The 69,609-nt window shown below is 49.0% G+C and overlaps 3 protein-coding genes across 9 annotated transcripts in view; all 3 read left to right on the top strand.

The window, feature by feature from the left end:
• Positions 1 to 4,302, top strand: part of Paqr5 (progestin and adipoQ receptor family member 5) — a 73,935-nt gene extending 69,633 nt beyond the window's left edge. For 3 of the 5 annotated variants that reach the window (XM_074062031.1, XM_074062034.1, XM_074062035.1), the window contains one exon: positions 1 to 4,302. This exon is cut by the window's left edge and continues 285 nt beyond it. In XM_074062031.1, coding sequence (XP_073918132.1) covers positions 1 to 178 — 178 coding nt within the window. In that variant the 3' untranslated portion in view covers positions 179 to 4,302. The other 2 variants (XM_074062033.1, XM_074062036.1) reach the window with 1 other exon arrangement.
• Positions 4,303 to 8,224: 3,922 nt separating this feature from the next.
• On the top strand, positions 8,225 to 34,773 carry Kif23 (kinesin family member 23). 3 transcript variants are annotated; one of them, XM_074062046.1, is made up of 23 exons: positions 8,225 to 8,381; positions 10,009 to 10,078; positions 11,041 to 11,169; positions 16,389 to 16,494; positions 16,818 to 16,954; positions 17,279 to 17,388; positions 17,791 to 17,961; positions 20,646 to 20,758; positions 20,902 to 21,023; positions 23,027 to 23,129; positions 24,041 to 24,120; positions 24,207 to 24,326; positions 24,458 to 24,584; positions 24,838 to 24,996; positions 25,747 to 25,904; positions 27,136 to 27,309; positions 27,520 to 27,699; positions 28,087 to 28,398; positions 31,498 to 31,728; positions 32,745 to 32,827; positions 32,957 to 33,038; positions 33,604 to 33,674; positions 34,187 to 34,773. In XM_074062046.1, the coding sequence occupies exons 1-23, from the start codon at positions 8,371 to 8,373 to the stop codon at positions 34,200 to 34,202; spliced, it is 2,865 nt and encodes a 954-aa protein (XP_073918147.1). In that variant the 5' UTR covers positions 8,225 to 8,370; the 3' UTR covers positions 34,203 to 34,773. The 3 variants fall into 3 exon arrangements, with proteins under 3 accessions (XP_073918147.1, XP_020037776.2, XP_073918145.1); XM_020182187.2 differs by lacking the exon at positions 31,498 to 31,728 and having other exon boundaries at positions 8,244 to 8,381; XM_074062044.1 differs by lacking the exon at positions 28,087 to 28,398 and having other exon boundaries at positions 8,244 to 8,381.
• Positions 34,774 to 38,952: 4,179 nt separating this feature from the next.
• Positions 38,953 to 40,348, top strand: Rplp1 (ribosomal protein lateral stalk subunit P1). Its single transcript, XM_020182179.2, has 3 exons — positions 38,953 to 39,149; positions 39,445 to 39,519; positions 40,113 to 40,348. The coding sequence occupies exons 1-3, from the start codon at positions 39,078 to 39,080 to the stop codon at positions 40,308 to 40,310; spliced, it is 345 nt and encodes a 114-aa protein (XP_020037768.1). The 5' UTR covers positions 38,953 to 39,077; the 3' UTR covers positions 40,311 to 40,348.
• The last annotated feature ends 29,261 nt before the right edge of the window (positions 40,349 to 69,609 follow it).

Genomic DNA, 69,609 nt, shown 5'->3' on the forward strand with positions numbered 1-69,609 from the left:
TGACACCCCAGCCACCACAAGCCAATGGCTGAAAGAACTCATCGTGACTGGTGTCTTGGTATTTTTGAACGGGTTCATGTCAAAAAGGTATATAACTTCGGAGATTTCTCTAATGTGCACTGATTCTGTGTGTGTGATTTTAAAAGGGGAAATGTGGTCTCAAGCAAGCCCTGGATGAGGCAAAAAAGTATTGACATTTCATTGCATTTTCAATTTATTTAAAATGGGGTTTTCAATTCTCTAAAAAGTTGGGTCAAGCATACCACCCTTCTGGTTTTTGTATTACTCTTTAAAAGTGCAACTACAGCCTAGTGCTGGTGACTGACGCCTGTAATCCTGGCTACTTGGGAGGCTGAGATCGGGAGGATCAAGGTTAGAGGTCAACCCAGGCACATAGTTCATGAGACCCCCCCCATCTCCAAAATAACCAGAGCAAGATGGACTGGAGGCATGGCTCAAGTGGTAGAGCACCTGCTTAGCAAGTGCAAGGGCCTGAGTTCAAACTCCAGCACCACAAAGGAGGAGGAGGAGGAGGAGAAGGGATGAGCAGAGATTCCTCCAAGAGCCCACAGAGGCTTATCTACCACTTTGGGAGAATGAGCAGGGAGAGTCAGTAGGAGGACCTGAGAACCTAGAAGTTGGGTCTGTTGGAGCCCTGGGGACTGGGAAGCCATTTCAGAATGAGGGGACCCCCCACACACCTAGGGGACAGGAATGAACACAAGGCCAGTCCTCCTTCCACCTGCATTCTGCCCTCAGAGTGCAAGTTTCCACGTCATTATGGAGCCTGAGCGTGTAGGATATTGTTTTTTGTAAATGTATAGCCTATGGCTGGGTGCCATATGTTCGGTTATGCTCTGTCCTCTTGTTGCCAATTTGAGCTGCACAGGTGAAATGTATTAAACCGTGGAGAGGGATGAGTTTATTTCAGTCCCTTGTGCTCATCTGTCACTGCTTAAACCACTGGAAAGGCCATATTTTTAGATCCTGTACACTCCATACTGCATCAGTGTTTCAGATATGCTGCTGAATTTAGTATTCATGTGCAGAAGATGTGGAAGACTTCACCACTGGGGCCGTCATCGGTCATCGTTTGGTGTGGTGGCATATGAGCACCAGTAATCCCAGCTACCCACCCAGGAGGTAGAGATAGGAGGATCCAGGGTCAAGGCCAGCCTGGGTAAAAGTTATCTAAACCTTCTATCAAAAACAAAAACAAGCAGGTGCCATTGGCTCACACCTGTAATCCTAGCTACTCAGGAGGCAGAGATCAGGAGGATCTTGGTTCAAAGTCAACTTGGGCAAATAGTTCTTGAGAACCTATCCTGAAAAAACCCATCACAAAAAAAAGGACTGGTGGAATGGCTGAGGGTGCAAGTCCTGCATTCAAACCCCAGTACTGGAAGAAAAAAGACAAGGAAAGGGAATCAGAAACACCAGATTCCCGGAGTGAGCCTGGGCACCCGCTCTGTGAGGTTAGATGCAGGCTTTGTTGAGCGGATCTGCACTGGAGCAAGTTCCCCAGATGACTCCAACACGGGGGGACCTGAAGAACGTCGGTCACATGCTCGCTACCAAGGCCCTGCCCCGTCCAATTTGTTCCGGTCGATTAGAGCTTTGGCAGCTCACCAGCTCAGGGCCTGCCCCATTTTCTTTCCAGGCTTCTACTCTGAATAGTACTAGGAAAGTCATCAGAATAAAAATGGAGTCTCACGCGTCAAACCCTGACACATAACTAAATAAAAGAAAGGTGAGAGGCTTGATGTATGCTGATTTAAAAGATTTTAAAAAACAAAAGCAAAAATAACCTATCATGGAGCCAGGTGTGGTGATGCACGCTTGTAATCCCAGTACTTGGGAGGCAGAGGCAAGAGGATACCTAGTTCAAGGCCAGCCTGGGCTACATAAGGAGACCTGTCTCAAAAACTAAACAAACAAAACCAAGAACTACTGGAAACACCAAAAACGGTCACCAAAGACCCTGCCAGAAGCACAACCTTGTCCAAAGATCACTGCAGCCTCACACAGTACTTCTGTGAGGATGGCTGACCACATGGCCTGTCCAGTCTCGACTGACACCTGGTAATCCATGCTTGTAGCCGAAGATGGTTGTTTCAAATATGGCTTACACAATCCTCCTCATTTAGCCTTTACAAATGTCCCCTTCCTCAACCTCCTTACGGGAACGAGGATCCCTTCGCACGCCAGTTCCCGAAAGCACTCGTGGTCTCTGGAGAACCTCTGTTATTTGGCTTGTGGTACTGAGCACCGAGCACTTTCTCATTTGTTTCATTATTAGTGCAAGTCCAGGATTTTATGGCGTTTGCAGGGAGTACAGGCATGCTGATGCAAAACCGTTTTTCACAGAGGCCAATCAACCCCTGATCTGCATGTGGCAGTGACTTAGGGGGCCCACCCTTGTCACGGTGCTGTCAGGTGCACCCCATGTCTTACAAGACTGCCTCTGATAACGGGCCCAGCCCTGAAATGCCCGGTGCACAGCTCGTCTTCCAACCCTCCAAGGACAAGTAGCCGTTTATATGTTGGAAGAGAGAGGTCAAGAAATATGATTTCATTACTTTTATCCCATCTGTTTTCTTCCTCAGAGGGAAGGGAGACTGATAAAATTATATGGGCTGCGTGACAAAGTTTGTTCCTTGCCAACAGTCTGATGGTGTTGATAGAATCCCACATCGGCAGAGTCTGTGGGTCCCCATTTCATCCTACTGAAGCTCATTTGTGATACCAGGGATTGAACTCAGAGTGTTGAACTTGCTAGGCAAGCACTCTTGATCTTTGCCCCCCAGCCCTTTTATTTTGATTTTGAGATAGAGTCTCACCGACTTTGCCTGGACTGGCTTTGAACCCTGATCCTTCTGTCTCCCAAAGAGCTGGGATTACAGGCATGCACAACCATGTCCACCTCTTGAAGCATGAGAAAAGTGTATAAAGTTTAAATACCTTTTTCTAGTAATGCCAAAGGCAAAGTGTTTTTAAAATCTATCTATACATCATAAAATAGTGTTTTCTTTTTAATCAGAAGATATAGGCTTTAAGAAGATTAAGTGATCAGTATGAAAGACTTTTAGATTATTTAATCTTCGTTTATGCTGCTTTCTCATCATGCTTAATGATGAAAAGGAAATGTTAAGTCAACAGAATAAGATCAAGTGCTCGATGAGAATGTTTTTATAAATTTGGTGAATTTCAGTCCCGTTGTACACTTTCGGACAGTGTTATCTAGTAAGATTTTATAACGGTTTTGCCATTTTTGAAGCTACATAGTGTAAAATGAGAATTAATTGTCGTTATTAAGTTACAGACATTTGATGCCTCTCGGGGTATAGTTTTACTCAAGCCATCCCAGGAAGCCAAAAATGTTGGCAGGGGTCTTGGAAGATCTCACTGGAAAGATGTCGTTTAATGTAGCGATTCTTAGTCCTTAGAAAATGTCTCAGCCGGGCACCCGTGGCTCACGCCTGTCATCCTAGCTACTCAGGAGGCAGAGATCGGGAGGATCAGGGTTTGAATCCAGCCCAGGAAAATAGTTCGAGAGACCCTATCTCGAAAAAAACCCATCACACAAAAAAAGGGCTGGTGGAGTGGCTCAAGTTGTAGGCCCTGAGTTCAAAGCCCCGGTACTGCAAAACACAGAAAAAAGTCTTGATACCTTATGAAATCCCATTGGTAGCAATTGCTCTACAAGCACTGTGGAGGACCATACTCTGATGGGATCCACCCCTCCCCCTGCCTGGCCCCCAAAACACTCTCCAGACCTGTGGGACACTGCGGTGTGATGGCCGCCTTTACCTCCCTCCACTCGCTGTAGGGCTTCATTCCCACCACTCAGGTTTTACAGAAACTGTCCACTTATTTAACTTTAATTTTTAAAAGAATGGGTTTGAGCACTGGAAGCTTGGCTCAAGTAGTAGAGCACTTGCCTAGAAGGCTTGAGGCCCTGAGTTCAAACCCCAGTACCTACAGCCAATATCTTTTTAAAAAACTGAGTTTATGATTGTTCATGGAACCCCGCTCACCCGAGAGGCTCTGAGGAAAGGTAGGGCGGAATTCAGTGGTCCTGTCACACCAGGGAGCCGCTGCTGTGAATCCTTATGAGAGACACCTGTTGTCACCATGTAATGACATAGTGTCACCCGTCAACCGAACATAGTCCCTGGTTTCCTAGTCAACAAACAGTCCTTCGGCAAACAGCCACTTGCACCCTGGACGTGTTCCTCCAGTGTCCTCAATGCCTGGCTTTCTTGAACTGTGTGAGAGGCAAAATAAAAAGTATTTATTTATCATAGGGGTGTCGTGCTGCTCACTTGGTGGGGCTGGGTTTCACCTGCTGTGCTGCACACACGTTCATCCATTGTGAGAAATAAGGTTCCTATCCACGTGTACACAGGAGAGTCGTCCCACGAATAGAACAGTGCTGTGTGTGAGGGTGGATACACTCCAAGAACTGAGGACATGGAAATGAACCAAACCTGCCATGTCTATCCTGGTGGCACAGCACTCTGGCTAAGCAGGCAGACAAGGTGCATAAATTCAGAAAATGGTGGGTGCCCTGAAGGAAATGAGCCCAAGAAAGGGTCAGGAAAGGCCTCCGAGGTGAGATGGATGGCCACTCTGATAAGCTAACATCTGAGGATAGGCTGGAGGGCCAGAAGGAGCCAGGCTGGCGAGGTGTAGGAGGAAGGTATTTCAGGTGATGGGGACAGTAAGTAACAAGGCCCTGAGGCAGCAGGTGCTTGTTCCCCAGGCCAGATAGAAACCAGGCCACTCCTTTCTAAGCGTTTAACTCTGGAAGACATCTGCACGACTGGCTTTTGAACAATTCTGAAGTTTTCCTCCTGAAAGGTTGCTGCAGGGCTTCGGTACTTGCCTAGAATGCTTCAACCTAGTGATAAACGGGTTTGGCGGAGGACATTGATCACTCCATCTTCCTCTTGACAAATACATTAGGACAGCCAGGCGCCGGTGGTTCACACCTGTAATCCTAGCTTCTCAGGAGGCAGAGATCAGGAGGATTATGGTTTGAAGCCAGTCTGGGCAAATACTTCCAGAGACCCTATCTCAAAAAAACTCAACACAAAAACAAGGCTGGTGGAGTGGCTCAAGTGGTACAGAGCCTGCCTAGCAAGTGTGAGCCCCTGAGTTCAAGCCCTAGTATTGCCAAAACAAAAAAGCATTAGGGTGGGACAATAGTCACATGCTTGTCACCTTCAGGAAACTGAAGCAGGAGGATCATGAGTTCGAGTCAGCCTGCGTTATTTAGCGAGACTGTCTCAAAAGGCCAAGGGCTGTGGATGTAGCTCAGGGGTAGAGCACTTTCCCAGCATGCACGAGGCTCTGGGTTTGATCCTTAACACTGCCTCACCCCCCAAAAAAGTTTAAGATGCACTGATATAGTTTAAACTGCAACCCCCCCCCTTTTTTTTTTTTGCAGTACTGGGAGTTAAATCAGAACCTCACACCTGCTAAGCAAGCACCATTACAAAAAAAAAAAAAAAGAAAGAAAAACCACAACAATTTCAGACTTATAAACCTATTGCAAGAATTTCCAGCTGCTTTTCCACCTTCTGCCTTTTGATAGTTATAACTCCTTTTCCAAAGGTGAGGAACCTGCTCCCAGCAGCTAACATAAATTTACTTATTTGGGCAGTTCTAGAAAGTGCAGAATGTTATTCCAGAATTACCCATTTCTGTGGGAAAAAAAGGCCTGCTAATTAGAATTCAGTGTTTCACTTCTTTCTCGTCTTGAGCCTGAGGGCATATAGTCTATACAGTCTAAATAACGGAGTGGTTATTTTCCCCTTTCTATGAAATCCCTGAGTTTTACAGTCCCCGAGCTGGGTTTTATTAGTGTGTTTCTTGGGTGTGTAAGATGTGCACATGCAGCTCTTCATTCTACAGCAGCCCGGAGAGCGGTTCTGTAGCCTGGAATCTCTGAGGCCATGTTTCCTAGGTTACGGAGCAAACAGCGGGCCAGGGAGGGCCCAGGTGTGTTGAGTGAGTCCCCGCTCCTGGGACAGGCCTGTCACCATTTTATTACCTCCCCTGAAGCACTCGGGCTCCAGCACTGGATCACCGTGGGTGTTAAATTTCCATCAGTTAATGAATGGAATACATCAAGCATTCATATGATGGAATACTACTCAGAAATGAAAAAGGAGCAAATTACGGGGGCATGTAACACAGGACGAATCTCAAAAGCCCCATGCTGGGAAATGCCAGCATAGGGAAGGAGTCAGAAAGGTGGTTGCCAAGGGCTGGGAGTAGGGCAAGGTGATTAAGGACATAGTAGCAGCACAAGGAGAATTTTTTGGTGTGATAGAAACAGACATTTGTGATGGTGGTCACTGGATGGCGTATGTGGTCAGTCCATAGAACAATACAACTGAGGGGTGAATTCTGCTGCATATAAATTACGTCTGAAACACCTGACTTTCAAAGAAGCCCTCAGTTCCACTCCCTTCTCTTCCCCCCCCCCCCCAGGGTCTGGATCTCTCACCCTCGTGCAAATCTTTAACTGGCTATGGGAGAGCTTAGCAATGTTGGAATAAGTGATGTGATTTTTAAGAATTATAAGGTGAAGAACTTTAATGTGGATAGGAGCGAGGGAGGAAGAGCCGGCCTGAAGAAGCTGCAGCCTGTGCATGGGGAGTGGGTGCTCCCTGGGGAGAAGGGGGCATTCTTCATTGAGGGGAGGGGATCCCCTGAGCCCTGCAAACATCAGTGCCAGGCCTGCACCGCTGGGCACTGGGCATGGGACAATGTCATCTAGTGAGGCTGTGGGGAGGAGCAAGATCAACGGGGCTCTCACGGTGGGATGGGAAAAGCAGGTGCGGGGAGGGGTGTGGGCAGAGGGGCCGTGCCCACAGCAGGGTGGCTGAGAAATGAAGAGGCAGTGTCAGGAAAGGAGGGAGGAGAGTGTGATGCCAGTGTGTTCAGGACACTGACGTCCCATGAGGCTGGGGTCCGGGCACAGGGAGTAGGAATGGGCGGGGTGTTAAGAAAGGAGGAGCCTCAGGGCCCTGTTGAAGGTGTCACACAGGGGGAGCAACATGACCCCGTGTGTGGCTTAGAGGTGACTGGGCTGCAGGATAGAAACTCTGTTGGGGGGTGGTGACAGCAACCCTGTCGTCCAGCAGTTCTGCCTGCACGCTCACTGGCATTGCATAAGAAGGATGTATTCCGAGTTTACCCAACGTAGCTGTTTATCCACTGTGGCCTACTATCCAACAGTACGGGCCCTGGATATGAAATTATGACTTATCAGTGCTGCCAGTGCTGCCGCTGCTGCAGGAAGTTGGGAGGAGGCTCGACAGTTCCAGGAGAGCACAGGAGAAGATGCATTATCTGATAGCCATCAGCCTGGGGGCAAAGGTTGAGGCCAGATCGAATCAGTCCTTGTAGGACAAGAGAAGGTCCTGGGCGTTGCCCAAGGGCAATGCACAAATTCTGTTACTCTGTCCATGCCCTGGATTAAGCACAATCAAGAATTTGAGGGCTGGGGGTGTGCTTCAGTGCACGAGGCCCTGGGTTCGATCCCCGGCACCACAAAAAGAAAAATAATTCGATAAAATAATGTACGCACGGGGAAGAACTGGAGGAGGGGAAGCCTAGGGAAGGCGACAGCCAAAATGAGGTGGTGGCCATGGCAGCCAGAAAGACAGCCTGACATTGCAAGAGTACAGAGCAAGAACAGAACCATCGTGGAGCAAAGCAACACTGCTTCACCGAGCCTCTTTTTTTTTTTTTGCGGCACTTTGGTTTGAACTCATGGCCTCCACCTTGAGCCACTCCGCCAGCCCCTTTCTTTGTGATGGTTTTTTTCCAGATAGGATCTCGAGAACTATTTGCCTAGGGCTGGCTTCGAACCGCGATCTTCCTGATCTCTGCCTCCTGAATAGCTAGGATTACAGGTGCGGAACCGGCGCACCGGCTTCCGCCGACTTCTCGCGGTGTCCAGAGACCTCAGTTTCCCCGTCCGAAAACGGAAGGCCGTGCATTCCGCGCGTGAGGTCTTTATGCAGCCCAGACACCAGTGGCGTCTCGCGCTTCCCGCGTCGTCGCCTGGGCGACGGGAGCCCCTTCCGGCGGAGCCGCCCTTCCTCCGAGGCCCCGCCCCTTCCTCCGAGGCCCCGCCCCTTCCCCGCAGGCGGGCGCTGATTGGTCCGTTTGAAATGCGCCGGGCGGGCGCTCACCTGGGCTCGCAGCGTCGCCGCCGGGCTTTCCGGAGCTCGGCGCCTCACCCGGAATCGCAGCCGCGCGGCGCGTTCGTCCGTCCGTCGGTCCCCGCCAGCCCTGCGGGTGGAACCCGGCGTCCCGCGCGCGCGTGAGGCCAGCACCGAGCTAGCTGCCATGAAGCCAGCGTGAGTACCGGGCCCGGGTGGACGGGCCTCCGGGGCCCGGAAAGGTCCTCCCGAAGTGGGGGGGGGGGGTCTCCCGCCGTCACCCCGGGTCGCCGCCCCGGGCGGGGTCGGGGTTCGGGTCCTGAGGAGGGGGGGTCCCCCAGTCCCGGGCCGTGGCTGGCGGGCTCGGCGGTGGCGCGGTTCCCGTCCTCCGCCCCACGCCCACGTTCCTCCCTCTGTCCCCTCCGCGGTCCCTCGGTGCCACCTGCGGGACCCAGCATCACTCGGTGCGGTTCGCGTCCCGCCCGGCCCAAGGTCAAGGCCAAGGTCAAGGCCAAGGTCAAGGTCAGGTCTTCATCCGGGGATGTGTTTAGGGAGACGCCACAGAAACGCACTTGTGAAGTGTTCAGCTGGCCAGGGGACAAAGAGTGATGGGATGGAAAGCTGGCGGTGGGCGTCAAAATGTCTTCACTGCCCCTACTTAAGGGACAGAAGTGTGGGGCCACGATTTGTGTGGGAATAAGGGATAATAATAGTCTTGAGCTTTCGGGACCAGTGTTGTCCTGGAAAGTGCGGTGTTTTCCCAGCACAGGTGGTCACGACTATAATCCCAGCCTCTTGGGAGGCTGAGATCTGGGGGATCGGTTCCAGGACACCCCCCCCCATCTCCAAAATAACCAGAGCAAAATGGACTAGAGGTGTGGATCGAGTGGTGGAGCATCTGTGTTGCAAGCAAAGCCCTGAGTTCAAACCCCAGTCTCACAAGAAGAAAAAAAAAGATAATGCACAGATGGAGGCGTGGCTCAAGGGTGAAGCCCTTGCTTCCCATAACTGAGGCCCTCCTTCAGTCCCTGGCACTGCTGATAGCTCAGGCCTATAAATCCTAGCTACTTGGGGGTCTGAGATAGGGAGGATCAAGGTTGGAGGACAGCTCAGGCAAATAGTTAATGAGACTCCCATCTCCAAAGTAACCAGAGCAAAATGGACTGGAGGTGTGGATCAAGTGGTAGAGCATCTGTTTTGCAAGCACAAAGCCTTGAGTTCAAACCCCAGTCGTTACCCATCCACAAAACAAGTACAGTAAATACATAAATAAATAATTCCTCCTACCCCCCAGTGGTGGGGATGGAGCCCAGGGCCTTTGCTGTTAGGCAGGTTCTCTCCAACTGAACATGCAGCCCCCAGGCGTGCACCCTGAGAGAACACATTGCTCCCTGTGCCTTTCCATCATTTATTGAGGTGGACTGCTTCATATTCTGCCTTGGTAATGACCGTTAATACCCAGTGCTTGTGCACATACATAAATGTCCTTAGGATAGTGAGGTCAGTTACTCCTATATATTTCCAACTTGGAGTGACTGTAAAATTGTTGCTCAAGAAAGTATTCAAACCCATTTAGAATATAGAACTAATTAAAAACTACTGGGTGCATTTGGTACCATAAATGTATTCTAAACCAGATTTGAGTGACTTTTGGATTTCAGATACTACATTGTCCTAATGCAGTTGACTTGTTCAGGTTATTTGGAGTGTAGTGGTTTGGAACTGCTAAGGAATTAGGTTATAAGCCCTGGGAAGGCTGTCTTCATATGAATTATGTGGTTTTGTGTGCTTGTGTTGAACTGAAATGCTTTTTATTTACGACCAGGAGAGCTAAGACACCCAGGAAACTTCTGGTGAAGAAAGGCTCCCAGACTAACCTTAAAGACCCAGTTGGGGTAAGGCCTGCCTGTGGGTTTGTGAGTGTGTTTTTCTTCAGTCATCTGTCTTCCATGTGTGCTTGGCTTCAAGGGGAGGAAGAAGAGCTGTGGAGGTGGTGTCAAGGGACATCGAGCCAGCTAAGTTGAGTTACTAAGTTGTAGAAAACCGGTTTTAGCTGTGAAATCTTGTCTCTAGAGGATCGTTTAGTCAAGTAAAATGAAGCTCTTGTTTGTTGACTGAAACCTCCTATAACTATTTGTTTGAAAGTTAGATAACCTGAAATCTTCAGCCATACTCCCTATGGGGAGACATGGTGCACAGATAAGCGACCTCTCCCACCTGCAAGTGTACTTGGTGACATGTTTCCTGAGGAGAGCCCCAACTCCAAGTTTCATAAAGACTTCTTCAGAATTGCAAGTTTGTCACTAATTTCAGAATAAGAGAGTGTTGGTTTGCTCTGGGGTATTTTACGTACCCCACCCATTCCTACCCATTGCTCCTGGAGTGAGTCTCTGGGTCTGAGTTGAGGTGCCAGGTGCTGTGCACACAGCTGGGTATTTTGTCCTCCAGCCCCTCTACCTTAATTTACTTCTATGTTAAGTGTTAGGTTAAGCCAGCAAAGTTTTAATTAGCATCCAATTCCAAAGAATTCTAACAGATTTTATTTACCATTTAGAGAGATTTCTTTATACGAGTCATGCAACTTTATTATTTGTGCATAATATCACAGTGAAGAGAAGCCTTCAGATTTGACATTGTGCACATTCACTTTGACTTTATGCTCGTTTCAAGTCTTTTCTCATATCTAGTATATCTGTTTGCAGTTGACAGCTTTGAGTAGTTAATTTTGCTGATCATAACTCTATATAGCTCTCTTAAACTGAAAGGCCAAAATGTCTGTTGAATGAATGAATGGGAAACTTAAACAAAACATGAGGCCAAAAGTCAGTCTTCTTTCAGTGCTTTTCTCTTTTCCCAGGTATACTGTAGAGTGCGCCCACTGAGCTTTTCCGATCAGGAGTGCTGCATAGAAGTGATCAATAATACCACCGTGCAGCTGCACACTCCTGAGGGTTACAGACTCAACAGAAGTGGAGACTACAAGGAGGTAATTCCTACTGGAAACAAGCTGGCTTTAACTGATTTGTTGTTTCCTGAATGGCTCTTCCGTTCTTGAATTTGGCACCGTCCATGCGCCACCCCACTTTTTGGAGAGACTATTTCACTATGACCAACATATCTGAGGTGTTCTGCGTTTGGTTTGCTGGACTTAGAGGACCACTTTCCGGATTTTTTTATACTAGAGTTTGTTTTTTAGAGTGTATGTTACCTATAGTTTCATATACAGTAACATGATTGTGCTAGTTGGTTTTACATACACAGTTTCACTTGTGGAGGTTTAAATGACATTTAATGATAGGTATGGTGTGTTTATGAAGTCTTTTTTGTTTTTTTGGGACCGGGTTTTGCTGGCTAAGAACTCACCATGTAGCCCAGGTTGGCCTTTAACTTGAAATCCCCTTGTCAGCCTCCCAGGTGCTGGGATTATAGACTTGCACCACTATGTCCAGAAGGTGTTTTTTTATACTTTGTAAAATATTGAGCAAACTGAAAAGTGATGTGCACATGTAGTCTCAGCACTTGGGAGGCCAAGGCAGGAAGATTGAGTTTGAGTCTAGCCTGGGCTATATATAGAAAGACCCTGTCCCAAAATGTACATGTGTGTATGTTTGTGTACCTGAGAGATTGAGAGAGAGAGAGAGAAAATTCAGTCCAGCAAATGTTCTGCTAATCTAATGGCTGGAGGGTTGAAGGAGGTTTTCTTTCAATAAGTAAGGCATTGCCTTTATGGACTTTGTATGTAAATTGATCAGGTGGTAGACAGAATTCAGGCGTGCTGGAGGGTGAGGCCTCCGTGCAGAAGAGGACTGATTGAAGGGAAAGGTCGGCTTCTTCACTTTGTAGCTGCCACTCCCTGTGCAGTGAACTTGTCCTTCAGAAGACTGCCTGTGACCTTTGCTGCTGAGCTTCTGAGCGCCTCTTTGTTGTTATTGTCCCTATGCAGGCCCCTTCCTGGAGCTGTTCTTGTCTCCCCTCTAGCTCTCCCTGTTTTCTCTCACTGGTCTGCTTTTGCTGACTCCTCCTTGTCCAACTGTTAGGGTACCAGGCTGCCATCTCCTGAGAGGACAAAGGACACTCGAGACAAGGGAAGTCACAAGGCGAGGTTTATTTCTAGCCAGCTAGGTCCGAGCATCCGCCTGACGCAGCAGGTTTCGACAAGGACCCTGAGAGAAAAGTTTAAGCAGGTCTTATACTCTTTAAAGCATCAATCATCATCACATAGGAATTCCTCATGCCCCCGGGGTCACATTTTCCTGATCTTGCCCACATCCTGGTGGTGGGGTAATATTATTTATTGGGAATGGGGAAACACCAGAGGCTTACTTATCAGGTTACAAGGAATGCGTTCTCCCATAAATTAGGGCGAGTAGTGGAATAGAAACCTAAGGTTTAGATAAGAACAGCAGGGGAGTCCTGCTTTGGAAAGTTTATTTACAAGTGGAGACAAAGAAAGGCAGGAATGGGTGCTTATCTCTACATGGTGCCTTTCATCTCAGTCCCGAACTTTTGCATGGCTCTAATGAGCAATTCCTCACAACTCTGTCCGAGGTTACAGCTTTTAATTGACAGTTTACCATGTTTTACAACCCTATTTCAAGGCTATCTTCCTCTTCACGAGGTTACCCAAGGGTCATGCCGGTTATAGCTGATTTCTAGGCTAGGTGGGCTGCAAGTTAAAGTACCCCAACACAATCTCTAAATGCTGAGTTGGGTTATGCCCAGGACTCTTTGTACTTTCCTACAACTTTAAAGGTCACTTATAGGGGAAAGCTCTGGAGTTTTTATCTCCTGCTGAAACCTTTTCTCTACCTCTAACCTTGACCATCCAGCCACTTTCTTGACACATCTTTGCTGGGAGTCATGTAGGCATTTTGTTTTACATGTCCAAAAGGGAGTTTTAATTTTTCCCTTCTAAATAATTTCTTCTTATCTTTCCAAGTGGTGATACCATCACTGTCCAGTTGCTCAGGCCAGAAACCCGGAGTGTACTTTCCACCACCCTGTGCTCATATCCAGGTTATTCGTAGATGCTATCAGGTCTACTCCAAAGTGTATCTTGAAGCTATCCTTTCATCTCCATTGCTGTTGCCACTGGCATATTCTGAGACCAGGGCTTCTCAAGCTAGCTGTCGTGAGGGATGCACAGCAACAGACACCTGAGTGCGCCTTGTGCTAGATGGAACTAACTGTGGAGTTAGATGACAGACTGTTTTAAATCTGCTCAGTGAGATGAGCACATTGATCATAGGCTAGGATATTAGCAAAAGTTGTAAACGCTAGGTTGACTGGTGACAAGCAGCTGTCGGGCAGGCATTGGTGTGCCGACTGTGCCTTGTGTAGAGGGACAAGACTGCTGCGGCCATCTGGACCGTTTGCTTCTCCCCAGAATCATCACTGCTCATTTCCACAGAGCTGCCAGAATGATCTCAAAAAGTATGAATGAGATCTTATCTTTTCCTTGAAGTCTTCAAATGGGCAAAATCCTGCTCAACCTGCCTCCTGCTTATCTCTCCACCCTCATCTTTTAGTACTCATCCCATCTTTGGAGATCCTTGGATAAGCCAGAATCCTGCCTGACAGCACTGGCTTAGCCTGGACTTCTCTTTCCCTTGGATCTCAACATGGATGGTTCTTGATCCTTGGGTTGCAGCCTCTTCAGGGTGCCCAGTGTCCCCCATCAGAAACAGTACTACCTTCTCCTCTCCTGTTCTACATTGGTGTGCCTCCTTTGTAGTGCTTACGTCATCTGTCTGTTTACAGTCCGGTGTTGCTTGAAGATGAGGCTATATTGCCAGACACAGGTGGCTCACATCTGTAATCCTAGCTACTTGGGAGATTTGTGTTTCAAAGCCATCTGGGCAAATTTTTTGAAAGACCTTATCTCAAAAATGCCTAACACAAAAAATGGTTAGTGGAGTTGCCTAGCAAGTGTGAGGCCCTGAGTTCAAACCTCAATACTGCCCTCCCAAAAACAAATAAAGATGAGGATCCATCATGAGAAATGCATCATCGGGCAATTTTGTCATTGTGTGAACATCATAGATGGCCTGCTGTATGCCTGGGCATATAATAGCAACCCCTCCTTTGACGGGGGGAGTTGTTCTTGAGTGGGAGCCATCCATCTTTGGCACTGTCCCAAGTGCATCCTTTCCATTGCAAGAGTCTTTGTTCTGGTTGTGAATTAGATTGAAAACTTACACAAAGGTAAGAGTTAGCGTACCTGAGGGAGGTGTGTGGACTTTGACAAGTTATGCAATCTGATTCCTTAACTACAAAATGAGCATTCAGTCTTCCATGTCTGCACTCCCACATCCATTCAACTGGCCGTGGTTTGGCAGAATGCAGAAAAAAGATTGCATCTGTACTGAACAGGGACAGACTTTTTTCTTGTCACTGCTCCCTGAATGATGCAGCACAACTGTTGGCCTAGTGTTTACTTGTATTAGGTGTGTTAGTAACCTGGAGAGGACTTAGAGTAGATGGAGGAGGTGTGGGGCCGTGTGCAGATGTGTGCCATTTTATAGAAGGGACTTCTATCCTTGGGGGATCTGGACCCAACCTCAGATACAGAGGGACAGCTGTACTGACATCCAAGGTCATGAGAATGACATGATTCACTACTTAGGCAGTGCCAGCCTTTATTGTTGTTATGATATGTTCGTGTACTAATCTGTCCTGTCTCTTTTTGGTGAACAAAACTCATTTTTTAATTGCAAAGGGTTATGCTATTGATATTAAAATTACTTCAAATACCTTAGTATTGAAATTCAGGAAGCGTGCAGAAGCAATTGCAATGTCTACAAACCAAAAAGCTAGAACATAGAAATAATGTTCAGCCCCAGACAATTGGGGCTGATGTCAGCCCCAGACAATTAAGACGTTGTAATTTACATTAAAAATACATGTGCTTCATCCTGGCACCTGTAGTCCTAGCTACGCAGGATGCAGAGATCAGGAGGGTCACAGTTCGAAGCCAACCAGGCAAATAGTTTGAGAGACCCTATCTCAAGAATACTCAACAGAAAAAAGTGCTGGTGGAGTTGCTTAAGGTATAGCCCCTGAGTTCAACCCCCTCCACACACCAAAAAAAAATTAGGTGCTTTAATTAAACATTCTAGGAAGGAGTTTGGTAACAGTTTTGGTAATGTGATTCTACTTTACAATAATCATTTCTTGAAAAAATTTGGAAACTGAAGTATTCTTGCTTGCTCTTTTTTTTGGTGGTACTGGGATTTGAACTTGACGCCTTGTATTTCTTAGGCAGGTGTCCTACCATTTAAGCCACATCCCCAGCCCTTATTCTTGTTTTCTTAAAGGTCACAATTTATTTAAAGTTTATTTTATATAAGAACTCAAAAGATAGGATTGTATTTACAGTTCATTTTTGGTTTTAAAGTACCATATGTTAAAATACTTGGTATTATTTTACTATACTATATCAAGTGACACCTTTATAAAGACAAAATAGGAATCAGTAAAATAGCCTGGCATGGTGGTCCATATCTATAATCTCTGCCACTCAGAAGGCGTAGATTGGGAGGATCATGGTTCAAAGCCAGCCTGGTAAAACGTTAGTAAGACCACATCTCAACAACCAAGCAGAGCATTACTCCCAGCTATTCTGAAGGCATGGGTAGGAGGATCTTGGTCTGAGGTCAGCCCCAGGGAAAATGCTTGAGACCTGATCAAAAAATAACTAACACAGAGAAGGGCCGAGGGCCTGGCTCCAATTGTAGAGCACATGCCTAGCAAGCTTAAGGCCCTGAGATCAAAAACCCAGTTCTGCCAAAAGAAAGGAAGAAGGGAAGGAGGGAGGGAAAGAAGGAAGGAAGGGGGAAAAGAGGGATTTTCTCAAATCTATCACTATGACTTACTACAGTACTTTTTTTTGTTTGTTTGTTTTTTGTTTTTGCCTTAATTAAAGCATCAGTCTTAGTCTGAAGCATCACTGGGCTTTTCTACATTCTCTTCAGTCACCGGAACTGAAAATCTACCAGTTCGTAACTGATGTGATTTAAGTGTGGTGTGACTTGTTTGTAGGCTGCTTAGAGCTGAAGGGCTGTAGTTTAGAGACTGTTCACAGTCTTTCTTTGAGTGTCTTAATCTTGAATGTCCACACAGAAGCACTGTAAGCATAAAGAGACGTACTTCTAGCCTAGATGGAGTGGAATTCCATCTAAGTGCATTTTGTTTTTCTCTCCATAGACTCAGTACTCATTTAAGCAAGTCTTCGGCACTCACACCACCCAGAAGGAGCTCTTTGATGTTGTGGCCAGTCCCTTGGTAGACGACCTCATTCATGGCAAAAATGGTATGAGGCTTGGGGTTCAGTTGGCTTCTCCTTTTTTTGTCTTTATCTTCTGATAAGAGTTGCGATGTTTGCATATCTGGTTCATGTGTGGCACTGAATTCAGATTGAGTTTGCTAGAGCAGTGCTAAACCTGGTGTCTGAGCTGGTTAACTTCGTCATGCCTTGAGCGTGACCGGGCGTGCTCTGTGCATGTCTCCTTTCAGGGCAGCTTGTCGTGTGAGGTGTTTCAGTCTCCCCGGGACTGCTCACTTTCACACTGATGCACAATGAAAGAAGCATCACAGTGCAGGCTTTAAACTGTAGCTCACTGTTACTTGCTGTAGGTCTGCTTTTCACATACGGCGTAACAGGAAGTGGAAAAACTCACACGATGATCGGGTCTCCAGGGGAAGGAGGGCTGCTTCCTCGTTGTCTGAACATGATCTTTAACAGCATAGGGTCGTTTCAAGCTAAACGATACGTAAGTATCATCCATTTGTGTTGTGACTCTGTCTGCTGTAGACACAGGACTAAGACGCCTGGGGATGCGGTAGTGCTAAGGAAGAGCCAAAGCACTGGAGCCATTCTGCAGCTTCAGTATGTGTAAATGTGCTGGGTGTGGTGCTGCACGTCTGTAATCTCAGCGCTTGGGAGGCAGGAGGAATGTGAATTCCAGGCCACCCTGGGCTATACAGTGAGACCCAGTCTCAAAACAAAAAGTTTAAGATGCTTCTTTTTTCTTAGATATGTTTATTGTTTAAGTCAAATTTTAAGCAAAGTGGTCTGATTTTTGCTCCTACCTCAGGTTTTTAAATCTAATGATAGGAATAGTATGGATATACAGTGCGAGGTGGATGCCTTATTAGAACGTCAGAAGAGAGAAGCCGCACCTAACCCGAAGACCCCCTCTAGCAAGTGAGTGATCCTGTGTGTGGCACTGGCCCCAAGAGGTTCTGCCTTGGTTTCACAGGCCTGGGCATACTGACCTGGAAGCAGAGAAGTTGGTCTGACCAGCTGACTTTGGTGAGGTCAGAGTGGAGGCCTGTTCTTGGGGTGATGATTTGCTTAGGTGCTCTGGTTTTGAGCACATGGGGGTCACTGTTTGCAAAGGTGCCTCTGGGTGGGGAAAGGGTGTGAGAGCCTGGGCTGTGAATCTGGGAGACCATGGTTGTGTTGTCACCTTGAGTCTGAATAGAGCTGCTTTGTGCATTCCTGCTGTAATGGACAGTCGTTCATGAAATGTTTTTGTTACCACTTGGGACTGTTCACTTTCATATTGACTCACAATTGGTAAATTTTTTGGGTTTTGTTTTTTAGACGACAAGTAGATCCAGAGTTTGCAGATATGATTAACATACAAGAATTCTGCAAAGCAGAGGAAGTTGATGAAGATAGTGTCTATGGTGCATTTGTCTCTTACTTTGAAATCTATAATAATTACGTGTATGACCTGTTGGAGGAGGCGCCATTTGATCCTATAAAGCCCAAGTAAGTGATGAAGACAGCCCATTTAGCTGCTGACTTTACTCCACAAGCCTTGTTTCTTCAGCTGTATATGGGGATAATGCTTGCGTTTGTTTTCAGAGTGAAATGAGACAGCTTGTATATCATGTAGTCAGTGTTCAGAAAGTACTTTGTTATTAACTAGGTAGTAGCTGTATGAGGGAACCAGTAGGTTAAGGCATATAAGTAAGGAAAAGAGTGGCTTTAATATTCCCCTCAGAATGCTTTTAGGGGGTGGAGGAGATAGGGTCTCTCCATGTAGCCCAGGCTGGCCTCAAGCCCTCAATTGTCCTGCCCCTGCCTCAGCCTCCTGAGAGCTGGGATTATAGTTGCACCACTGCCTGGCTAGGAGACTACTTTTGAAAACTCTTGGCCCTGGGCTGTTTTGAGAAGGACCTTGATTAATTACCTAAGGACGTATCCCCATTGATGGGTGCTGGGGCTGCCTTTCAACCTGGCAGTGTTAGGAGCTTGTGCAACCTCCCTAGCCATCTGTGTCCCAGTGATCTCTTGGGACTGGGTCCTAAAGCTGCTGCTGTACAAGTAGTTCTCAGACCATCCATTGCTGGCTGGCATGAAGTGACACTGCACCGTCATTCTGCCAGAGGTAGGATGACTCTTTAGAACTCCCTGGGCCTCTTGCTGAGGCTGAGGACCACTTGCCACCTGGCATCACAAACGTGTCTGCACTTGTGCCAGAGTCAGTCCGATTAAGCCTGAGAACTGGACTACTGCTGTTAGGCTGATGCTTTTGTTGCTTAGCTAAGGGCTGGTCTTCCTTGACGTCGTCGAGGCCTCTCGGGACATGAATGCCACTGAAGAGACAGTTGGTTTTAGAAATCCTTTAGACCGAGTGAGAATGGTTGTCAGAATGAAAAATACATGAACTCCAGGAGGCCATACTTGAGAAAAATATTTTCGTGATCCTTAATCATATTTCCATGGAGGATCTTCAGACAGAGTCCTTGATAAAGGATTGGAAGGATTGGTAAAACGATTACAAACTTGCTAAGCAAACTACAGCTAAAAATATTAATTTTAGGAATTTATGTGAAGGAAGACTGCCCTTTTTAGCTTTTGCTCTCTTTAACCATTTCTCAAATAAATTCTATTTTTTTTTTGCGATATTGGGGTTTGAACTCAGGGCCTACAACTTGAGCCCCTCCATTAGCCCTTTTTTGTGTTGAGTATTCTCCAGATAGGGTCTCTGGAACTACTTGCCCGTTCTGGCTTAAACTGAGATCCTTCTAATCTCTGCCTCCTGAGTAGATAGGATTACAGGTGTGAGCCACAGGCTCTCGGCAAGAACTTCTAATTTTTTGAGAGAGGGTCTTGCTATGTATCTCATGCTAACCTTGTATTCTTGATCTTCCTGCCTCAGTCTCCTGAGTGCTGGGATTATAAATGTGCACAACCACACCCAGCTTCAAATGAGAACTTTACAAAGGGTTCTGGAGTCACCTGTTTGTCCTCTGTTGTTGGTATGAAAAAGGAAATACTTGGGGTTAGGTTATACAGAAATGGAAGGGAGTAAGGATCGTTAAGAGGCAGTTGGTTTTTTTTTTTTTTTTTTAAATCAGTTTCTCATTTGTTTCAAACTGTTAGCTGTGAGGATCCAATTCTGTTTGTATCCATTTTCCTAAACCTTTTTGATGTCATTTATCACCACCAGTTACTTTCATGCCTGCCTGTGTTCCAGGTTCTTGTTTGATTTGTCCTGTTGGAGATTGTTTTCATAGGGTCCTAGCTTGGTTTAGCTTAGTTGCAAAGGATAGCAGTGAGAGTACCCTGTGTGTCTATGACCTTCCTGAGCACCTTCCTGAAATTACAGGGTGGTTGTTTGGCACTGAATTCAGACTTAATTTGTCGGGATGCTGTTAGGCCTGCTTTTTTGAACTGTTGAGTCTTAGTGGTTTTTAGTGCAACGAAATCTTACAAGTGGAGGATTTTTAAGATGTGACTCACTGTGACTGTTGCAAGTCTAGACTGTGATGTTGTGAGATGGCCACTGTGGACCAGTAACGTCTCCCTTATTCCTTTGATCGGTGGAACAGTTGCAGCACCCCCATGAGGAGCACTGATTTTGTGTATGTAGATGCTGTTGGCTCTTTTTTAGAGAAAAGGGTGCAGTTGTACTAGTGGGCGGCATCTGTGCATGCTTGTACATAGGTTGTGTTTCATTGGCACTGGGCTGGCCACTACCTTTAAGCCCTCCTTGCCTTTGGGAAAAAGCTACCATTGACTATGCTGGTGGTGTCTTCCCCCTCAACATTCTCGAGAGATGAATCTGAACAGACGGTGCCCTCACCCACCACTGTAAACTGAAAACTTCTTGAATTTGTTTTCTGCCAGTGCTGTGGAGCTCAGAATCAGTTCTGTCTCCTGATCCTTTAAAAACAGGGAACGCTTACTTGTGCTGGCTGCCTGTGCGTGTGGCACTGCTGTGATGCTGCTGTGGCCTCTAGTCGCTGTGGGTGTCCCACTGCTTTGTCTGAAGACAGGAACGGCTCCTGTTGAATTGATCTTGACTGTGTGTCCTAACATTTCCCCTGGGTCTTAATGTCCCACTAAGGGACGGATGCCAGGTTGTCTGGCATTTGAGTCCTAGTCCTAAGTGATGATGTTAGCATCTCAGAGTTCAGGCAGCTCATCTCCTTTCTCTCCCGTAGACTTCCACAATCTAAAATGCTCCGAGAAGACAAGAACCACAACGTGTACGTGGCAGGATGCACAGAAGTAGAAGTGAAGTCTACTGAGGAGGCCTTTGAAGTTTTCTGGAGAGGTCAGAAGCAGAGCTGGAATAGGAAATATAAAATGGCAGTTTATGACCTGCGAGCGGCTTCCGTCATCCGACAGCCGCCATCCTTTCTGGCGTATCGGGAAGCAGGTACAATGGCATAATCAGCAGCTTCTCTGTCGTTGCAGGGCAGAAGAGGAGGCGCATTGCTAACACACACTTGAACCGTGAGTCCAGCCGTTCCCACAGCGTCTTCAACATTAAGCTGGCCCAGGCCCCCCTGGACGCAGATGGAGACAATGTCCTACAGGTCAGTTGCAGTGCTGCAGTCCTTTTGTGTTCTGACTCAGCCCTTCATTTTTGGAATCAGAGTTAGGTTGTGGAGCTGGCACTGCAGTAAAGATTGCTCTAGAATTGATGTGTGTGGCCAGGTGCTGTCAAACTGTGTCACTAGGAAGTATGGAAAGGGTTCACAGATCTTTAACATTTCTTACAGATAAGAATGGGTAGTTAATTTGTCATCTCTGATGACTGTTTTTGTCTGTGGAGCATTAGTAAATGAGCTTTAAGCGTCAGCAGCTTACTTTCCAGGGTATGTACAGTTCAGAAGGTGGCAATATTCAGAATTGCTCCTCCCTTGGCAGATGGGTCATTAGGGCCCCACCAGCTCACTGCTGCTTACGTCTGGACCTGTCATGCTATAGCACTTATATCAGCTATTAACAGTGCTTAGGTGTTAGTGTACATAATTTTTTTTTGGCAGTACTGGGGTTTGAACTCAGGTCCTTGCACTTGGTAGGCAGGTGCTCTACCACTTGAGTCACTCTGCCAGTCCATTCTCTGTTGATTATTTTTTAGATTGTTGCGTCACTTGAAGGCCAGGCTGGCCTGGAGAGCAACCTTCTATTTTTGCTTCCATACCTACCTTGTATGACAGGCACACACCACTGTCTCCAGCCATTGGTTGAGACGGGGTCTTGTGTACTTTTTCCTCTGGGCTGGCCTCTAACTGTGAGGCCAGAGATCTCTGCCTCCCAAGTAGCTAGTATTAGTCTTGGGCCACTATGTCTGGCTGAGTGTACATAATTTAATAGCTTTAGCTCTTAAAGTGTAATTATATTCAAACTGCATCATGAACTTGTGACATTGTGCAAGTTTATGGGTGGTGGAAGGAGACGGTTCTGAGGCCCACCAGGATTTGAATTCTTATTCCTACTTATTTACCAGCTGTCTGACCTAACTGTAATAGAACCACCTCACAGGATTGTGGGAAATCAATGAGGTAATGCGTATGAAGTTCTTAGTCCAGTAGGTGGCCTACAGTAAGTGCTCAGTAAATGTTAGCCGGGAAATGGTTATTAATCAACTTTCCATGTACACTTGATTTCCTTCAGATCACTTTATTTTTATTCATTTTTTGGCACTAGAGATTTGTATTACTTCTAGTGTTATACTATCAGGTAGGTACCTCTTGACCTTCTATTTTTTTTATGAAAATTATTTAGAATACTGTGAAATTATTGGGTGCTTTTTTCATGTGGGGCCTTGTTCTGCTAAGCAAGCACTCTCTAAGCTACTTCTCCAGCCCCAGGTTATTAAATCCCCAATTATAGAAAATTTTTATAGACCCACTTTTTATTCAGCAGATATTAATTGAGTTCCCTGTTCTGACGGAGCTTACAGTCTGATGTCTGGTTGGAGAAGGAAGCCCAGACAGTAGACAAGTGATCAGTTAACATGCACGCGTATGTGGTTTTTTTTTAATTTATTTAATTCTGAGACAAGATTACAGGCTGACCTCGAACTTACAGTTCTCCTGCCTCATGATTTATCATATGCTTTTAGCAGACTCTCCTAAAGGATGTATCCTTGCTGGGTTCCAGTGGCTCACTCCTATAATCCTAGCTATTCGGGAGGTAGAGATCAGGAGGATCACAGTTCAAAGCCAGTCTAGACAAATAGTTTGTGAGACCCTATCTCGAAAAAACCCGTCACAAAAAGGGCTGGTGGAGTGGCTCAAGGTGTAGGCCCTGAGTTCAAACCTCAGTAACACACACACACAGAAAAATGTATCCTATACCTTCCTGTGTATTTTGTATCTTGCAAATATTACATTCATTAAGACTCCATAACTTGGATTTTTGTTTGGTTTTATGTTATTTGAGACAGGATCTTCTGTGTATAGCCCAGGCTGGCTTGGAACTCTTGATCTTCCTGCCTCAGCCTCCTGAGTGCTGGGATTTCAGACATAAGCCACCACACATTGTAAACCATTTGTAACTTATTTTAGGCTTTTGGGTTTGTCCCTTTCAGGAGAAAGAACAAATCACAATAAGCCAGTTATCCTTGGTAGATCTTGCTGGAAGTGAAAGAACTAACCGCACCAAAGCTGAGGGCAACAGATTACGTGAAGCTGGTGAGTGAAGCTTTGTACTCACTTACTGCTACAACTTTCAAGAACTTGCAGTGCCAGTTTGTTACAGACTCATCAGTGGGTGGTTTAAGCATAATGGTCTTTAGTTTAGATAATTTAGACTAGTACTGAACTAGCATAACTAAAGAAATAGCATCGGCCATTAAAGTTAGCCTCTAAATCATCTGTTTGGGAGGCCAATGATGAAAGCATGGGGGTGTTAGCAACCTTAACCAAGGTTCCAAAATGAATGTGTTCTGGCACACTTTTCTAATCTGGTGAGAGGCCTGATTAATGACCAGACTTGCCTTGGCTGTGGCTCAGACAACCAAGTATGATTGGTCAGAAACAGCAAGGGTGCTGCCTAAGAATCCTTGTTGTGATGTGGAGCTTAGCTGGCACCTGAGGCACTTGAGGGATCATCTCAGACTCTTGACAGAGCCATGGAAGCCTGAAATGGTCATGTCTTAAAAGAGAAAACATTGTAATTTGAGGAAACCGAACACCTGTGTTGTGGGCGTATAGCCTGGTGGTAAAAGGGCGTGCTTAGCACATACCAGGCCCTTTGTTCAGTCCCCAGCACCAGAAAAAAAGAAATAAGAAAACGAATAAACATCTGCACCTAATGTCCTCCACAGAATTTAGGATGTGAAAGAAACCCTTTGAGGCATTAAATGCTGTGCTGTGTTCGGTGGAGAATCCTTTGGCTAGGGTCCCTGAAGGATGGCTATTCAGCTATTCAAAAATAACAGTATTGAAGAGACGCCCTGAGCCATGCATGGATGGCTGTTAAGTCGAGCTGTGAAACCTGTATGATTTCTAATAATTGTGAAGTTGACATGTGGCAGGTACACAGACACCCTTCAGCAGCTCTGCTGCTTCTTTGAACGTCTTCCCTGTTTATCTTCCTGTAGGTAACATTAACCAGTCACTGATGACGCTGAGAACGTGTATAGAAGTTCTGAGGGAAAACCAGATGTACGGCACTAACAAGGTGGGCTCAGCCTTCGCTCACTCGTGTGTCCCTTCCTCTGTGCAGTTTCTGCCTTATGTACTTAAAGCGTTTGGATGTCTTTTTAGATGGTTCCATATCGAGATTCAAAGTTAACCCATCTGTTCAAGAACTACTTTGACGGGGAAGGAAAAGTGCGAATGATCGTCTGTGTGAATCCGAAGGCCGAAGACTATGAAGAAAGCTTGGTAACTGTAACCCATTTACCCTGTGAAGTAGAGTTCCTCTGGGCAAAACAGCTGTGGGAATGTAGAGTTTTAAAATTGACACAGACTTGGATGTACTTATTTTTGGAAAACTCCATTGCTTTGTATTTTAGCAAGTCATGAGATTTGCGGAAGTAACCCAAGAAGTGGAAGTAGCCAGGCCAGTGGAGAAGGTGATCTGTGGTTTAACACCTGGCCGGCGGTACCGAAACCAGGCTCGAGGAGGCCCGACGGGAGATGGTAGGATTTGGTGCTATGTCACTGACCTGGTTGCTCTGATCTAATCAGAAAGAAGTCTCTTTCGTGTAAGAGAGCTAGTTATATCCATTCTCCAGAGTCAGTGCAAAGCACTGTGGCATGCTGTGCCTCCAGCTTTTAAGACTGTGACAAATGAGGAAGTTACACTGTTGATTGTTCTGGGCTTAATCACAGTGTCAGGCTTGTTTACGCTCTTGGTCTCATGCATAACTTTTATTTCTGTAATTCAATACAGAACCACTGGTCACTGAAGTGGTGTTGCAGAGTTTCCCGCCTTTGCCATCGTGTGAGATTTTGGATGTCAATGATGAGCAGACTCTTCCCCGGCTGATTGAAGCCTTGGAGAACCGATATCACTTACGACAGATTATGATCGAGGAGTTTAACAAGCAGTGTAAGGGCAAAACCAGCTGTGTGTTACCGTTTGCTGTCATTATAGCTTTGGAAACTGGAAGAGTGGCTCAGGAACAGCTATTTCGTCAAGATGTTTTTTTCCCCCACAGCAGTTTATGTTCTACGACAGTCAAACAAAAGAAAAAAGTGTGTATCCCACCTGCTTTTTTTTTGCTTATTTAAAATTAACAGTGATGGACACAGGGAGTAGTTCTTAGTTTCTTTGCCTACAGAATGGGGATTGTGACTATCCCTCCTTGGGAGGCTGGGAGGTGAGATGAGGTGTTAAAGGTCCTGTAGAGTAGTGGACAGCTGGTCCACAGGCAGTGCGCCAGGGTCTCAGCTCAGGTTCAGCCAATCGTAGATCTGGAGTTACTTGTGCTTTTGCACCTGTGAGCACAAGAGGAGGATCCTGTGGTGCACAATGAAAGACAGTGTTTTCTCATTATTGAACAGACGCTTCTACGAATGTCTCCTAGGTTTGATGATCAAACGCTGAAGCCTTTTTTTTTTTCTCCCTGGTGCTGGGGACCAAACTCAGGGCCTTGTAGTTGCTATGCAGATACTCTACCACTGAGCTAAATCTCTAGCCCCAGACTCCTGATTACTTTCCACGTTTGTTTTCTCCTTGTAGACTGATTGTCAGAGCTTTGCTGGGTAGCTGTGTTGTCTCCAGTGTCTGCTCTGAAAGCTGATTTCATTGGTTATTTTGAATCTGTAGTAAAACTTGGTCTGCATACTTTTGTTTCAGCTAATACTTTTAAAGCTTTGTTACAAGAATTTGATAATGCCATCTTAAATAAGGAAAACTACACTCAAGGAAAACTGAATGAAAAAGAAAAGTTGATCTCAGGACAGAAATTGGAAATAGAACGACTGGAAAAGAAAAACAAAACTTTAGAATATAAGGTTCGTTATGCTTTTATAATTGTGTGTGTGCTGCTCTTACACTACCTCACACTACAGTCGTGTACTGACCTCACACCTACCTCTTCATGCTGCCTAGTAACTTAGCACCAGGTTAGGTAGTTACTAACTGCATCCCACACCAGAGAACCAAGATGGGAGTGAAAGGCAAAGGGTGGAAAGGATAGTATAGTCTTTAATTTCAAGAGTTCGAGCTTAGCAATAAAAGAGGGTGCTCTCTAGCACAAACAATGGCCTTACTTGCTTTGCTTTCCCTTCACTCCCCTCCCCTTCCCTCTCCATCCTTCCTTTTTAAACACAGTCAAACTCATGCTCCTCCTGCCTTGGCCTTCCATCCAAGTCCTGGGATTCTAGGCATGTAACACCATGCCTGGCTAACTAGTAGTAGACTTTCTAGAAGACTGAGTTTAGCTTTGATGATACCTTGTTTTTGATTTATTTGAAATACATCCTCCATGGGCTTTTTTTAAAATTTTTTCCTGTGGAACTAGGGTTTGAACTCAGGGCCTGCACTTTGAGCCTCTCCACCAGTTTTGTTTTGTGAAGGGTTTTTTCAAAATAGGGTCTTGTGTGAACTATTTGCTTGGGCCTGGCTTCAAACTGCGATCCTCCTGATCTGTGCCTTCTGAGTAGTTAGGATTACAGGCGTGAGCCACCAGAACCCAGCTCCTGTGCGTTTTAAAAAAATAAAAAAACACATGAAATAATCAAATGAGATAGTACAAATGTTGGCATGATGCCTTGGGTATAACAGATACCGGGTGAATGGGTCTTCCTGTGAGGCAGAGGAAATGATGTTTTGGGGAGCATGGCAGCCCTGTGTAGTATGTTTTTTCTCTGATTCACACAGGCTTACTTGGGGGTTTGAGGCAGGGGAGGTGGAGGTGTGTGTTCACACGAGAGAGAAGCTGGCCTCAACCAGTGCAGCTTTCTCTATTCTGAAAGTAGCCTGAGAAACTATGTTTAGGCCATTAGTAACTTTAAGGAAGGAATTTTCATGTGAAGTCAGTCATAACTTCATCTTTCAGGGAAGAGCTTGTTCCAGAAGTTCTCCTTTCTGGGATGGAGGTGGGGAGTCAGAGGAAATTTTAGAGAAAAAAGTACTTTCTCTGTTATTTTTCTTTCCATCAATGTGTGTCCATGAACAAATTAAGAAAGATGAATTTATAATGTCTGCATAGCAAATATTGGCCATCACGGTCTCCCTCCCCAGATTGAGATTTTAGAGAAGACTACAACCATATATGAAGAGGACAAGCGTAACCTCCAGCAGGAGCTCGAGACCCAGAACCAGAAGCTCCAGCGGCAGTTTTCAGACAAGCGCAGGCTGGAAGCCAGGCTGCAAGGCATGGTGACAGAGACCAGCATGAAGTGGCAGAAAGAGTGTGTGAGTGTCGGGCCTGTCCTGCATGCTTCTCCTTCTCAAGTTGTAGTCACCTGAGTATTTGAATTCGTACTCATGGTGGGCTCTGCTGGTGTTCATTCATCTAGGAAGAACTGAAGAACTGTCACTTTTTGGAAATAAAGTGGGTAATTAATTTGGTGAATTGCATGGGATGACTGAATTGGACTGTAACCTGCCATTGCTAATCTGTAGGAGCGGCGTGTGGCAGCAACCCAGCTGGAGATGCAGAATAAACTCTGGGTCAAAGATGAGAAACTGAAACAGCTAAAGGCCATCGTTACCGAGCCCAAAGCCGAGAAGCCAGACAGACCCTCCCGGGAGCGGGACCGAGAAAAGGCCGCCCAGAGATCCGTGTCCCCAGCCCCTATGCCTGTGAGTTGTCTGCAGACGGGCAGTGGCTTAGTGCCAGGGAAACTCGCTCAGATTAGATGACTGTTTCTATTTTACTTTTATTTTGTTTAGTTTAGTGGTACTGGATTTGAACTCAGGGCTTTATGCTAGCTAAGCAGTTATTCTACCACTTGAGCCTCACCTCCGGCTCTTTCGTTACTGTTTCTGTGAATATCTTTTTTGGCTTGTTTTATATTTATTAACTTTTTATTTAAAAGTTTTTAAACCTAATGTAAACAAAAACTTTAGTACAAAAAAGTTTAGTAACTTTGTACAATGTTAAGTCTTCATGTGCTAAAATTGTAGATAAGTGATGAACTGTTTCTTGGTTTTCCAGTCTTGGTCATTAATTTTTCTCAATTTTTCTAGCTTTCTAGTAACTATCTTGCTCAGATTTCCAACGGCCAACAACTCATGAGCCAGCCGCAGCTACATAGGCGTTCTAACTCTTGCAGCAGCATTTCTGTAGCTTCCTGTGTTTCGGAATGGGAGCAGAAAATTCCTCCGTACAGCACACCTGTCACTGTCACCTCTATTGCAAGGCGTAGGCAGCAGGAGCCAGGACAAAGTAAAACTTGTGTCGTGTCAGACAGAAGGCGGGGCATGTGCTGGACTGAAGGCAGGGAGGTGGTTCCTGCCTCCAGAAGTGAGGTGCAAGTAGAAGAGGACCAGTGCTGCAGGGTTGGTGCCGGCGCTATGTTTGCTGAAGCGCGGGATGAGAGAGTTCATTGCCTTTGCCTTTTGTAACTTGGTCCCCAAAGTCCAATGGAAAGGTGGTTGGGTCAACAAGTCCAACTTTCTGTCAGTTTGAGAGCTTGAGTCACCCTGAAATTGGAGCCGAGTTCCTCACCTGAAAAAGCGCAAACACAGCAGGTAGCAGAGGTGATGGATGCTATGTGAGCTCAGGAGCACTTCCCACAGTGAACCTCTGCCTCCTCATGCGCTGGTGTGTGAGCAGACATGGGATATGAACCTGTGCCTTCTTAGTTCCCCTCACGTGTGCTGAGCTCACACTTGAGCAGGAGTGTGTGAGAGCACATGCTCAGATTTTTTTCTTTGGTTATCCTTCCCCAAATTTAATTGAAAGTTTTTTCTTAGTGCTTTTGAAAGAATCCTTTTAAAAGTCTCTCAAACTTTTATTTTGAAAAGTTTCAAACCCAAAGAGAAGTTGAAAGAATGGTATGGCGACTCCTCCCACCTAGTTTTTCCAGTTGTTATTTTATCTGAGCATTTTCCCCAAGTCTTGAAAGTCAGTTAGACTTTGTTACTTCTCCCTAAAGTTAAGACATTGTCCTACAGAACAGTCTTTATCATGTCCAAGGAAGTTAGTAGTAACTGGATAAATACCTGCCAACTTCCCCAGCTGCCCCAGTAGTGACTTTCAGTGTTGCCACAGTAAATGTGTTGCACGTTAAATTATGTTTTTTCAGTCTGTTTAGTACAAAATATGTTTTCCCCTTTTTGGTTTACATGATATGACTATTTTGAAGAGTCTAGATTAGTTTTGAAGCTGTGGATGTTTTTTGGGGTTTTTTGGTGGTACTGCTGGGGTTTGAACTCAGGTGCTGCACTGGTAGAGCCACACCTCCAGCCCCACAGATGCTTTTCATATCCCCAAAATTGTTTTTAACCTCAAATCCTTCATCTTAAGTCACAAGGATGTCTTAAATAAATTTGCTTCCATATTTTTCTTAAAGATCAGGATAAAGTTTCCTTTGAATCACCAAGTTAATGTTGATTTAAAAATTGGTAAAATCTTAACATAGAGTTGTTGAAAACAAATGAATCTCATAGTGCTTGCCTAAGATTCTCTTATGTAATTTAGGATGGAGACCAATGAGCCAGCTCAATGGGGTGGCCTGCGTTCTGATTACCTGGGTAGTGAGGGCACTTAGCAGGTAGTGATGGTTCTGAACTCTGATTCTGACTGCAGATTTTACCTGATGCCTTTTCAACAAACAAATCATGTGACTGGTCCTTCTGATTCACTCTAGTCAATCCCCTTATTTCATGAATGTTTAAGCTAAAACCATTCCAGGTCTGCTTATACCTGGCCAGCAGATATTTAAGAGGGTTTACTAGAGACTCTAAGTTCTCACTTGAAGTCATAATCTCTTTAGAAGTGCAGCAGGAAGGTTACCATGCAGTGGGTGGCAGCCGCGCATCCAGATTTGTGCAACAAACATTGTTAGGTAGACTAAATGTTATAACTTCAATGAGGGAACATTTTCAAATATTTGTCTCCTGAATGCTAGTAGATTGTCTAGGCTGTCACCTTTCCAAAGTTTGTCTCAGAACATATTACGCCAAGTGTGTTCAGGAAAATTCACTCTGCTAAAGACAGATGGTAAGAGCACAACATTCATGGAACCGTTTCCAGAGCGCAAGGTGTCCTCCCTGCGTGGGGCTCAGCGTCTCCATGGCAGATTTACTGACCGTGCTTGCTCTGTGAAGGTCTGCGTATCTCTTTTAACTTCAGAGGGAAACAATCTGTCCTCTACATGGGCGTTTTAAACTGGGACTTTTGTATTTGACCTGGCCTGTAGTAGATGCTTCCACTTGCTTCAGTTTTATAAAGAGAACGCTCACAAGAATGCTTCCAGCTACTAACTGTGTCATGTGTGACATAGCTGTTCTCAGGCTGAGTGTGCCAAGTTTAACTTTCCCAGGTGTACATGGCATTTGACTGGAAGCAAGAGGTGTTTATATAAGACAGAGACAGGTTTGGTACCCTATTCTGTACGATTCTTGGAACCGTTAGGGAATGTTTTAGGGAAAATTGGTTGGCATATTTTAGCCATTTATTGTCTTTGAATGTTTCATAAAGTCGATTTGAGATTTTAAAATGTTCATTGCAAGTGCTCAGAAGTATTTACACTGTTTTTAATCTCGTACATGGGAAACCTGTGTTCCTCAGTTTTGTTTTTTGGTTTTTTTTTTTTTTTTGAGGTACTGGGCTTGAACTCAGAGCCTTACACCTTGAGCACTCTGCCAGCCCTTTTTTATGAAGGGATTTTTCGAGATAGGGTCTTGCGAACTGTTTGCCCAGGCTGGCTTTGAACTGCAATCCTCCTGATTGATCTCTGCCTCCTGAGTAGCTGGGATGACAGGCGTGAGCCACCAGCGCTAGCTCCTCAGTACTTTTGTACTACACAGTTTAACATCTTTTATGCTGTGTATTGTCTGTCTTTGAATGCAGAACATGTCCCCTCTTGAGATGCCTAGGACACCTGTAGGGCTCTTAGTGTCCCCTCTTGAGATGCCTTGGACACCTGTAGAGCTCTCAGTGATTTCGTCTGCGCCTTTAACACAGTTGCTGAACTATAGGTTACCTTACCAAAGCAAGCATCATTACTGATTTCTTTTGCGTGTGTACGGTACTGGGGTTTGAACTCAGGGTCCCATGCTTACTAGGCAGGCGCTCTACCACGTTGAGCCACAACCCCAGCCTATAATTACTGGTTTTATATCAAGAATACAAAATAAATAATTCATCCTGAGCTACCAGCAGCACCGCTAGAACTTTCCCTCTCACCTTTCATTGAAAGGGAAGCTCCCAGGTAGAACAAAGGATGCGCAAGCTGCCGTTAAAAGATGCTTGTTGGTTCTGTGTGTAATTACAAAGAGAATGTTTAAATTACGTAAATAACATTTAGCTTTTGAAAAGATTGGTCTGATACTGTCAACTAACATAGCCAGACCTGCTGCACTTCTTCTGATAGATCTCTTAAATTAATCCTGGGCTGTGCTTGTCTCTTCGTTCTTCTCTCAACTGATCAGACTGCACCCCCAATCCGTGTCCGGCACCGACGGTCGCGCTCCGCTGGGGACAGATGGGTAGATCACAAGCCTGCCTCTAATGTGCAGACTGAAACAGTCATGCAGCCACACGTCCCGCACGCCATCACCGTGTCTGTTGCAAATGAAAAGGCTCTAGCTAAGTGTGAGAAGTACATGCTGACCCACCAGGAACTAGCTTCCGACGGGGAGATTGAGACTAAGCTGATTAAGGTATAAGATGTATTCAGCACCTGCGGAAGAAACAGTTACCTTGCTCCTGGTTCAGTGACACTTGGAGCCTAAACGCATGTCTAACGTAGTTTGTTTGTTTTTTTTTTTGTTGTTTTTGAAATAGGGCCTTTCAATTTTGGCTGTGAGCAGCCTGAACCTTGATTCCCCTACTTTTGCCTCAAATAGCTGGAATTACAGACACACACCACCACACCCAGGTTTTTTTGTTGAGGGTGCCCTAACTTTTTGTCTGGGCCGGCTTCAAACCAGGATCCTCCCTCTTTCTACCTTCTGAGTAGCTGGGATTACAGGTGTGCATCATCACATCCAGCCTTATAAATATTTGGTAGCAGAAAATTAAAATAGCCACTTAGGTTGTGAATCTGCTAAACTGGGATAAGTTTGCTTAAATAGGCTGAGATATTTTGGATTTCTTGGAATTCCAGACCCATGATATACTTTTTCTACTTTAAATGTAAACCTAGCCAAGTGTTGCTTGTAATCCCAGCACTCAGGTGGCTGAGGTGGGAGGATTGGGAGTTTGAAGCCAGCCTGAGTTACATAGTGAGATCCTGTTTCAAAAACCATGGAGAGCTACCTATCTGTCCCCCGCAAAATGAAACCTCAGCTGGGCATGGTGGCTTATGCTTTAATCCCAGCACTCGGGAGGATGAGGCAGCCTGAGCAACATGGAGAGAACTTAGCTTAAAACCAAAAACCCAAACTAAATGAAACAAGAGGAGCAGGTAGAAATGTGTACGTTTCTTGATCCTTAAATTACAGGTAGAACAATTTGGAATGCTACTTGTTACAGGTTTGGACTTTTGTTTAGTGAGGAGAAGGATGGACTCAAACGTCACAAGTATTTTGATTAGCACAGACTGCAGTCCCAGCACCATTTGGTTTGTGGGTGGAAGTTTGCCTAAGAGTCAGTTCTTGAGATGAATTTGAAATATATGTGTGTCTGTCATTTGGATGTGTCAAAGTGTAACAGTGGGCTTTTCTCTTGGCTTTAGGGTGATGTTTTTAAAACACGAGGTGGTGGACAGTCTGTTCAGTTCACTGATATTGAGACTTTAAAACAAGAATTACCAAATGGGTGAGTGCTGTCTCTGTAAGGGCTCCTTGTTCTCGTGAAGTGGATCACAGTTCTCATCGGGGGTGTAGATGAGTCCCTGCTCCTCACATTTCTCCTGTTCTTCCTTGCATTGTGTTTCCCCTTCTGCAGTAGTCGGAAACGAAGATCGGCCACGATGGTACCTGCCCAGCCTGATGGTACAGAGTCTGAATGGACTGATGTAGAAACAAGGGTAGGGGTAACATTAAGTATTTGCTTGCCAAAAATTAGGTGTGTTGTGCTTTCAGTTCCCTGGCAGTAGCTCTTTCTGCTCATTGAAGATGCTGAGGCAGGTTCTCAGCTGCCAGTGCAGCCTGGAGGCCTGTTGCTCACACACGTGTAGGGCGCTTGCATTGCTTTTGATCTTGTCTTACTCGAGAGGTCATCAGTTCAGAGCCCTTGTTTTCAGTGTCAGGGACAGGGCTCAGGAATGGAGCCCGAACGTGTCACTCAGGAGCAATGAGTAACAGCAGGCAGGTGGGAATCTTCTATAGGCAGCTCGCCAGTGTTGCCTCCTGAGCTTTACTCAAGGAGAGGCTCTAAGGAAGGAAGCGGGTGTAGGTCAGGAGGCCACACCTGGCCCTAGCCCTGGCTTCTCAAGAACTTTCCTTATCTAAAAGGAGAGAAGTTGCTTGGACGATCTCCAAAGACCCTTCTTGCTCCCAGTCTTGTGGCCTTGAATTGCACGTGTCTACTGAATTGAGAGCAGTGTTGCTTTCACCTAAACAAGTGTTTATGGACTTGTCCCTTTCCTCTAGTGTTCTGTGGCCGTGGAGATGAGAGCAGGATCTCAGCTGGGACCTGGATACCAGCACCATGCACAACCCAAGTGAGTACCGTGGCTGGGTTACCACCCCGCACTTCATTCTCAAGGGCAGATGTGGCCGGCCGCCTGGGACGCTGTGGCAGCTCTGTTGCGCTTCCGCCTTCTGAGGCTGAGCTGGGATTCATTCCTTCATTCTTCACTGGCCTCTCGGTCTTGATGTAGGAGCAAGTGTGAAAAGACTGGATGTCAGAGTTTGCAGTAGACAAGGAATCACACATCTCCTTTTCAGGAACCTGACCTCTTTTTCCACAGTTTAGTAAAACCCATTCTTTATAAATACCTGTCTCTACAACACTTTTAACTCTTGGATTCCTTAGGCAATTAGATACCTGCACAGGACAGGGTGGGAAGTCCTGTTGTCAACTGATCCTGCTATAGCGATTGCTTGCTTTCTCAGAAGGATTTGGGTTTCCCTATGATAAAAAAGCAATTCTCGAAGTTCTCCTAAAGACTCATTTGTCACAACTGTGTCACTAAATGCAGGACTTGATTTCAAATGCCAGTTTTTATTTTAGGCGCAAGAAGCCATGAACCGACAGTCCTGTATAGCAAAAGAGCGTCCCCTTCATGTGCATTTCTGCAAAACTTGCCAGAACAGTCTTCTGAGTCACCTTGCAGAAGTCCAGCTCTGCGTGACAGGACTGACCTCAGCTGCTTCATACAGTGGCCTAGAACAAAATGCTCCCCAGTTCCAAAGATAGCCAGGACCCGCACTTCTTGTGTCACATGTCTTGCCATATTTAATGTTAATAGCAGAGGAACCACCCCCCTTTTGTACTGCTCTATGAACTTTTTTTAAACAGTGCTTTTTTTGTATATTTCTTGTACACTTATAAACTAATTCAACCAAGTGTTTTGCTTGGGTAATTAAGGAAGAAAATATCTAGATCACACTTTTTTATTGTAACTTTTCCAGCTCTGGTTTTATAAGCAGAACAAACGCAGCTGTTGACTAGCTGCAAGAATGCACTTTACACATGCTTGACAATGCACAGTGACTGGCCAATGGGAAAACTGTTTGGGGATTTGGAATTTGGTATGTATATATTCATTTTCTGACATTTCCTGCAAAAAGAATTGAAATAAAAATCACTAAGAAATACAGAGTTGTGTGATGGTGGTCATTCACTCTGCCTACACTGTGCACCGAGCACTGTGCTCTGTTAACCTGGCATGTGTCATTTGTGGGATGAATGAGAAGAAAGCCCTGGAAAACTGAATACTTTGACATTAAATGGACAGTTCTGGCTATGTAGCTCAGGCTGGCCTCAAGCTCATGATCCTCGTGCTCCAGTTTCCCAAGTGCTGGGATTATAGGTGTATGCCACCACACGTGGCAAACGATCCCTTTTTATTTTGTATGATAGGTGTAATTTCTACATATAAAGTATGTTCCAGACACCTGAGTAAGCATCATGGCTTAGGAACAAGTTATAAAAAGTACTAGTGAAACTCACAAAGCATCCGTTCTGGCTTAGGTGAATACACATTTTTCTCATTAGATTTCAATCTCTTTTGGGCTGAGTTTATTTAAAATAATAGCTTAATCTGTTTTGCTAGTGAGACTGTGACATTAGTTCTGGCCAGAAGCAGATCCAAAAGGTGAAGGAAAAAGACAAGTGTACTTGTCATAGTTTGGCAGTAAACAGTGTCGTGTGTGGGCAAGCAGCGAAGGTTAAATCTTACCGAGTAGACACCACGGGCTTTAATTTGCCATTTTTAAAGTTATTTTTTAAGATATGGTCTTGCTAATGTAGCCCAAGCTGGCCTACAAATTCAATCCTTTTGCCTCAGCCTCCTGAGTGCTGGGATTACAGGCATGTGCCACCATGCCCAGTTTTAAAACATTTATTGTCATTGTGCTGGCTGGAGGTACATTGTGGCATTTACAAAGGTTCTTACAATATGTCAAATATGTCATACTTGAATTCATCTCCTCCACCATTCTCCTTTATCTCACACCCCTCGAAAACATTTTATTTTGTGGTACTGGGGTTTGAACTCAGAGCCTTCACCTTGAGCCACTCCACCAGCCCTATTTTTGTGAAGGGTTTTTCGAGATAGGGTCTCATGAACTATTTGCCTGGGCTGGCTTTGAACCATGATCCTCCTGATCTCCGCCTTCTGAGTAGCTGGGATTACAGGCGTAAGCCACCGGCACCGGCTGAAAACATTTTTGTAGGAGGTTCTCGCTGTGGTAAGGGACTGTGGGATAGTGGGATCTGCAGTAACTGTATGGAACCCTCTAAGCCCTTGTACGACAGCGGGCTGTGCATGTGCCATCCACGCTTTGCTGAAATGGTTCTCACCACACTGCTGCAGAAGAACCCGCACCCAGTAGAAAGATTACTTGTAACACCTGTAGGGTGAAGAAATAGACTGAGTTACTTGCTCAGTGACCCTCGCCTACCATCACAGCTCTCAACTTAACCATGCTGTTTGACCTTTCTAAAATAGCTTAACTAATTTCTTACATGATTGATCTTAGTTAAAATTCAGTGTCTTCATCTCCAAGCTTTAAATTGTATGATTTTTTTCAACCCAAAAGCACTTAAGGAAACAGTATGGAGAAGCAAAAGGCGGGACTGACTGACTCCTCCGACTCGCTCCACCGGATGACTCCTTGCTTCTTATCCAGTCTACCCCTCTGAGAGCGTCTGCACTTTTCCTTCGACAGTAGGGCAGGGACTAGCCTCGCGCTCGGACCCTCTCCACACAGCCCCGAGTGTGTCTGGTAGAAACCAGACCACAATTTCTAGTTTAGGCTGGCATGTAACAGCTTTAACCAGTTTCACAAAGTTCCTCCTCAAAGTGAGTTGCCAGTCTATCGTTTCTACCAGCACTATTGGGTAGTTTCGTTCCTCGTACTCTCCTGCACTTGGTGTGATGAGCTGTTTCGTGCACTGATGGTGTGAAATGGTGTCCCGGTGATCAGCTCTGTTTCCTGATGGTTCAGTGAGTTCTGGGGCCTTGGGCTGTGTTGAGTGGCCAGTTTGGGGGTCTCTGGATTGTTTACTGGTATCTTTGCATGTAACTAGTTGTTAGTCCTCTGACTTTTTGGTGTGTAGGACTTTTTTATGCTGGATTTTATGTGCTTGTTTTTTTTTTTTTCTTCCAATTCTGGGGATTGAACATCCCCAGCTTCAGGATTTCCTTACAAACTCTGGATTTAAGCTTCAGATCTTCCAATCTGTGACTTTTCTTTTCCATTTTGATTATGACGCTTTTGTTTTTGATTTGTGGCAGTGCATGGGATTGAACCCAGGACCTCAGGCACTCCAACACTGAGCCACACCCAGGTTCTCCGGTACAATTTTTTAAGTACCCCCACCTTGGATTTGTAAAGCTACACTTCTGATATCACCAAGTTCCCATGTGTGACAGTGTACTTATTGGTTCTCTGTTCTGCTGGTCCATTTGCATAACAATACACATTCTAAAATTCATCCAGTATACTCAGAGCATGGTGGCAAACATCTATAATCCCAGCACTTATGAGGCTGAGTCAGCAGGATTTCAAGTTTCAGGCCAGCCTGGGCTACATCAAGACCCTGTCTTGTCTCAAAAATGAAAAAAAAAGTCATCTAGTATGTATGTATTTGTGTGCCTTCTCAGTGCTGGGCACTGTTTGCAGCACAAGGAATGCAGTGGTAAATTAAAAGTCTGTGCCATCGATGGAACTTACATTAAGTAAGTCTTACTGCTTAAAATCCCCTGCTTATTTTTGACCTTTGATAATTCCGTTTAAAAGGTAAGGCCACCTTGTTAGATTCCATGGGAAACATGGAGTTGTGATCGGTTTCCCCCGTGCGCTTCCTGTCCTGTGTGAGCGTAGCCTGTGGCTCTACTCAGGTTGCCTCTCACATTCATCAAGTGCTGCCGTTCTTTTGTGATGCCGGGGATGGTGAATGTTTCCATGAATTTAAAAGTAATGATCTTGACCGGGGGTATCTCAGAGGTGGAGCACTGAAAAAAGCAAAACAAAACAAAAAAGCCTTCTTGCTATTTACAGAAGCCACATTGTTTTCATACAGAGCTCCTGGGTGAGGTGTCCTACTGTCTCTTCCAGGCTGGCAGTCAAACCCAGGGTCTCAGGCTGGGGATGTGGGCAAGCCTGAGGCCCTGAGTTCAAATCCCGGCAACAACACACACACACACACACACACACACACACAAACCCCTCCAAAACCAAAAACAATCCCAGGGCCTCACCCATGCTAGCCTGCCGCTCCACACCGAGCTGTGCCCAAGCTGAGGTTTGTTTTTAAGTTCGGTTGTGGCAGGGTTTGTATGTCCGTCTTGGATCTGGACACCTTGCTGACTAGTAACTATATTATCTATGTATCCTTAAGATTCCTATTGTTTCTTAAAGAGATGCTAAACTGTAAGAGGTAACTGAAACAGAAGCAGAGAACCGAGGTACTCGTGGCTGCTCCTGGCTTTAAAAGCAATGTTTGAAAAGGTTCACCATTAGATCTTTGGTAACCACCTGTTATCAGGATCTGCAAGTTACTTCCTATTCCAGTTTTCTAAGTCTCTGAGCAGTTGTGGAATTTTATCACGTGGATTTTCCGGTCTGTGAGAGCTCTGCAGATTTTCCTTCGTCATCGGTTAACGCAATTAATTTAAGAATTTATGACAAGCCGGGCGTGGTGGACACAACTGTAACCCTAGCTGCTCGGTTGGTTAGGACGCGAGATCCTTTGCATGGCAGCTTGAGGTCAGCCCAGGCAACAAGTTCATGAGACCCCATCTCCAAAACAACCAGAGCAAAATGGGCCGGAGGTGTGGCTCAAGTGGTAGAGCAACTGGTCTGCAAGTGTGAAGCCCTGAGTTCAAACCTCGGTCCCACCAAAAAAAGGATTTATGGTGAACCACCCGTCGGGCTGTGACACGCCACGCCTTGTGTCCTGTTCCGTCTCCACTTTGGCCCACTTCCTCCTGTGTTTACCTCCCTGGGGGCGGGGTGCAGCACTGGGGCCTCCCAAGAGGGAGCGGGCTCCGCCTTCAGGAGGTCCCCTCCTACCTAGGCGACAGTGCAAGAGGCCCCTGCACAGCACAGCCCCTGCCATTGCCAAAGCCTTCCTCTAAAAGCCTTTTTAACGTCCGCGCGCTACATTTTACCCAAAGCCGGGGAGCGGAACCTGCAAGCGCTGGGAAACTGAATCCACACGGCGGGACCTACGTGCTGCGCAGGAAACGCCCCTCGTCCCTGGCTCCACCTCTTCCGCCCGGTGCGGGGCGCCGATTGGTCCTCGTGGCCGTATAAGACGCTGCGCGCAGGCGCACAGCTTTCTTTCCTCAGCTGCCGCCAAGGTGCTCGGTCCTTCCGAGGAGGCTAAGGCCGCGTTGGGGTGAGGTTCTCACTTCGTCCGGCGACTAGCACCGCGCCCGGCAGTCCGCACCATGGCCTCCGTCTCCGAGCTCGCCTGCATCTACTCTGCGCTCATCCTGCACGACGATGAGGTCACCGTCACGGTGAGGGAACCCAGCCGAGGCCGCGGACGCCGGGCGTGGAGGGGCGGGGGCGGCCGCGGGCCACGTGCGGCCCGTGCTCGGGGCAGCGCGTGCTCAGCGGCCCTGCGGCCTGTGTCTACTCCGCCGCGCCTCCCAGGCCTCCCCGCTGGGCGGGGTGCGCGTGTCACCACACCTAGGCGGGTGGGCGCGCGGACGGGATCAACGCGGGTCAGTAGCCGCTTCTGGAGCGGCTCGATTGCCCCCTGAGTGTCTCGGAGTTGTCTGCGAAAGCTGATGGGCATTTTGCTCGTTTCAGGAGGATAAGATCAACGCCCTCATTAAAGCTGCCGGCGTGAATGTGGAACCGTTCTGGCCTGGCCTGTTTGCAAAGGTAAGGTTGGAGGAAGCGGTGGGGAAGGACCGGCCGGTAGGTCAGGTGCGCGGCCCCCTGGGGACCTCAGTGCAGCTCACAGCATTTATGTCACGTAGTTAAGGCGTCGGCCTGGAGTCTTGGAAGATTCTGGTCTCTCCATCCCTCTTGAGTGACAGGGTAAAGCAGGTCTGACACAGGCCATCATCAGAAGGGGTTACCCAGGAGACCAGTACTACCTGTTGTTCAAGGAAAGCCCATCCAGGATGGCACCCCACGTGGCTTCACGGAACCTGGGTTTAGTGAGCCCTTACAGATAGTTTATGTAAGGCAGGGTCCTGCCCAAGGAACCTTGTACACTGGCCACCTTCCCTTGTACAGGTCACCTGATCTCTGACAAGTGCAGCTAATAATAGCTTCTAACTTTTAGGGCTGTGTGGGTTTGTGTACAGTTAGTTGTGTAGCCTTTATATACAGCAATGCAAGAGCTGTGTGAAATGCTTTTTATGTTGAGACTTGGTTTCTTAAGTTGGAAAGGGAGAGTACCTTGTTTTTGGCTGGGTGAGTGCTTTATAAATACTGAACTGAGCTTTTTATGTACATGTGTGTTTCAGGCCCTGGCCAATGTCAACATTGGAAGCCTCATCTGTAATGTCGGAGCTGGGGGTCCTGCTCCTGCAGCAGGTGCTGCCCCAGCAGGAGGTCCTGCCCCCTCTACTGCTGCTGCCCCAGCTGAGGAGAAGAAGGTGGAAGCCAAGAAGGAAGAGTCTGAGGAGTCTGACGATGACATGGGCTTTGGTCTTTTTGACTAACCCTCTTTGCAGCTTGTTCAATAAAAAGCTGGACTCTGCTGCTGTCCTGTTTGATAGTTTGGGAGTCTGCTGTGCAAAGGTGATTTTGCTTCTGATGCATCCGCTTTGACGGTGTCACAATGTGCTAGGCTTTATCCCTGCCATATCACCAGGTGGGAATATTCCACAAGCCTGACACTAATAAGAAGGCAGGTAATATTGCGGCACTGACTAAGGCAGTGCAGGTGGGGTGCAGGATCAGGTGCCTTAGTAGGGCTTGTCCCTGCAATGAGAGGGTGGGTATGCAGTATTACACCAGCTTCAGAAAGCTTCCTGGGCACCTGCCTTGTACAACCCCAGAACTATGCTGAGCACACTTAGGAAGTGAATGAGAGCAGACTTGCGCTTGTGTTTGGAGAGTTTTTTTTTTCCAGAGTGCCAAGGCACCTCACGAGATTGTTAGGAACTCGGTGTGTGTTCAGAGCACCTGTTAGCGCCAGCCATCTGGAAATGAGAGACTCAACCTAACTTCTGTCTCCACTTAGTGGGTGAGGGCATGAGACCAGCAGAGAGAAGCAGAGCTCGCTCTGAGCCTCCCTCCAGAGTTCGGGAGCACTTGTACAAGTTCCTACAACTACCTGTGGAATAGCAGGATCGATCATGTAGCCCTGGCTGGCCAAGAGTATGGTCATCCAATCCCACATTTGGCTCTAGCTGGTGTATATTACAGCTCACCTGTAGGTGTATCAGCAGAGAGGAGACAGTGTCCAGAGCAGTGCTGTTAATCTCGAAGGTCCACCAGGCAGTACTGAAATGGTTCTAATCACAGATGGAGGGCTTTAACTGTCAGACTGAAGTAGCTGTGGGGCGCATACCTACTTGTGCTCACGAAGGAAAGAAAGGTGGGCTGTGATGAGACCATAACATGGGAGAGGACATCCAGAAGAGCAGAAAATGCCTGAGGGCCACTGAAATAACACTCAATTGCCCAAATTACTGACAACTAAAATACTCTAGAAAGACCCCAATGATGATGTAGCTCTGGTGGCCTTTAAAAGAAACCTTGAAACCAGGAACTGGTGACTTCCCCATGTAATCCTAGCTCTTCAGGAGGGTGGAAATTCAAAGCCAGCACAGGAAAAACTCATGAGACCCTATCTTGAAAATACCCATCAACAAAAAAGGGCTGGTGGAATGCCATGAGAGGTAGAGCATGAGGTGCTGAGTTAAAACCCAGTGCCACCAAAACACCAGCTTGATATAGCTAGAACCCAAAGAATTGTCTGAAACTAATTAGGTAAGTCCAGTTCCACCTACTTTCTACTCCAGAGCCTCATCTGCAAAATGAAAATCATATCAGGAGCGGGCACAGGTAATAGACCTGCTGTCCTGGCTTGCCATCTCAAATGCTTGCCTTGTGCGTGCCATGTAAGGAGCACAGCTGGCACCCCTGATCCCCAGGTCCAACAAGCCCAAGCCTGTGCCCAACCCCGTCCCCACTCCATCCTTCCCAGTCAGACCAGTTTGGTTTTTCATATTTCACACACACAGTCATTCAAAAGTATACACAGTGTTTGAATGTTCTGCTGCTTTCAAACTATTCACATCTCTCCTGTGGCTATTGGAAGCATACCTGGGTCCACACCCGGCCAGCTCCTTTCATTCTTTGTCAGCAGGAAGCCAGGATTGGGCTAAAGGCTCTCCTAGAGAACTGTACTCATGACAAGCCAGCGAAGGACACAAAAAGTCATTGAATGTTTTGCACAACACAATTAGTAAACCCAAACTTCAATTACTTTTTTTAAAGCTCATCTGAAAATTAAGCAAGGAGCCACATGAAAATTTAAAACTGCCTTTTGGGAAAGGTAAGCACTAATTTAAAATCAAAGAATTAAAGACAACTTGGTGTAACTGCTCCAGATCCTTTCTCCCCCGTGATGTCAGCGCATAGTGTAGCATTCTGACCAGGTGATTGACGTGGCTTGCGGAACACATCGTAAGTAACAAGCCTTCTTCCAGCCCCAGCTCTACCTTTCAGAGCTCCAGGACCCGTTTTTATATTAAACCTGCTTAAGGAGGTTGAGGCTCTTGCCAGGTTCACACAGCTGGTGCAGGATGAAGTGCCCAACCGAGCAATCAGTCTACCATGACTGCCCTGCACATGTGCTTTTCTAAGATTCAGTGACCAGATGGGGGACAGGGGCACTCACCTGTAACCCCACCTCTTGGGAGGCTGAGGCAGGGAATCCTGGGCTGCACAGCAAAACTGCCTAAACAAACGAACAACCAACCCACCCTTGACTTCTGTGACTTTACAGGCCAGTTTTCTCTCTGCTCAACTTTTCAGGCAAGCCTGGCTAACTCCGTTTGAGCTAATCCTGGGCCGCTCCAACGGGAAGATTGGAATTTTCAGTGTTAATGAAACAGGGCAAGGAGATATCCCTCAAAGTCAGATCACAGATGTCACACAGCCTGCATCGGACAGTCCCTGTCAGATCGTCACTCTTTCTTGCATCAGAGCACAGGGTGGGCACAGGATCGCTCAGACGGCTGTGGGGCCCCGAGCCCACTCAGTTCACTTGCTGCAGCTCCCACACTTCTGCCTTGTACGTAAGGTGAACTGCAGTAAGCAGTGTGCATTTGTCACCCTCCAGATCTTACCCTTGCTGTCCTCCTGTGTGACCTCTACCCTCCGGTTAATCCTTCAGAGCTCCACAGTCACCGCAGGCTACGTTAAGTTCCCTCCCCCTGTTCCCTGCAGTAGCTCCCCAAAACGTGTGGCTGACCGTGCTGTGTGGTCCCTGTCTGCCTCCTGCTCCATGCCTGATGACCGCCTGCGTCCCCAGCACTCATCCCGACACCGGGCTCACTGCTGGCCCTCGACATTCCTTTATGAGAGTTTGCCTTTTCAGTAGGAGGAAACCAGAGCCCAGACAGGAGGAGGAACGTGCTCTGCACCACCGGGTGGACAGGGCCGGGTTAACTGGACCCTCGTGTCGAGAACCGCAAATGCTCTTCCCACTGCAGCAGACGGGGAAGGGGCGCGCTCCTTCTGGGGTGCGTTTTAGGACCGAGGTGGGAGGTCGCAGACGCCGGTCCCAGGGCCGCCCTCCACTCGACATCGTCCACAAGGAGGCCCGTGACTGTGGGCGACATCTGAGAAGCCTGCGCGCGCCGGGGGTCAACAGGGAGCTCCCTTCCGGGCACGGGGTCCGGCACGGACGGCGACCCGTCACGTCCACACCGCCGAGTACCGGGCAGAAAGTGCAGGAGAGCAGGGAGCCCGACGCCAGGGGGCGGAGGAGAAACCCGCGGTCCGCCATAGATCGCGCCGCATCCCCGCCCTCCATGCGTAAGGCTCGTGCGTCCGCGCTCACGCTTTTATAGCCCGCCGCTCACCAATCACCATTCGTGCTGGGAGGAGTGGGCGGGGCGGAAGGCGGGTCTAGAAGCCGAGTGTGGCCGAGGGAAGCCGAACTTCTCAGTTGCTCTGAGGCCTCTGGGCCCCTAGGTGGCGCACGGACTCCACGGCTTTTGCGCATGCTCACGACTGGCCCCGCGAGCTACAGTCTGCTGCAGCCCTGGTCTAGGGCGCTGGTGAGAGGATTAAGGCCGCTGAGATGCCAGCGCTTTCTTTAGCCAGAGGAAGGGGACTGGGCATGGTTTTGGCCCGGGAATCATGGCCTCGGGCTGTAGCTGAGGGGTGCAGAGCAACACTAGGTGGGTTGCTAGGCGACAGCATGGCATCTGCTTCCTTGCCATCCCCTTCACTTTGGGGACGTGCGTGCTCGCTGGCTGTCCCAGCTCCTTCGTTTCCAGAAGGCGGCTCTGCCCAGAGAGACAAACAGATGATTTGCTCTCTCTTTCTGGGTAAACGTCTTGTTATGTTGCCCGGGCTGGCCTGGGACTCGCAATCCTCCCTTAGCCTCAGCCTCCCAGGTAGGCGGGATTACAGGTGTGCGCAGCCTTGCCCTGTGATGTGTTCTACCTCTGGCTTTATCATCTAGCTAAATCTCCGAGGAAGTTGTTAAAAGCAAACAAAGAAGACAGAGTGAAACAAATAACAGTTCATGAGTTCCTGTGCCCCTTCACAGGCTTCCCAGAGACAGCAGGAAGTTATTTTTGGGGAGAGGGATCCTTTCTTTTTTTTTTTTTTTTAATAGCTGTGCAGGAGTTTGAACTCAGGGCTTTGCACTTACTAGGCAGGTGCTCTACCACTGGAGTCAGTCCCCAGCCCTTCTTGATCTGGTTCCTTTGGAGATACGGTTACACTTAATGCCTGGGCCAGCCCAGACAGCAGTCCTATTTTACACTTCCCCAGTCTGTCGCTGAGAGGACAGGCATGAGTCCCCATGGTCAGCTTATTTCCATTGAGATGGGGTTTCACTAATTTTTGCCTGGACTGGCCTTGAGCCATGATCCTTTTGTCTGGCCTCCCAAGTAGCTAGGATTACAGGCATGCCACTGTGCCCACTTGAGGGATCGTTTTTTGAGGGTTTCATGTTGTAGCACAGGCTGGTCTGGAGCTCACCGTCTTCCTGCCTCAACTCTGGGTGCTGGAATTTCAGACCTGCATCACCACACCTGGAAGGAATCCCTATTTTAACAAGGTCTTGTGATGAGGCTGACAGTTATGCACTCTGGAAACTGCAGGGTTGGAGCAAACCCTACTCCTCTTGTTCCTGGAGTCCTAGGCCATAGGGAGCTTGGCTTTGGGGAAGGCCAAACAAATTAAGTCTGGCACTCACCTCTAAACCAAAAGGAAGAAGCAATGGTGAAATGCAGGAAAGCAAACCCCAATACTGCAAAAAAAAAAAAAAAATAGCATGTGTATTTTTTTTTGGTGGTACTGAGACTTGAACTCACAGGGCCTCACACTTGCTAGGCGGGCGCTCTACCACTTGAGCCACTTCACCAGCCTTTTTTTGTGATGGGTATTTCAAGATAGGGTCTCACAAGCTGTTTATCTAGGCTGGCTTCGAACCTCGATACTCCTGATCTCTGCCTCCTGAGGAGCTGGGATTACAGACGTCAGCCACTGGCACCTGGCAGCTATAGCATGTGTTACTCGTAAGTTAAACACACTGGTTTTAACTTTCTGAAAATGGAAGCGTGTTTTCTACAGAGGAGAAACAGCTGCCGAGGTGTACAAAGCTTGGAGATGGAGTGTGAACGAGGCGCCTGCCTTCGTCTGTGTTTTGTTGCTGTGATCAAATCCCCAGCTCTGGGTACCGTATTTTGTCAAGAGGTTTCTTTAGCTCACAGTCCGGAGCCTTCAGGGTCACGGTTGGGTAGCCCGTGTGTTTGGCTGTGGGGAAGGCCTTCTGGCTGGATCTGGGTGGCATCATGACGTGTGGAAGAGAGATTCGGGGGACCCCGAACAATAGGTCCTCTTGGAACTAATCCAGTCTCACGAACCCCCATTAGGCCCTTCTGAGGGTGGTGCCCCATGACCCAGTTACCTCCCACAGTGCTCACCACCTAAAGGCTCCACCCCCTCACCCTACCTCCCCAAAGACCAGGTCTCTGCCGCATGAGCCGTGTCCAAGCCATCCGAGAGCTCTTCTGGCAGGAGGCCCCCGAGAGTTGTGGGAACGCCATTTAAATGGTCCCATGTCACACTGCCTGGGCTGAGTCCAATCCCACAGCCGCTAAATAGGGCTGTGTGGCCTTTGATGGATTACTTAACCTCTGTCTGCCTCCGGTTTGTCATCTGCATGGTGACACCTACCTCAGAGCATTTGCGAAGGATTCAGTTAGCAGGTGCATGGGAACACAGCTCCTGTTCAAAACATGCCATAGCCGGGGCTGGGAGCCTGGCTCAAGCGGCAGAGCGCCTGCCTGGCAAGCACTAAGCCCGGAGTTCAAACCCCATTCCCCCCAAAAGAAAGGTGTCAAGAAATGCTGTATCTGTGCATGGAGGTGCAGGACTGGCGCTCCAGCTACCTGGGAGACTGAGGTGACAGAATCAGTGCGTCCACTTGAGTGCACGAGTTTGAGACAACTCTGGGCGACATAGTGAGACCTTTCTGGTCTCAAGAAAGAGTTATTTCCTCACTCTCTCATGGGATGAATTGATGCTGAGAAAATGGCTCAAATGATAAAGTGCTTGCCCAGCAAGGACAAAATCCTGGGTTCAAACTCCAGTACCATCAAAAAAAATTAAAAAGGGAATCAGAGAAGCAATTCCTACCATTGCAGGGATTACTCTCTTTTTGCACCTTTTACATATTTATGAGGAAAGTCAAATACTGAATGTTCAGGACTCATGAAATTAGTAGATTGGAGTGGTTTTTGCTGGCAAAAGGAATTTGTAACGATGATGGCTCAGTGCTGCCACACAGTGGCCAATCTTGGGAATAGCCCCTTGAATGGCTTTTTTTTTTTTTTTTTTTTTTTGCGGTACTGGGGCTTGAATTCAGGTGCTACACCTTGAGCCCCTCCACCAGCCTTTTTATTTTTCCCTGGAGGGTTTTTTGAGATAGCACCTTAGGAACTATTCGCCTGGGCCAGCATTGAACCTCAATCCTTCTGGTCTCTGCCTCCTGAGAAGCTATGATTACAGGTGTGAGCCACGGAGCCCGGCTGGTTGGTTCCTGGGCTGGACATGAGTCCCACAGTCAGGGCTGAGCTGCTGTTTTGCAAGGACCGAGTGAGTCAGCCTCGCTGTGGTAAGGACAGGTATGTTTGTGTGCCTCCCTGTGACCCAGCAAAAGGAAGTCAAGCGTGCTGTCACACCCGTCCCTCCCTTGTAATTGACTTAGCGCACTTGACTTTCTCTTCATACACCAAGCTCTTTTCTTGTCTGAAAACAAAGAGGGACGTCACCAAGCCCTTGTGCAACGAGGCACACCCTTGGCTCCCTCCTAGGCTGCTGGGAAAAATGGTCACCTGAAAACCATTTCTGCTTCCATCAGATAACCGGTGGAGGTGCTGCTGTGTCCCCTAAATAAGACCTATTGTCAGGTGAGGCTCAGGAGAACTTCTGTGTCCTCTGGAGAACTGGCAGCCCCCGTTCTCTGTGACTGCCACCCTCGGCTGCTGAGAAATTCAGTGTCCAGTGGGTGATGAAATTGCTTCCTCCTTCTTTACTTGATAATGACAACTTTAAATGTTGGTGGCTTTTTTATTGACGTTACTGCATGTTTGAACTTTATGCTCTCAAGTTCTTTGGAGTTAGAGGAAAGGAATCCACAAATTAAACGTGGACAGCTGTAGGATGTTTTCTTGTGGCAAAAAAGTGAGTGAAGATGATTTTATAAGTCAGCGGTTGGACCCAAGTTAGTTTTGAGACTAACAAGTTTATGGGATAAAGAGTTCAGACCATGATGTTTCTTTACTTGGGAAAATGAGAACCTCGTGTAAACAAGGCTGTCAGGGAAGTTAGAGGTGTGTTAAGACATCAGGAGCTACACGGGATTGTTTCCTTATCCACTGCCCCCAAGAATAACATGGAATCAGTGTAGACACCTACATGATCGTCACTTTGGGCTTGCTACCATAGGGCTTTGCTTTCTTGTCGCCTCCTTTTTTTCTCTTGGTGGCACTGGGGTTTGAACTCAGGGCCTCACACTTGCTAGGCAGGCGCTCTACCACTTGAGCCACTCTACCAGCCCTGTTGTGTGTTGGATATTTTTGAGATAGGGTCTCTCGAACTATTTCCCAGGGCTGGCTTCGAACTGTGATCCTCCTGATCGCTGTCTCCCGAGTAACTGGGATTACAGGCTTGAGTCACCTGGTCAGGTATCTGTGTCTTAACACCTCAGAGCAAAGGGGAGGATTCCTGGGTCCTCCATTCTGCTGCTCCTTTCAGAGTCTGGGTTTTTGCCTCCTGACCGGGAGAAGTGGCTCCCGGGGTTGGGGAGGGGGGGGAAGGGCTGCCCTGGACAGAGGCCTGCTTCTCCTTCGGCCAGCTGTGTGCCTTAGACAGGCCCCAGGCCCTCTCTGGCCTGACTGGCCTGACTCTCTGGCATGAAGGGCTTTCAAGGCCGCTCTGGCTCCCTCCCTCCCAGGCCGGTCCTGGCTTCTGTGGCTGTGGCCCGCTTGCTGGAGTCACCTTCCCACCCCTGGCAGGCAGGCAGACGGCTCAGCTCCTGGCTCTGTTTGCTGTCAAGCAAAGCCTTCCTTCTGTTTACTCAGCAAAGATTCTTCTAAGACAGGCTAAGCGCACGGTTTACTCTGCTAACAAGCCTTGTCATTTATGGTGAGACCTGTGTTGACTTATTCTCCAGCCTCCATTGACATTCACTGGGAAATGTTAACACAAACACAAGAAGCCAGGCTGGGAGCGCAGGCCTGCCGCGGTGCTGGGGACTGAGCTCTGCGAAGGGGCTCCCTCCTGCTTCGGTTAGGATCACCTCCGGAGGCAAAACTCACATCTGGACACGAGTTGCGAGAGGTTGCAATGATCTCTCGTCATGCTTGGAGTCTGATCTGAACCAAAGGTCTCTAGAAAGCTTCCTGTGAGTGCACAGGCCACGCCTGTGCCAGCTGCAAGCCTCCCTCCACGTGCAGCCTGGGGGGCTGCAGTGCAGCCACACAGGACCCCAGGCTCTGAGTTCAAGTTCAGCTAGCTGGTCTCTAATAACCGTGTGATCTTGGGGTAGTCACTTCCTCCCTCTGGTTTCTAGTTTCTCATCTCTAAGGTGAGGGGAAGTTTGTCACCAGGGCCTCAGGCCTGGCTCTAAAGAATTTGTTGAATGAATAAGCCATGCCATATGATCCCTCCGGCCTCACTCTGACATCTAGTGCTGAATCTTCCTGGAAGGTGGGTCTTACCTTGAGTCACCATCCTCCAAGAGCTGCTAATGGGGTCACTGCCCCCAGCCACAATCCCAGGTCTGACTCAGACACAGTGGCCACCCAGTAGCTCTGCCTGCCTCCCCTGGCTCCCTCCCTCCTCCCCAGCCTAGCAGGTACTTGAGAAGGACCCGTCTTTACAGGTGAGGGGCTAGAAACCATTGACATCCCAGAAACTCTGTTGCCTTCTCTGGGTAATAAAAACTTGATTGCTTCTCTCTGTCAATGAGTGTGCAGCCTGTCGCAAGGCAGGGCAGGACACTTGCTCCTCGTCTGTAGCTGCTGGCCTCCTGGTAGGCAGCCAGCTTTCTCCAGGGTCCCCTAAGCATGTCTGTTGGGCATCTCCCTGCAGAGGGTGGTCCTTCCCCAGCCACTTCCAGTTCCAGCCCCAGCTCCTCTCCCCTCCACAGCACCCTCGCTCCCACCTTACCCAATGGCCTCCCCTGGTCTCCCCAGGCCTGGATCCTCCTTGTCCCTGGTGCAGTCCTGGGGACAGCTGGCCACGCCAGCTACCACCAATTTCTCCACTCTGCCTTGTTTTTCCTTCTGGCTGTGCATCAGCTTGGGGGTGGGGGGCCTGGACTCCAAGGCAGCAGCTGATGTTTCCAGAGAGGCACAGCTTGTTAGACTAGGAAGGACCCCCAGGCAGCACCAAACCCACTGGGCTTTTACATTTGTGGATGCCGAAGCTCAGAGAGGACAGGGTATGTGGCTGTGGGCACATTGCTTGATGTCTGGATTCCCAAACAGTGGCCATGAAGTCTGTCAGTTTGGTATGACCCTAAACTCCCTGTGTAGGGTGAAAGTCAGGCACGACCATCACCCAGAGCATAACAAACGCCCAGCAAAAGGGGACAGAGCTGGGCACCGGTGGCTCACCCCTGTCACCCTAGCTACTTGAGAAGTGGAGATCGAGAGGAATGAAGTCCAGGCCAGCCCAGGCACAAAGTGAGATCCCACCTCCAAAATACCCAAGGCAAAAGCACTGGCAGAGGGGCTCAGGTAGTAGAGTGCTTGCCTAGCAAGCACAAGACCCCGAGTTCAGCCCTCCAGTAATGCCCCCCAAAGGCGGGGCAGAGAGGGTCAGAGTTGGCACAGGGCCTGGGATCTTTTCCTCGGGAAACATGGTGACGTAGCTCCTCAGCAGGAGGCTGATGGGGGAGGGGCTTTCGGAGGCCTGCTGGCTTTGTGAGGGTTTGGCTTAGGTGGGGGGACTCCTACCTGTCCCATGTTTGGAGCCAGGGAACAGCAGTGTGCAGTCCTCATGCATCAGGGCTCCCAGTGACCATGAGCGAGCAGAGGCCAGTGTGAGAGTCACCAGCTCAGGCTACCTGGGCCCCTCCTGCAGCCTTCCTGGCACTGATCAGATCTGCAGGTCACCCTCCCTCAGGGGAGCCATGGCTGGGGCCGGCCAGCCGGAGGATTAGAGCTCCCTGGGATTCCCTGGGGTGTTGCTCTCCACTGGCCCTGACCCAGGCCCACCATGCACTGCAAAGTGATCCTTCCAGAGCCCCAGACCTCCCTCTCTCACTAACAGAAGCCCTGTCATCCCAGCTACTCAGGAGGCTCAGGTCTGAGAGTCTCTTGAGGCCAAGAGTTCAGTACCAGCCTGGGCAACATAAGGAGACCCCATACTAAAACAACAGCCAGGTGCTGGTGGCTCATGCCTATAATCCGAGCTACTCAGGAGGCAGAGATCAGGAGGATCACGGTTCAAAGGCAGCCCAGGAGGATCATAGTTTGTGAAACCCAATCTTGATAAAACCCATCAAAAAGAAAGGGGGGGAGGCTGGTAGAATGGCTCAAGGTGTAGGCCCTGAGTTCAAATCTCTGTACTGCAAAAACAAACCCAACCAAAACAATAGCCATTCCCACAAAATGGGGTGGTTATCCCCACCCCAAAAGACAAACAAACAAATAAACAAACAAAACCAAACAACCCTTCTGCCCCAGAGGGTACAGTTGTTCCCATCCACGAGGCTGTGTTGACCCCTGAGGTCCAGGGTTTACGTTACAGTCTGCACTTGGCAGAGGACAGTCTGTGAACTTGGAAAATGTGTAGTGACTTGCCTCCACCATTAACTACCAGGCCACTGCCCCCAAACCGTCTGTGCTCCAGTGACTCGGTCCCTTCCCCAGCCCCCCACGGCCTCTTCACTCCGTCTTTTCTGGAATGGCACAGAGTTGGGTCATTCAGCAGGTGGCCTTCCGGCTGGCAGTGTGCAGTTGAGGTTCCCCCGCGGCCTCATCAGTCCGGTCTGCTCGCCGTCTGCGTGGTCTACAGCTTCTTTGCACCCTCACCTACGGAGGGACATCTCGGTTCTTTCTAAGTTTGAGAACTATGAGTGGAAGTGCTCCACACACCTGTGTGCAGGTCTTGCGTACGTACATTTTCATCTCCTTTGGGTACATTTTAAGGAATGTGATGTACAGAATTTTAAACTTGGGAAGCATTACAAAAAAATTCTGAGATTTCTGACTTCTCTTTAAAAATCACAAGGCCAGGCGTGATGGTTCACACCTGAAGCCAGCTACCTATGGGAGGCTCAGGCAGGAGGATCCCTTGAGGCCAGGAGTTCAAGGCCAGCCTGGGCAACACTCCAGCTCTTAAGAAAAAAAGGTGGGGGAGGGGGACTGGGGGCGTGGCCCAAGCTGTTGAGCACCTGCCAAGCAAGTGCAAGACCCTAAACCAGACCACTGGACCTGCACAGAATGTACCCAATGGGGTCGTCGGCTGCCATCTCCGCTGTCCCTTTGGGTCATGTACAGTGGCTTGTCCAGCTCCCCACAGCCCCCGCCTCCCTCGGTCGCCACCCAGCCTCATCCTCAGGCCTGGCCTGTTGGCACTTTGAGTGACAGCGTCTGGAGGAGACGGTGCGGCCTTGTCAGGTGCAGGACCCAGGGGCTCTCTAGTCACTTCGCTGTGTGTCCCTCGTGGTCCTGGATTCAGCAGAGGAGGCTTAAGTGACTCTGAGGTCCAAGTAGCACTATTAAACCTCACTGGTGTCTGAAGGGTGTGTGCAGCTGGTAGAAGGGCTGGATCTCTACCATGGCTGACCCCAGCCTGCCACCCAGCATGGGCACTGAGTGTTCCTGCTGGACTGGGCTTTGACCTCATGCTGCAGGCTTCATAACCTGCCGGATGGCCTGGTCCTTCCCAGGTGTGGCAGTTTGTTTTGTTTTTCGGTGTTTGCTTTCCTGTGGAATAGATTCATTCCTTATTAACTCATCCAGCGTGCAGTCGTTCTGCAAGCATTCGATGAATAAGACCCAGTCCTAAGTCTTACAGTCTCCTCTCTGAGCTGGGTATGGTAGGACACATCTGCAATCCCAGCTCCTCAGTAGGTAGAGACTGGGAGGATCACAGCAAGAGGCCAGCCTGGGAAAAAAGTTATTGAGGCCCCCATTTCAATCAGTAAGTCGGGTGTGGTCATGCATGCCTGCCGTCCCAGCTACGAGGAAGGCATAGGTGGGAGGATTGTGGTTTGAGGCCAGCCCTGGGAGAAAGCGAGAGACCCCTTTTAACAAATCACCTGAAGCAGAAACAGCTCAAGTGGTAGAGCACGACCTGCCCAGCACGTGGGAGGCCACGAGTTCAAACCCCAGTACCACCAACAAAATTAAAAATTAAGAATAAGGACAGTCTTCTTTCTGGTGGACTAGCAGACCTGCAGTGTTGCAGTGGGCTTTCCGCAGAGGGAGGTCTGTTGGCGGGGGCTGGGCCGGGTGGGCAGCCGGAGGGAGGCTTCCACTTCCCCAAAGCTGCAGGAACTCGGGTGGAACAGAGTGTGCGTGTGCGAGGTGGAGAGCAAGCAGTGCCTAACTCAGAGCGGCACTGGCAATCGAGGCAAAATGTGAACCACCTGGGTCATTCAAGCTAATTTTCTGTCTGCACTGGGGGTTGAACCCAGGGCCTCGCTCACGCTTGGCAAGTGCTCTACCACTGAGCCACACCCTGGCCTCCAGATCTTATTTCAGACCTTCTAGGGGCTGCATTAAAAAAGTTAGATAATAATTAAATTAATTTTAATAGCTGTTTTTCTGTTTGACAGAGTCTCTCTCTCTATAGCCCAGGCTGGGTCAAACTTAGGATCCTCCTTTCTCAGCCTCTCAAATGCTGGGATTACAGGTATGTACCATTGCACTCAGCTAACTAGCATGCTGTATTTAACCCAATATATCCAAAATATTATCATGTCAGCACGTCCAGTAGCCATGTTTCAATAGCTTAATGGCCATGTATCTTCTAGAACAGTCTTCATCCTCCAGCTCCAAGCATGGAGTGACACGATGGGAGTTTGATGAAGAAAAGCCTCTGTGGGGGTGATAGAGGCCGGTGGCCGCTGGGGAAGCGGTGAGGGAGAGGACGGCCCAGGTGGATGTTTAATGACTGTCCCCCACGTGTGGTCCAGCTCCTTAGGACGGCTCCAGAGTCATCTTTGGTCTGGAGGTACTTTGGGACAGTCACCACAGACAGAGTTTCCCAGGGCGCAGGCTGTCCTGGGTTCTAGCTCAGGCTCAGGTCTCACCAGTGCCTGTGGAGGGGGGGGTAAGGTGTCCCTTCGTCCTGCCTGACAGCCTCGGGAGTTCCTGCTCCTCACCGTCCCTCACAGGTGGTGGGCTGTGCCCAGGGCTGGTTTCTGAGCACTGTCCCCAGGAGCTCTTTCTCTGGCCTCAGTGACCCTCTGCTCCAGCTGCACCCTGAGTCACAGGGGACCTGAGTCACACAAGTGGCACAGGTCTGCAGAGGCACAGCTGAGGAGACGGATTCCTTGTCACCAGCCCAGGGACTTGTGGCAGCTGTCTGCCTCTTTGGACGGGCACCATTCAAAGTGTGGTCCATGGGCTGGTGGTGGCTATGAGGCCAGCATGCCACAGTCGGCACTTAGGGTAGGAAGAGTAAACCTTAGACACTCGGGCAGCAGTGTGACCTTGCTCTCCAGGCAGGCTGCTGATTAATTTTTATTGCATTTTAACAAAAAGCGTTGGCCTTAAACAGACCGAAAGCGAAAAGTCAACGACAGTTGTTGTTTCTGAACCCTGTTTTGGGAACACAACCATATACCTACCATTCAACCTGGAAGAGAAGGAAATTCTGTCACTTACGACCCCACAAATGCACACAGCTATGTTTTGCCCATCAACAACACACAACTAAAAGCCCAGGTGGCTGCGAGGCCCTTCCAGCTCCATGACAGGGAGGAGTGCTGGGTGTTGGTCAAGGGTGCTGCCCTGTGCAGTTCTCCTTTGGGGCAGGAGGGGGCAGCAGAGACACGGCAACTGTCCCTTTTGACACCTTCTGGATGCTGGGGACTCTGGGCAAGGTATGCTTTGCTCTCTCCCTAGGGCCATCCACGTGGACGTGACTGGAGATGGGTCCCTGCTGGGGGCTGCAGCTTGGGAGAGGAACAGAGGGCCTGATTTCAGCTGCCTGGGTTCGAGTCCTTCCTCCTTCAGTTGCCACGGTGCCTCGGGAAACTTTGGAGCTCAGTTTCCTGAAATGGAAAGGGGGCCACACTAACATCAGGCCTTGGGGGTTACAGGAGGTCATCCACACAGAGCTCTTAGTGCTTGCCTGGCCTGTGTGAACACCCATCAGCGTATTCATCACTGTGACAGCCCGGCCTGCCCTTCAGAAATGTCTGCTTTTCCTGAAGGCAGCCAGCTCCACCAGTCTCTCTGACTGCTGGACAATTGTGACAGGTGTGATTTGACTCAGTCCTTACCTCCTCCAGGAAGTCTACCAGGGTGGACCTAACAGCCTCCCACCTTTGCCTTGTGTTTGAATGACTAATTCCTAACCATTCTGATTTCTTCCTCCTCTGTACACAATACTGTGGATTTCATAGCACAAAAGGCACTGTCGTGTCCGTCTTTCACTGGATGACACTGTGACTCGGTTGGTGTGAGCCGGCACCTGGAGCCAGGCTGCTTGGGTTGGAATCCTGTCTCCATTTTTTACCAGCTGTGTGACTTTGGGCGTGTTGCCTGACTCCTTCGAGCCTCAGTTTTCCCTTTGTGCCTCATGTCTTACGTAATGACTGAGCGAGGGAATGCAGGTGAAGGCCAGGTGCCTATGGAAGAGGAGACTGAGGCTCAGGAAAGGCAGGTGCTTTTCCAGACACACAGCCACCCAGGACACACGGCCACCCTAGGCACAGGGCATCTCATCTTATCCCCGAGGGAAGGCAGGTGCTTTGGGCTTTATTTTACAGATGAGGAAACTCAGACTCAGGTCACACAGGCCTGCAGGAGCACGGGGAGCTGGGTTGGTGTGGCCCTCCAGTCACTGTGGCTCTGCGGAGTCCAGAGCTTCCTATTTGCCTGACTCTTTTTTTCTTTGTGGCACTGACTTTTGAACTCAGAGCCTCATTCTTGATAGGAAGGCATTCCTGTCGCTTGAGTCACTCCACCAGCTCTTTTTTTGTGTTGGGTTTTTTTTGAGGTAGGGTGTTGCAAACTGTTTTCCCAGGGCTGGCTTTGAACCACGATCCTCTTGAGCTCTGCTTCCTGAACAGCTAGGATTACAGGCGTGAGCCACTGGTGCCTGGCGTGTTTGCCTGGTTTGTGACAGGAGGACAGGAAGATAGGGGTGTTTGGGCCTCTTGTAGACCTACAAGTCAGGGATGTTTTCTGTCTGCCTTCTCCCACTCCTCAGGAGGGCTTCGAAGAGAATAAAGGTGCGAGTGAGGAAGTGGGTTCTCATTTTGGAACCTTTAGACTCAGGCAGTGGGTTGCACCTCAGTGTTCAATGATCGCAGGAGAGGAAGAGTGGCCACCAGGGGCACTGTGATACCGACATCGAGTCACGGCTTAGGAGACAGCTGCCAGGCTCTGACTCTCCCACCGGATGAGGCAGGCAAAGGGGGACTTCTGTCTTGGGGCTGAGGACCAGAGGGGTCTCCAGAAGTTGGGGTCAGCATAGTTTGATGAATGCTGACTTTGGAGTCTGTGGGCTTGGATTGAGAACCTGCTCAGCTCCTCTTGGTTAGTGACCCTGAATGTCACAAAACTTCATCCCTGTCTGACGGGGCTGTCAGGAGGCCCCATGTGATAGACAGTGCATGTGTGAATGTCTTAGCACTGGTCTGGGCACCTGCAAGCACCCAGTGAAGGCAGCTGTTAGATTTATCGAGGGCGTGTGGTTTGCAAGGCAGTCCCAAAGGGTCAGGGGGCCCCATCTTCCAAGATCTAGGGTCCTTGCATCCTCTGCCTCCTCTCCTGGGACATTGACAGAACTGTGTCTCCTCCTGCCCGGGCAGATGGCGCACGCTGAGGGTCCAGCAGACCAGTGGAGGTAGTGGGCTCTGAAATCCCTGAGGTCTGTGTGGCCTGGACTGAGTCCTGACCCTCTCTGGGCCTTGTTTTTTCCACTCACAGCTGGATGGGCTGCAGACTCGGGAAGAAGTCCTTGGTTCATTATCAGTAGCTAGGTGCACCCCCATCTTGAAGCAGAAAGGTTTGGAGGGGCCCTTTGTGCCCAACCCCAAAGTGTGGTCTGATTAGGGAGTGAGTAGACCCGTGGGGAGGGGCGATTGGGGAGGGGGACGCCTGTGAACAACTTCCCTTAGGCAACAGTTGGCATGGGCTCCCCCGTGTCCAGCTCACCCCTCTGGTTTCTCTCTACCTGTGCGAGGGACTCTGCATTTCATCTCCAGGTTTCAGGGTCCTTACAGACCTTCCACGCCACCAGACTCTGCTATCAGAAAGGGTCAAATAGAGTGGTTTTCCCTAGGGTGAGTGACTGGTAGAGCTGGATTTCCATTTTGAGGGGACTTGACCTTGGGCTTTGAAAGAGATTTTAATCCAGAGAGGTTAACGGGTACCTCTGGGGTCCCAGCAAGGGCTCTGAAGCTGGAGGGACGTGGGCTCTGTTCCAACTCAGCAGTCTGCAGCCCTCAGGGGCCCATGGCAGACAGCGGCCAGACGCCAACAAATAAATGGGACTTCTTCAAAGTTAAAAATGTACGCTTTGCAGGGTGCTGGTGATTCCTGCCTGTAATCCCAGATACTCAGGAGGCTGAGATCAGGAGGATAGTGGTTTGAAGCCAGCCCGGGGACATTCACGAGACCCTAACTCGGAAAGGACTGGTGGAGTGGTTCAAGGGGTGAGAGTGCCTGCTTAGCAAGCATGGGGGAGGCCCTGAGTTCAAACCCCAGGGCTACCAAAAAAAAAAAAAGTATTCTTTGAAGGATACCAGCAAGAAATTGAAAGATTCTCTTGCTGAGTCGAAGAAAAAAAATGTGCAGATTGCATACCTGATAAGCACCTTGTCTCCAAAATACATACAGAATGCTTCAACTCAAAAACAAATGCTCACACCCCGAGGCCTAACCCGGCTTAACGATGGGCAAAAAAGACTTGAATTTTTCCAAGGACGATAATGTCCCCAAAGTACGTGAAGCCAGTCTGACAGCTTTAGTCAACAGAGAAACGAAAAAGGGCTGGTGGAGTAGCTCAAGCCGCAGAGCGCCTGCCTCGCAAGTGTGAAGCTATGAGTTCAAACCCCAGTACCGCCAAACAACAAAAAGAATTCCATTCAAAGGAAAAATTAAAAAAAAAAAATGAAAATCAAGCCCACAATGACATGCTATTTTGTACCCAGTAGGATGGCATTTATTATCATTATTTTATTATTCATGGTGCCCTGAGTAAACAACACAGGACCTCGTGCATGCTGGGCACTGAGCTACGTCCCCCGCCCTGGACGGCTGTATGAGAAAGCAGGCTGGAGCTGGGCTCAGGGACAGAGCTGCCCAGCACGGGTGAGGCCCCAGGTTTGATGCCCAGCACCCAGAGGGAAAAAAAGGCAGTTACAGGTGTTGATGAGGTTGCAGAAGAACTGAAGGCTTTACACACTGCGTGTGGGAGTAAAGCTATTTTGGAAAGACAGTTTGGCAGTTACTGACAACGTTAAATTCAGAATTCCCAGATGACCGGGCAATTCCACTCCTAGGTGAATCTCAGGAGAACTGAAAACAAGTCTGAGTAAAAACTCGTACACCAATGTTTATAGCATCCTGATTTATAATTGTTAAAAGAAGAAATGGCTAGTGGAGAGGCTGAAGTTGAAGGGCACTTGGCTAGCAAACGTGAGGTCCTGAGTCCAGCCCCAGTTCTGCCAAAAAAAAACCCAAAACTTAAAGACAGAAAGGGCTCAAGTGTCCATCAGCTGATGGACTGGCACATTGAGGTGCGTCCCTGTGACGATGTGCAGAATGAATTCAGTCATGGAGAAGGACCGGTGTTGAACCCTGCTGCCATGGCAATGAGCCAAGCGAACAGTGAGGCACACATGGTCGCTTCCACTGATGCAAAATGCCCAGAGCAGGCAAATCCATGGAGATGGAAGTATGAGGGAGATGCTGGGACCTGGGGGGGCTTGGCGTGGGTCCTATGGTCTGTAGCTCATGGAAAGAATGAGGGGTCCTTCAAACCTTGCTTTAATAAGAATACATTCCTGGCTCCATCCCCTGCTCACCCCATCCTGGTGTGTGTGGTGTCTGTATTCTTTTTGGTGGTACTGGGGTTTGAACTCAGGGCCTCATACTTGCTAGGCAGGCCTCTACCACTTAAGCCAGTTTGCCAGCTCTGTTTTGTGTTGAGCTTTTTTAAGATAGAGTCTCAGGAATTATTTGCCTGAGGCTGGCTTTGAACTGGGATCCTCCTGATCTCTCCCTCCTGAGTAGCTAGAATTACAGGCATGAGCCACCAGTACCCAGCTTGACCAATATTTTAAAGTCTAATAAAATATACTAACGTGCTTATGTAGGTAATGGACAGTCATGTTAGGCTGTGAAATACTTAACAGTATTTCTTGGCCATCCCATAGTCTACACGGACATTCACAAGCAGTCACTCTGCACACAGGAATCTGCTTCTTACTGCCAGCAATGGCCAATAGGCACCCTCCACTTCATCGCTGGCTTCCTGTTTTTCAGAGCACGACCTGATTCAGACAATCTACTAACTGGTAGAAATGTACCTTAATCCCTTTCCCACACATCGTTCTGTTCAAAAATGATATATTGGGTTTTGGAGAAATACAGTATTTTTTCCCTATGTGTAAAACCAGCCTCAAAGCATGGAGTTGAAGATGTGTGTGTCACCGGGAGGAGTGACTACAGGGTGGACCCTGGGCTGTTTGCTCAGGGGAGTGTGATGCCCTGGTCTGGTTGGAGCTTGAAGGATCTCAGAGGATGTCACCCTTTTTCAGTTCACAGGGAAGAGCCAGTGAGGCCTGGGAATTCTCTAGGGCCATGCAGAATTCAGTCAGGAGTGCAGGCTTCTGGTGTCTAGGAGGTGGCTCTGGGCTCTGCACCAGGACCTCAGGCCAGTGATGTGCAGCAGTGCGAATACAATGCAGGTCACCAGACAGGTTTGGCGGACCAGTCATTTTGCATGTGTAACTAGTGAATTGTCCTGTCCCTGCTACTGGGAGGTCAGCACTGGCACTGAGCTCCGCCTGGGGACCAGACTAGCACTCCCAACAGGCTTTGTGGTAGTGGCCTGTGACCTGCAAAGCCTGTCTGTGCACATTGCTGGACATCCAGAGGTCAGGGCAACCAGCTTCAAAGAAAGCTATGCCTGTGCTTGCAAGGTGCTTTTTTCTGGATGGCACCACAAGGTTATCTTGGTGAGGGTGTCGTGGCTGGCTTCCCCAAAGCACAGCCACACGTCAAGACTTCCGTGCCTGAGTTCCTCTGAGAACATTCCCAAGGAAGGGGGCACCCAGCACGAGGTGGTGTCACCTCTGCCCACACCACGGGACCTTCAGAGAAGTCTCCTGAAGGGAGCCCAGAGTTGCCTGGCCTTTGATGCAGGGAGTCCATGGCGTGTTTTGCCATGTGGCACTCATGGGAGCACCAGGTCTTGCCAGTTCCTGACCTCAGGCAGGATGAGAAAGGAGGGAGCAGTCAGCAGGTGAGACCCAGGTGGGCTACACATTCACAAAACTGAGCAGAGTGTGTGGAGCTGTGGCCTCAAGGCCAGTGGGACAAATGAAGTGGCACCAAGGGGCCGTCAGTACAAGTGACCAGAGGGGATGAACCAGAAGCAAATTAGCAGCTGGTGGGAGCCCAAGTTTCAGACCGTGCTGAGTGCAAAGGGTTGTGGGGTGGGGTGAGGAGAACACCATTTCAAATTCTGTAAAGTCCACGCTCCCTTGCCACCTTGAGGTCTTGGCAAGCCTCTCCCGTCTTCCCTCTCTTCCTCTCTGCTTCTGTTCCTCCCTCCCTCCCTCTCTGCTCTCCCTCCCTTTTCATTCCTCCTCATGCCCCTTTCTCCTCTCCTCAGCTGGCTGTGAGCCTGTCTCTCTGCTGAACTGGACTAAGTGCTCTTTGAGGACAGGAGACACACGGCCCCTTCTTTTGCACCTTCTCCCACCCTGTGCAATGCATCTGTTACAAACGCATGTAACTCGATGGCAGCCAGTGTACCCAGCCCCTAAAGATCTGAACACCATGGAACCCTTCATTTCCTGTCCCAGCTGGAGATGACCCAAGGCCTTCTACGATGCAAATTCCTAAAAACTGTCACCTTCCACTTGGCTCCAGGCCCCTGCCTCCTGGGTATCTCATTTTCACTTCCCTGTGAGCTTCCTTTATCCCTTCCCTGGAGCTGCCCCAAACATGGAGCCAGGTCTTTCCCCTTGATCGTCCCCCTCAAGGTCACTGCAAGTGGCAGAGATGTCACTGGAGTCTTGGGAGGTGGGTGTCTCATTGTGCTAAAATCGTCCATGCTTTATATTTCAAAGCCTCCATCCTGCTGGACTGATCTCCCCTCTCTCTGGGCCCCATCCTCCTCACAGGTCCCTCCACTGTAGGGCAGCTCTGCAGGAACAAGGTCACCTGGGCTCTCTGCAGACCAGGGGTCTCATCTGGGAGGGTCCACCCTCAGCAGGAGGTGCTGGAGCCATAGGCCCTGACATTGCCCTCCTGGGATTCAGGAAGCCCCGTCCTGTTGGGTTTGGCCAGCGGCCTCCCTGCCTCTCTCTATCCAAGAGGCCTCTTTTTCCTCCTGTCAGCTCCAGTGGGACCTGGCATGATTTCATCCTGTGGGTTGGAGTTAGATCTCAAACACACCGCCTTTCTCAGGGAGCCCGGCACCCTGGAACCCACTAATCTCCCTTTCCAGAGACATTGTGTTGTTTTTGTGATCTTGGTCTCTCCAGGCAGGTCATGCTGGAATAGTGGCCAGGGGCAAGATCTTTCTGGGCAAAGCTGGGGCTGTCCCCTGGTCAACTCCCTCACACTGCAGGGTGTGCCCTGCCCAGGGGACAAACACCCACTGTGTGGCACCCAGCCCGTGTCCCACATTACGCACTCAGCTCCCCCACTGCCTTGGGGCAGGCAGCACTGAGCTCCGTGCCCATGGGCTCTGTGAAGGGCTCCAGGCTCGGGTCCCCTCTGCTGGGAGGAGGGTGTGTGGGGCGAAGGGAGGAGCTTGGAGGGCTGGGGCCCTGGGCCTGCGTCCCCACGCTGCCAGCTGCTACCTAGGCAGGGAGGTGGCGGGAAGTTGGCTGTGACCTTGGACATGTCTTCCAGCGGTTGTGGCCTTGGTTGCTACGTGAACCTGTTGCTCAGGCGTGGATAGCACTGCTGCCCACTCCGGAGGAGTTTGGGAAAGCACTCTAGAAACTTCAGCTGGTCATTCAGTTGTTCACAGTCAACAGCCCTCGCTCACTAAGTGACCTTGGAACAGTCACTCCCTTTCTGGGCCTATAATCCCAGTTACTCAGGAGGAGGAAGTAGAGGATCGCTGTCCAGGCCAGCCCTAGGGAAAGTGTAGAATCCTATACTAAGAAGTAGAAAGGGCTGGGGGCCTAGCTCAAGTGGTAGAGCACCTGCCCAGCAAGCATGAGGCCCTGAGTTCAAACCCCAGTGCCACCAGAAAAAAAAATTACTTTCTGTATTAAGTGTTAAGTATTTTATGTTTTGATGTCCTGTTTAATAAATATTTTCCTTCCCAGCGTACAAAATATAGTCAACTGTGTTCTCTGCTAAGAGTTACGGTTTTCGTTTATGTGTGTTTGCAGTACTGGGAATATTGCATTGGTGACATTTCAGGTGTCATTGTGCTGTCTGGAGAAAGCTTTCTGATGTGACCACATTGGTTTCCCAGGCCAGTGATGCTCCCGACGGCAAAGTCTGCTAATTCCTTCTCTTTGCCCCTCAGTAAGGGCCTGGCTTAGAGATCCCCTCCAGTGAAACCTGCCCAGGTCAGCACCAGCGAGTCTAGTCTCGCTGGAGAGGAGGCTCCAGGAAGGGTCCCCAGCAGGTGTCCTGGGGAGTATAGGGAAAGAGTCACCCCCAGGTGTTCACTGTGAACTCCAAGCACACAGACCGTGGCACCAAAATGCATCAGCAGATGCAACATGGCGGTTTTCTCCCCACTGTCCCCTTAACTGGCTTAAATAATGTGCAGTTAGAATTTCCCTGTGTCTTAATTCACAGAGTATGAATGCTGTCACTTCCTGCCTGTGCCCTCTGGGTTTCAACAAAGTGAAGCCATGAGAACTTTTGTTCACCAAACTCTTGCTGGTACAGAAAATGGGTTAGCCCCTGGGGCCTCCCCAGAAGCCCTACTGCTCCAAGGAGCACAGTTGGGAAGGCACCATGAGCTCAGCTCTGCCCCTGCATCTCCTTATGCTGCACTCAGATGCCCCCAAGCCCTTCCAGTGCTGCCTTGCAGCTGGCTAACCTAGGTCTGGACCAGGATCTTACCGGAAATGGCTTAAGCAAAAAGGCGAGTTTATTGGAAGAACGGAGGGTGGTGGTTACAGAGCACACAGCAGGACGACTTCACAAAGGCTGGGCCAGTGGGAGCCCAGGCAGCCTGACTGTGTCTCTGTCTCTCTCAGTGTCCTTTTCACTCTAATGTTATCTTCTCTCTCACACTTGGACTGTCAGACTCCACTGGCAGGTACAGACTCAATAAATGCTACCGCTTGCTGGAACCAGGTCCTCTAGACTCTGACTGCTTGAGGGGTCCACTCTAGACGGACTGCAAGCCCATGGCTGAGACCAGAGGGAGGGTGCTCACCGGCATGGGTCATGCACGATTCTCAGTGCCCTGGCTGTACCCACCTGCCCATCCCGGGGCAAAGCCAATGGGATGAGGAATGACGCCATCACAGGTGTAACTCTGAAGCAGTGACAACGTGGGCCCCTAACATCAGCCAGGAATCATTCACTCCACCCCACTCAGCTCACTGCCTGGCACAGGCCCCACCTCGCCTGCAAGCTCTCCTTCCATGCGACTGAAGGTTTGGAGCAACTGGAGGATGGGAGGATGTCCTAGTGCTGCACTAGCTCTGTGTGTATTTTAAGTCACACGTGCAGAAGTGTGTTGTGTGTCTGTACCTGTGTGCACATGTGTGTGCTTGTGTGCATGCTCACATATGCACTTCTGCACGTGTGTGTGCATACGTGAGTGTGTGCCCTGTGCACCTGTGTTTATATGCATGCACACACGTATATGCATGTGTGCCCGTGTGCATGTGTGTGTATGCGTGAATGTGTACATGCATCTGTGTGTGTGTGTGTGTGTGCCTGCGAGGGCTTTGGGAGATCAGTCCCCTGACCTCTGGTGACTTCTCTGGGTGCAGAGAGAGGGCAGGTGCTGGGATGCCAGTGCAGAGGGAACCAATTAGTTTCAGTCTTCTCCTTCGGGGAAACTTCGTTTTTAATTTCCTTTGTGATTATCTGGCTCCTTTGCTCTCTCCTCTCAGCCCTCCATGTCTCCTGCTTTGCATTTACCCTCAGACAGTCGAGAGGAGGTTCCACGCCTGCAGCCACACAAGTCTCACGGCTTGTTCTGGGCAGGTTTCTGGTGCTGGCTCAGCGTCCTTGTGCCTGGGACCATGGGGCCTCCTCGGGATGCGAGTGAGCCGGCCTAATAATTCACGTGCTAGACACTCACATGGAGGCTTGGGGAGGAGCAGACCACGTGTTTAAAAGTTTGCACTGAGGCTCCAAAGAGGACCCCTGTGCCTCCCCTCCTGCTTTGCACATTGTTACAGCAGGCGAGGTGAGATCGCCATTCATCCGCTCCACAAATATTTACAGAGCACCTGCCACGGGTCAGGTCTTGGGGTGGGACTGCGGGTTCAGCAGTGAGCAGAAAACAGCCATAGTCCCTGTTCTCAGCTGTGTCCTTCTTAATTGCAAGAGCTTTGGGGGGTCTTCTGTCTCCTCTCTCCCCAGTGGATTTGCTTACCAGAGTGTAGCTCAGCAGAGCAGAGCCTGGGACAGGGCAAGGGTCATGGCAAGCTTTAACCAGGGCTCAGAGACAGGAGGTCTGGGGCGCAGGGATGAAGGACTGGGAGACCAGGGAAGAGCGTGAGAGTCCAAGGCCCCTGGCAGGGTGCGGGGTCCCTGTAGTGAGAGAGAATTGAGGCAGAAAAGGCCTGGGGGATAATTGAACTGGTCGCTTTCATGTCAATCCGTGAACAGACTTGGCCGAGGGCCAGCCCTGCAGCGAGGGCGCGAACCCTGCCCTGCTCCAGCGCTCTGGGTGTCGCTTGCTGAAGTCCCTTCAGGCTCATGTAGCTGACATCTTTCTTTGTTCACAGAGCTCAATTAAGTGCTACCCGGCAGTGAGGAAGGCTGTGAGAGGAGGTCAGCCACACGCCACCGCCTCCGTCCAGTGCTGACTGGACTCCATGCTCCAGCCGAAGGGTCCTGGGCCCAGGCCGGGCCTGCACCGAGGTGTGGAGTTCTTAACCTGGACGCCAGGTGCCGGGTCCTGCCCTACCAGAGCTCAGATGCTCAGCCTGGGAGGACTAACTGCTGTCACCCAGGGAAGAGGGTGCTGGACCTGATCGCCCTTCGAGCCTGGTCCAGGAAGCTCGCTGCAGTACGGGGGCTGTTTTTAGGCCCCAGCTCCTCTAATGCAGCCCTCTGGCTGGCCGTTTGCATCTGGTGCTCCAGCCTGGGGACCTCAACAGTCTGTTAGTCCCAGCGTCACTTTCCAAACCCACTGCCCCAGTTCTTCCTGTCCTCTGCCTTGTGTTCTGCCTGTTTTGTCATCTGAGCTGCACCATCTCTCTGGGAAGTCTGAGTTCCTAGGGCTGCTGCCACCAAGTGTCCAAGTGTCACAAACCAAGTACCATTGCCTGAAAGGGAAAGCGTTCTCTTATGGGGCTGAAAGATGGACATCCAAGATGAAGCCTGCAGCAGCCATGCTCTCTGTGAAGGCTCCAGGGAATTGTTGCTGTCCTCCTTTCTCCTGGCTTCCGGTGCATGCTGGCCGTCCTTGGCACTACGGGATTTCGGCCAGCCTCTGCCGTCACACAGCCTTCCTCTGGGTATCTGTGTCTTGGGAGTGTATTCTTCTTGTAAGGACACTGGGCATGTTAGATTAAGGACCCAGCTCAATTAACAGCATGGACAGTGATCCTATTTCCAAATGAGATCTCGTTCTGGGGTCCGGGGCATTAGGATCTGGACATATCTTTTGGGAGAACACAGTTCAACACCACAGCAAGTAGACAGAGAGGGTGGGGTGTGGTCCTGCCTCGGGTGTTTGAGCCCCTCTGTGAGCCATAACCACCAAGGTGTGGGGCATCAGGGTTTGATGGATCTCAGTCACATGCAGCTTGGGGGTCTCTTTAGGGAAAAGAATGCATAGCTATGAACACAAAATTAAGTATACGATGAATGCTTGCTTAGAATAAGATAATACATTGCTATAAAGGAGTAGACACACGAGAAGGGTGATCGAATAACGATGCAGGGGACATTGTTGCTGCTCACAGGATCCCTACCAGGAGAGGATGGGGACACGGAGGGGTGGCTAGGACGTGTGGGGGTTTGGGGGAGGCCCTCGGGACAGTGGCTGTTACCATGTGGTGCGGAGGGGTGCCCCTGTTTTAACACCAGGCATGACTGCTCTGCAGCATCCTGGCTATGCCTCCCTTCTGGGTGATACGGTAGAAACACCTTGCCTTGGGCCAGAGCACTGCTACAGTGCTAGCTGCTCCCTTCGCTCCTTGGGGGCTGTCATCAGCTCAGTGGTGGGCCAGTGGGGCTGGGTGCCCAGGTGTGGTGACAATAGCACTTGCTGCAGCTGATGGAGAGGAGGCTGTTAGGGATGGGCCCACAGTGTTTTCTGTTCCAGCGGAGGCCGGATCTCCCGGCAGACCATGGTTCCCAGGAAACCAGCAGAACACAATGACCATCCAAACATGGTGGGGGAGGCAGAAGATCTTTGTAAGCCAGAAAGGACCAGGCCCAGAAGGGACCCCAGGGACCCCAGCCCGCCTAGCCGCTGGAGGGGCAGGGGAGAAGGGAAAAGGGAGGAGGGAGGTGAGGGGAATGGGAGTCCAGGTTAGAGCTGGAGGAGAATCCAATTACAGACGAGGAGACTGGGGCCCAGCAGGGCTCAGGCAGCTTCCTACTTAATGGGGAGGCTCACTTGGGTTTAGCGAGTTGTCCCTGCAGTTGCTTATGTGAAGGGAGTAAAGTAGGTAAAAAGTGGGTGCCACTTGGAGTGATGTAGAAAGAGTATTGAGTTTGCAGTCTTGCAAATTTCCTTGGCAAGGACTTGTTCACATGACCACACCTGTGTGCAAAGGACACTGGGAAATGTCCATAGCTAGGGAACCACCTAGCTGCAATGCTACTGTATGACTGTAGACGAATGGGAAGAGATTTTTGTAGGTGACTGACACTCTGCCACAAGCCAGATGTGTACAAATAAATACCTCTGACATTTTGGCTGCTTTTAAGTTCTTCGAGGTTTGACTCAACTTAGGTTGATAGTGATAAACTCCAGGAAATAGGAGATGCAAGAGGGAAAGAAAGGGGGGGGGTGGTGGATGGATTGTGTTTACTGAGCACATACTATGCCCCGAGCCATGACAGACAGGATGTCTAGGAAAAGACATCATACGTCAAGTTTAGTTCTTAATGCAAAACACAGGTGGTGTAGAGAGTTCATAAACCATGTAATGCAAGATGACAAGGCCATGGAAATTCTGGAGGGGAAGGGGTCAAGGTGGACTGGTGGCCAGGGAAGGAAGGCCCCAGAGAGAGGTGCCCTTGAACTGGGTCCTGGGGTGAAGAGGGTTGGAACAGATCTCAGGCAAATTGTTTCAGTGTGAGTAGGGGGGCTGGTGGGGATGAGAGGAGGAGTGGCATCTATTGTGCACTTGCTGTATGCTGCTAACCATTGCTCCAATTAATTTTGAGAGCAACCCATAATCCTCCCTATACAGATGAAGGATTGAAGTCCTGACTGGCTAAACCCTTGGCCCTACTGCTTGATTGAAAACCTGGCCTTTGAGCCTCAGTCTAACCCCATTCCCTGCCCCCTTCCACCTCTGAAGCATTTAGGATCAAATCCTCTGAATGTTTTTAAGCAAACTTTCTGTGGCCACCTGGAGGCTTTTGCGCTCACAGTAGAAATGTCTCGGGGGACGATGGAGCAGACTGTGAGCGAGTATGGGGTGTGAAAGACAGCCAGGGTCTGGAGGCCTCCAGCCATTCGACTTTGGGTGGCCCACTCACCTCACCTGTGTCTGGAATTCAGTCTCTGTTTAATTGTGCCTGTGTAGGGTGTTTGGTGGGGCTTGAATGAGGTTAAGGAAAGATCACAGCCTTGCTCATTCCAGGGTTCTGTACGTGCTGCTCAAGGCCAGTGGGCTGTGAAATACCATCAGAATGTAAATGGAAGGAACATAGAAAACACCACCTCCCCTCCCCCACCCCGTGTGCAGAACGGTGTCACCAGGAGGGCCTGGTGCAGCTAAAAGTCACCATCTCCTAAAAAGCACAGGACCCAGGTGCAGGCGGTGAGGGCAGGTGGGCGCACACCTGGGGCTGCAGGATCCAGGTGCACCTTCTGGGCCAAGGTGACCTCCTGGAGGGCCCAGGGCCTCTCCCAGCCCCTCAGAGAGACCAGCTGGCCCCCCCAGCCTCGAAGCTTGCATGGTGGCAAATATGCATGATTAGACAGAAGGTCCGCTTTTCCAGAGTTGCACAGGGCTTCATTGTCTCTTTGGTATAAAGGAAACTTGTTCCAGAGAAAGGGAGTTTCTGGTGAGAACTAGAGAAGCTGAATGACCACAGAATGATAGCTGTTCTGCCTGGTATCCTCGGATCCTTGAAATCCTGGCATGCTGGTGCTGCTGCCCCCGTCACAGGGAAAGAGACGAAGGCCTGGGGAGATTTGTGCAGTGGAGGGCACAGCACCAAACGCAGGCCTTTTGAACAATACCGTATCTGGTCCTTTCTATGGTCAGTAGTGATTTCACACACAAGGAAGCCGGGTCTGATTCAGCTGGACTTAGGGTTGCAGCGCCTTAGAAACAGGGGCAATGGATGTGGGAGAGCTATTCATCCCTTAGCACTTCTCCACTGTGTTGTTTGTTGTATCGTTTTTTGGCAGGACTGGGGTTTGAACTCAGGACTTTGTTCTTGTAGAGCAGGTGCTCTGTTGCTTGAGCCACTCCTCCAGTCCGGAATGCAGGAACTGCAGGTTGAAGGATAACAAGATTCAGTTGCAACTGCTACTAACAGTGTCTGAATTATTTACGTTTCTGCATAGAAACGCACACCAGGGCTGCGAGTGCAGCTCAGTGGTAGAGCGATCTGAAGAAGCAGTGCACCAGTGTCTGTAAGTCAGGAAGTCGGTCGTTCAGGAGAGGGAGAGCTGGGTGAGTTCCAGGTGGTTGGAGTTGAGATGTCAGCCTGGACTGCTATCTCAGAAGGCTGAGTTAGGACTGGGGTATCCTCTTCCAAGACAGATGTTCACATGGCTGAAAAGTTGGTGAAGCCCTTGGGAGGAGGCCTCAGTGTTCTCCCTCCTAGGTCTTCCCATAGGCTCCTGACATGGTGTCCCCATGACACGGTGGTCCCTGAAGGTGGAAGAGGTTATAGGTCCCATGTCCTGGTGTCAGGCCACACACCATCACTTCCTCTGCCACTCATTTGCCAGCGATGAGTGGCTGGGCCAGGCCCATACCCAGAGAAGGAAGAAATCAGGCCCTACCCTTTGAAAGAGGACTATCAGAGAGGCTGCAGGGACTGTCCCTTGATGTGCACTTACCTTGTGCCTGTGTTGTCACGTTGAACATTTCACAGGTGTCACCCCAATCGCGTCTCACCACCAGGAAGCTGGTTCTGTCTTTATCACTGTGCAGCTAAAGAAACCAGAGAGGTCAGGACCTGGCTAAAGGGCAGTCCTGTGTAAGCAACAGATCTAAGGCTTGGATAGGCCACCGGATATGGGGACTCAGCCACCATGCCATGCATGGAATGGGTGGGGATATGGGTGGGTGTCAGAGCTGGGAGAGAATGACATGGCAGATGGAGGCACAGCGAGAGGAGCCTGGGTCTCCTTGATACCAAGACACGGTACAGACAGACCTTGGCTGGACTTGCATGAAATAGTCTTTCAAAAGAGAGTGGGAGAAGGAAATGCAGAAAAACAAGTGATTTTCCCAGGATGACCCAATAGCCAGGGTCACTCTGGTTGGTGATCGAGAACCCTGATGCAGAATGGTCAGCTGAGTGC

Source organism: Castor canadensis, chromosome 19, assembly GCF_047511655.1.
Source record: "Castor canadensis chromosome 19, mCasCan1.hap1v2, whole genome shotgun sequence".
NCBI classification, from domain to species: Eukaryota; Metazoa; Chordata; class Mammalia; order Rodentia; family Castoridae; genus Castor; species Castor canadensis.

Coding starts and splice junctions, on each gene's coding strand:
- Rplp1 (XM_020182179.2), top strand. CDS start 39,078: ATGGCCTCCGTCTCCGAGCTCGCCTGCATCTACTCTGCGCTCATCCTG. Junction 39,150..39,444: donor ACGATGAGGTCACCGTCACG/GTGAGGGAACCC, acceptor TGCTCGTTTCAG/GAGGATAAGATCAACGCCCT. Junction 39,520..40,112: donor GGCCTGGCCTGTTTGCAAAG/GTAAGGTTGGAG, acceptor TGTGTGTTTCAG/GCCCTGGCCAATGTCAACAT.
- Kif23 (XM_074062046.1), top strand. Junction 23,130..24,040: donor CAACAGATTACGTGAAGCTG/GTGAGTGAAGCT, acceptor ATCTTCCTGTAG/GTAACATTAACCAGTCACTG. Junction 27,700..28,086: donor TGTCCCCAGCCCCTATGCCT/GTGAGTTGTCTG, acceptor CAATTTTTCTAG/CTTTCTAGTAACTATCTTGC.